The 72,089-nt window shown below is 47.1% G+C and overlaps 2 protein-coding genes and 1 long non-coding RNA gene across 4 annotated transcripts in view; 1 reads left to right on the top strand and 2 right to left on the bottom strand.

The window, feature by feature from the left end:
• Window positions 1–11,444, top strand: part of LOC144103435 (uncharacterized) — a 76,785-nt gene extending 65,341 nt beyond the window's left edge. Inside the window, exon 4 of the mRNA XM_077636153.1 lies at window positions 11,281–11,444. Within this exon, the coding sequence (XP_077492279.1) occupies window positions 11,281–11,444 (164 nt within the window). The remainder of the gene's footprint in view (window positions 1–11,280) is intronic.
• Window positions 11,445–33,688: 22,244 nt separating this feature from the next.
• LOC144105358 (uncharacterized) lies at window positions 33,689–47,447 on the bottom strand. The gene is made up of 5 exons (XM_077638500.1): window positions 44,535–47,447; window positions 44,160–44,450; window positions 37,218–37,275; window positions 36,236–36,401; window positions 33,689–34,376 (listed from the first exon to the last, which is right to left on the bottom strand). The coding sequence occupies exons 2-4, from the start codon at window positions 44,421–44,423 to the stop codon at window positions 36,334–36,336; spliced, it is 390 nt and encodes a 129-aa protein (XP_077494626.1). The 5' UTR covers window positions 44,424–44,450; window positions 44,535–47,447; the 3' UTR covers window positions 33,689–34,376; window positions 36,236–36,333.
• A 734-nt stretch (window positions 47,448–48,181) lies between these two features.
• On the bottom strand, window positions 48,182–66,609 carry LOC144105251 (uncharacterized). 2 transcript variants are annotated; one of them, XR_013308736.1, is made up of 3 exons: window positions 66,397–66,609; window positions 48,404–48,517; window positions 48,182–48,315 (listed from the first exon to the last, which is right to left on the bottom strand). It is a non-coding gene; the product is annotated as an uncharacterized LOC144105251 (long non-coding RNA). The 2 variants fall into 2 exon arrangements; XR_013308735.1 differs by lacking the exon at window positions 66,397–66,609 and adding an exon at window positions 51,444–51,563.
• Window positions 66,610–72,089: the final 5,480 nt, after the last annotated feature.

Genomic DNA, 72,089 nt, shown 5'->3' with positions numbered 1-72,089 from the left:
CCGTTCATAAAATTGATCCGGAGATCTGTCAGTGAAGTTGAAGCTTTCACCTCATGACAGTTTACATGTGAAATAGGTCACTCGTAAAGATGCATCCAGACGACGGCCCACTGACCTGTTCCGGTCCGCGGACTAGCGGTCACGTGGGGTTTCGCTTCCCGTCAGCGAGGTCCGCGCATGGTCCGAGGGCCGGATAGCGCGAGAAATGCGATAGTATTTTTCGGTCTTTTTAACCTACTCGCGCACATCAAGTCCAGCACCTACACCACACTGGTCTTTCCCGGCTCAGTGCTCCCGGCAGCCCAGGTGACACCAGCGAAAGTCGTTTTCCTTCCACTGTTAAGAAGTCAACGTGGTCAGACGACGCTACGTTTTACCTTTTAGCATAGTACAGATTTATGGCTCGATCATAATTGGGCATTCGCCGGCGAGAGAGAGCGAAATTAGTCGGAACGTTGGCGCTGACGACGTACACAGGCATGGTTAGAAAAGAACAACTAACGCTGTCTACGTGAAATAAGCGTATGCACTCTCATGTACGCTAAACGCAGGTATTTTTCAGCACGTTACGGCATTTCTCACATTTCCCACTTTTAGTTCAGCGTATGCAAACACAGACGGAAGAATACGCTCAGCCTTGAAGCGCCAGCTAGTTGTTAGGACGGGTAACTATTTGTGTAAACAAACGTACGCTCCGCTTAAGCCTGCAAGGGGCACAATCGTCACTTTAAATAAAAAATTAAGCAAATATTTCACTCATACGTATTTTTATAGGCGATGCGAGACCAAGCAAAAAATGGGTGCGCCATTTATTTCAGTGAACGTAACGAAAAAGGCAGTAACAACAATGAGCACAGTTCGAAGTGAGCGGTCCTGCTTGGAAGCGCGCTGCCATGCTTGTCGCAGCGGAAATGCTACCTCCTCACCGCGGCAGAAATCTGACCCGTACCGATCGAGCTTTCCGATGAGTGTTTTGGCGGAATCTCTGCCGCGGCCATAGATTCCGCTTGTTCTCACCGAGTAATGTCGAAGCGTGAGACAAGCGTTGCTGCAGGCTGATCACAGAGGCTTGGCCCGCCTTGTCGTCTGCTGTTTTCGTCCGTCGTGTGGATGCTGTCGCCGGCCAGACCCGGCCGGGCCACGCGCGGGCGACCCCACGTGACTGGTCCGCGGGCCAGTTCGTGGCCTGCCGCCTGGATACACCTTAACGGCGCCTGCATTTCAGCCCTGTTTGGTTTATAATAAACATTTGTCATAAAAGCTAGCCCCTTTGTGACAAAACTGCCCTTAGCGACAACAGACTAACCCGAATTTGTTCTTTGTGTCCATCAAAAACCTTCCAGGAAAATACCTAACAAATTTCCAGCAGAGGATTCAAGCTCAGTAAATTTGCCCCACCATTTCCGTGCAACTACCCTTCCTTTTTATTTAGCTATTTTGTAAGCATTTCACAGAACTTTTTCTTCCCTCCTCGGTATTGGGTAAAACAAGTGAAATCTTAAAACATGACTTCAGAACTCGACAGTGCAAAATAATATAAAGACAAATGACCTTAGTTTTTACACGCACAGACCCATTTGAAACAGCAAGAACACCCGGCGTAAACCAAGAACCGAAATCATATGAAGCCCTCATGTTCACAAAATTGAGAAAAAACACTACATGCTTCCGTAAATTAGCCTGTGGACCAGTTATTATTCAGGAAACAAGAAAGGCATCCTTTATATACGATGATCAGCTAAAGAATATGCACTCATTGTAGCCAGACTAAGCCCTATGCTGGAACAAGGACTTTTTTCATATGCCTCCAATTATACATCTTATGACGTAGCTGAGGCCGTCCTACTAGCCTAACTTTCCTGACGTCCACTTTCCAGACTTGCTGCCTCCTCCTACTGCATTTGCATTATTTTATTATCTATTTTGTTACTCTTAACGACCCTCGAATTTCTTACCGTCGCGTTTCATACCTGTGTCCATTTTTTCAGCTTGACCTCGACTATACTATCATAACTCAATATGGTTTGCTGAATATATCAGCTCTCTTCCTATTTCTTGAAGTTACGCTAACCAATTTCCAATTCTTAGCTGAATCCGCTCTCTCCAATTTAAAGTCAAGCATTAGCATCAGCTTCCACGTTCCTGCCTCTTAATTGAGATCTGGCCAGAGACAACTGTTGTGTACTTTACTCTTAGGGGATTGTCGTAAGCTGCCATTCATGACCTTAGAGTACTTGCCAATTGCGCCCCCACCCCTTAGTGATTGTCCTCAGAGGTACTTTCCTCGCAGCTTCATCGGTTCGCTTCAAATAAAGCCGTTGCGGCTAGTCTGTGGGCGCAAGCCTCTTCTTGGCTTCAACTGAACTCTCGGTGACCGTCATTGTAATTAGCCCTGCAACACTAAAACACCGGATAAAACGGAGCACCTGTAGTCACTATTTCTTCATGCTTGGCTTCAAGAGAGAGAGAGAGAAATTGTTGCCAGGAAGAAAGAAAAGGAAATTCACAGGCCTGCCCACTGGCTCAAGCCCAGCCACAATCGCTACCACGTGCAGATAGTAGGAGAGCTGAAAGATGACGTAGAAAGACAGGATTGTAAAGACGCGCTAAAGGCAAGGCCTATGCCGAAGGCAGTGCAATACCGGGCCAACCGGTGGCGGGAGTGACGCATCCTTCAAGCTCTCCGCCACATTTCTATAAATTAGTTCAATTGGACCCGTAACAGATACTTTATGGGGTCCGGACCCCCTTGGCTTCAAGAGTCCGACGATGAACGGTGCTGTATTAAAACACCTTTTTGGGCTAAGTTTATTCATTGCATTCAGGAAAAACCTCGAGCCAAGCGAAGACGCACACTGAAAACTGGGAAGCACCGATTACAAGAGACTAGACTACCAAGTTTTTTTTAACATATCTGGACTCAAATATATAGGGGCCACCGAGTAACATGACCATCACCCAATAACCTAAAAACAAAACAATCCCCCGTGAAAAAAAATGTAATATGAGCACATTCACCTTCCTTCGTTTGTTATGAACTCACAGCTACCCCTGGCTAATCTCTGTGCAGAAAATCTTAGCAATAGCAAGTATTCATTGGAATATCACTAATTAATACAAACAGCAAACAAAAACAAGAAAAACCTTAAGCCATCAACAACCCAAATCACTTTAAAAGAGCTGAATTCCGTTCTTTGAATGAAAACGAGCCAGTTTCCTATCAAGGAGTTGTGATAAAACTTGATGTCACAAAGGCAACAACCTTTCCTTAATGGGCAACGTGGGTCGAAGAAGCCCCAAAACGTGGCAACACCTGACATCGCAGGGCAGCGGCGCATCGCTTAAGCGCTGCAAGTTTGCGCCAGAAGTAGTTGGAGTACTCTCGGCCATCCATAAATGTAAATTCGAGGATTACTAATTCAGCATATATAGATATTAACCCATTAGCGCTATCGCGTGATTTGTTTAAGGTGGAGATAATGGGTCCCCTTCATTTATGTAACTCCTCTCAATTTTTTTGTTGGCGGAGAGGAGGCAGCCTACCCTCAAAACGCTCTCGCGTTTCCTTTAGGTAGGTTCCTACGGAGGCGCGAAGTTTATTAAAATATCCGTTCGCAAAAGTCTAATGCGGTTTCTCATTGCCTTGTTTGCTATCGGACAGCATACCGAATCATTTTGTGGTTTATTCTAATGCTTGCAATCTGATCAACAATTTGTTTTCACATTCTTTCCGCGATTGACCAAATTTATTGCTTTTTATAGGATTTGATAATATTCATCTAGGCTATCGGTTTCAATTTTTTTTTCAGAACTTTCTTTGCTTTAGAAAGTAAAGTGTCGTTTGACTGCAAATGAAGAACTGGTCGGTCGTATAGAACTAACAAAAAGAACCTGTAAGTTGAGTGTTTCGCAAAGTGGAATTCAATTTTCTGCGCAAATTAATATTTATTTCTCAAGGAAAGCAATCTGCACATTTAAAATCGTAGCTTCCTTAGTTGTCGTCGTGTTACGTCGGATACAATCAAGTTGGCGGTCTCTCCAGGTTGTGAACACAAAGGGCTGGCAGTTTGTTCATTTCAAGCTATGTCATTTTATCAACACTGTGCAGTGAAAGAACAAGACATGCCCTCGATGTTTTCGAGAATGAAAGAGTCAGTAAGTCATAAAACTTTAATATCGGTACTGGGAGTGATGAGTACTGTTGACCCCACCAGATGGCCCTCAATCTGCGCTGAAGATGACCTCCTGGGCTCCTGCTGTGTCCTGGACTTCTTCCAGATCACACCTGGCAAGCAGGGTAGACAATTTCTTTTAGACTAAAAGCTTCTGGATTTCTTTGGCCGGTGGCTCTGCGGGGCACTTTCAAAAGAATGGTTCTATTGTGCCTCTCCAGCCCCATTTTCATCTATCGAGCTCGATTGCTCTCAGGCATGCTGACATCGCACCACCACCGCATAGAAAGCCAATAGTTTGAAATGCGCTCCAGCAAGCTCGAACATTAGTGGACACGGTGGCAGGGCTTGGACAGTGTCACAAAATGTACTCCTACCTGTGCAGGTTGGTGATGTAAATTATGGTTTTCTTAGTGGAAAGCCTTGTACAATAGTGCTGCCGTGTCCACATAGCTATTTGCATTATGTGTGTGCTGTTTCTCGATGTCACTCACTCAACTCATCTGGACACATTGATTCCAATCCCAGCCCTGTTAGTGAAAAAAATCTTCGATGTACTGATTACCACCTAGAGATAAACGTCCAAAATCTCAGAAATTTCGCAGAGCGAAACATCGGCTCGGGCATGCATTCTTGAAATTCAAGCCGGGCTTCAGATTATTGAAAAGAAATTGCAGAGCCTTGACAGAAAACACAAAAGTGTTCAGGACTTTGAAATTGCTGTTGAAGATCGATTCATAAACTGTAAAAGTGGTACGCGTGAATGTGGGAGATCACTGATCACAAAAGACAGCGGCTAGCTTCGACGAACGTCTTGAGCTTAGCTCTTCTTCTTCTTCTTCACCCCAGGTATATGGCACATACCCACGCGGGGGGATTGGCCAAGGTGTAGATGAATAAACAAAGAAGTTTCCATGGAAGATGATAAAATTCTATCACCAATCATGAATTTTGTAAAATCAATGAATAAAAACAAGAGAACAATTTTGACAGTTAAATAACAGACAGAATTTTGGTGAAAAAAGAAGAGCTCGAAGAACTTTAAAAGAATTAGCACATCAACCAACCAGTTGCAATTATGTAATCGTGGAGAAACCCACAAATAGAACCCAATGCAAATCCCTTGGCATTCGCACCAAACAATAATAATACTGGCAAAGATAAAGGGAGCCCTAACCTGGAGAGAGGGACCTCCAGGTAAATCTTTCTCCGAAGTGCGAGCTTTGGGCAGTAGAGGAGAAAATGCTCTAAAGATTCAACTTTCCCACATGCGTCACATAGGTTCGTCGGTGTCAACCCGCACCTGCATAGATATAAATTCAAACTTGGAATCCTGCACCGCAACCGCGTCATTGTTACCTCACACAGCCTGGATTTACACGAACGGACGTTCGAATTATATGCTAAGTGCTGATATTCAGTGGTATTTAGTAAGGGATCTCGTAACCTGGCTGATATATGTAGGAACCGCTGAAACCTGGAAATCGCCAGAAGGCTGAAATTCGGGACGGGACGTGTCACTGACCCGTCAAGAGCTGACCTTGCTAAGTAATCAGCCACCTCATTTGAATGAATACCTGCATGACCAGGAACCCAGACAAAACGAAGCACCTTCAAAGTGCATGGGACAAAAAATCGCAGGATACGGCTCAAAAAATCTTGTGAAGTGCCAAGTGAGACTAACACTGACAAACAATCAGCGAGAATAATAACATGAGACACATGGCACAGAAGTTTGTGAAGGGCCATTGCAAGAGCCAAAAATTCTGCAAAGAATATAGAAATATAATTTGGGATGCGGACAGAATAGCTCCATGGCAAATCCTGCGAAAAGATGCCAACCGCAGCTTTTTGGCAGTTGACGGAGGCATCGGTAGCAAGCACCGTATGATGGGGGTATTTTTCGATGTGATCCGAGAGAATACCGTTTAAAATGTTTGCTGGCATGCGTTTCGCAAGAGATGAGAAGATGTGGTCGAAATGGAATTCCACTGCTGCGGGCGTGTCATCAACCCACTGCAAAGAACTGAGATCAACACCAATCGGTGTTAAAAGGTTCTGCCTTAACATAATTTGTGGCATTTGATAACGTGGCCAATGATGAGAAAAGATTAAGAACGGCTGAGACAGAAAAATAGGAGTACTGACATCAGTCACTGGGTCCATCGACCTGAGGAAAGTTTGCACCGGGAGTATTTGAAAACGGAAAGTTAGATCAGGGATACAGGCTTCCAGATAAAGCAGGGCGTTTGAAACTGATTTTGGGAGACCAAGGCAGAGGCGGAGAGCGCGCCTTTTCAGTAAGATTGAGGGTTGAATCTTGTAGCTTGCGCTACCAGAGAACAGAAAGCAACCAAATTCAAGTATAGGTTTTACGTAGGCTATGTATAGTAACCATAACGTGTTGCGGCGCATCCCGAACTTTTTATTGCCGATTCTTGTCAGCCGGCCTAGAGCGCGTTCTCCTTTAAACGCATTGTTCTTTATATGAAGGCTCCAATCTAATGCTGGGTGATAAGTAACACCAAGATATATTACGGATTCCACTTGTGGAATCTGGAGAGAGCGATGGACTAATGAAATGTACAAAGGCCTGTCTGGAGGAAATACCAAAACCCCGCATTTGTCTACATTCAGGGATAAATTAATACCCTCCAACCATACTCCAAGAGCATCCAAATATCCCTGAAGAATGTGGTAAAGGAAGTGCATATCCCTGGTCGAGGCGAAAAAAACTATGTGATCGGCATACACAAAAACTGTTATATCAGGACGAATGGGGATGCCACTGACCAAAATATTAAAAAGCAGAGGAGATAGCACCGATCCTTGCGGCACACCTCTTGATTGATAATATGTATTTGAACATAGGGTTCCCTCCGCGCAGTAAAAGAATCTGTCCTTCAGAAACTCAGATATCCACGCATAAATGTAGGTTGGAGGATGCAACTGAACAAGTCTGTTAAGTAAAATAGTATGCTCTACACTGTCATAGGCCTTTGGTACGTCAAGAGTGACCAAAGCTGAAACTTCTCTTCTGCGTAGCGAGAGCCGGATTCTGCTCTCTAGAACCACATGCGCGGACCATATAGAGCATCGACGACGAAAGCCAATCTGGGCTGAGCTGAGACCGTTGATGTCATGAACAAGTTTTGTGAGGCGACTGTGCACTATTCTTTCTATTAATTTGGCTAAATTTGAAGTCAGTGCAATTGGCCGAATATTAACTAAGACGTATCCTTTTCCTACATCTTTCATTATTAAAATAATTTTCCCCGTCTTCAAATGCTAGGAATGCATGCATTTTCCAGAGAAGCATTGACCATATCTAAGAGGGCGCTTGTAAACTCCTGGGCTAAAATTTTAATCATACCAAAAGTGACACCATCTGGTCCAGGAGCTGCAGGATGTAACATTGCCAGGACTGAGAGGAGCTCTGATGCGTCAACCTCGGTATAATCCGAAGAGGGTGAAATGTTGCACAAAGGGTCGTTTCTCTGCGTCTGGAAGTGTAACACCAATCCCTGAGCAATACACTCCAGGCTCTCCTGAGCCTTTTGTCGTGATAACACTGTTGGACTAGTGAGAAGAGGGACGACAGAACTCTTGGTACGTTCCATGAATCTGTACAGGGCTTTCCGATGACGAGGATTTGAAAGATATGTGTTTAAATTTTGGTTGTACTTCTTGGCTTTTACAAGTGTTCTTTTGAAAGATGCAGAGAAGAATTTGTAATTTAACCACTTAGCCGAACTCTGGTTGCAGGACAGCCTCTTCCAGGCCGCTTTTCTGCGACGATAGGCCTTCTCACATTCTTCTGTCCACCAAGGAGACGGCTGTTTAGTAGAGGCTGCTGCGGGCACAGCGAATATTGAACGGTCTATTGCAATTTGGAAAAATGAGACCGTCTGCCGAGCTCTGTCATCCCGGCTTGAATTAACTATAGAGGCAAGTGAGGTGGACATCAGATTTTTATAAATTTTGTGGTTGACAAAATTATCGGTTACACAACTAGCTTTAAGAGGAGATAACCGGATAGTAAAATTTATAGTAAAGTGATCACTAGAATTACACGAATCCTCTGTCGACCAATCAGTCCCATCTAGCCTACCTGCTGATAATGTTAATTCAATGGCTGAACGAGCAACACCTCGCATAAAGGTTATTTCCCTAGAATTGCAGCAGCGTACAGCATTTGCAGACAGCCACGGCCAGAGAAGCTGGCCGCAGGAATCAGTACGACTTCCCCAGTCACTATGGTGAGAATTAAAATCTCCTGCGATGACTGCACTGTTTGTGCCAGTCACCAAGCTGTTTAAACAGTCTGTCCTGTGTACACCTAAAGGAAAATAGACTATAGCAATTGTAATATCAGCGCAATGCGGAAATGAAGTTTTGATCGCTAAAAGCTCACAGTCAGGGAGAACAATTTTCTTAGAGATAGATGCCTGATGACATAAATTTTTAGATAGCTTGGTTACCAAGCCACCTCCCCTGCCAACATTTCGATCTGACCGGAAAACTCAAAACTTTCTCATTGAAAATGTTTTTTACGGTGATAACCACGTTTCTTGTAAAAGTACAATATCAGGCTTATGCTTGTGAACAAGTATGTCGAGATATGGAAGAGAAGACAATACGGAACGGCAATTTCATTGTAACACTTTGATACCTGCCATGATTATTGACCAATTGAAGAGGCCGACACCGCCTCTTTAAGGATATCAACATGGGGATGAAGTTTTGGTGGTCCCTTTTTAGCTTTCATCGGTGGAGAACTAGAATTGGATGGTGATGAGGAAGCACGGCGCTTCTGCGTCGGGCACGACATTTCGACATCTGTTGTGCAGATGTCACAGCGACATTCACTGCTAGGAACAAAGATGTTAGGTGGGACCTGGGGAGCATCAGAAGGTGATGTAGAGTGGCTAGCACTAGCTGCAGAAGCTGAAACAGATGCAGACGTTGCTGCCAGGACGGGTGTTGATGGTGACGCAGAATGAACTGCAACAAACTGAGCCAACGCCTCAGTGAGTGTTTAGCATTCGCTCAACCACATTAAGAGCTTTTTCGAGTGTGGTGACAATTGAGGCAGTGAAGTTGGACTCAATGTCCCCAACAGAAGCGCGCACACGACTAGCATATGAATCTTTTTTCCTGTTAAGAACAGCGTAAGCATCGGCTCTTGAGCACCGCTTCTCTTTGATAATGTCCAACAAGCTACGCTCATCACTACGTTTTGCGCAGTTGGCATCATCAGCTGAGTGACTGTTGCTGCAGAAGCAACAATGAGGCTGCTCTGAGGTGCAGTTATCAGCAGAACGACCTTTTCCACATAAACGGCAGCGGGTCTCCGACTTGCATGCTTTGCCACTATGCCCGAACCGCCAACAGTTGGTGCATTGAAGAGGGCGGGATTCTAGAGGGTCCACACGGTATGCAATCGGCCAGATTATTAGTTCAGCAGGGCAGGAAGAGCCAGCAAAAGTTATTACAGACTCAGTAGCAACACGCGAGCAGCGGTAGACTGAAAGGACCCCAACGCTTGCATCCTGAAATTCCTGTAGAATTTCTTGCGGGAATGATGCTGGGCCGACACCTCTTACGATACCCTTGACACATGTAAGCTGTTCGGGAATGAATGTTTTCACCGGCAGCGAGCTGAAATTTTTGCACTTAAACAGGTCTGCAACACAAGCGATGTCCGAGGACTTGCACACAATTCCTCGACGGCCAAATGGACGCACCTCAGAGATCTGCAGGTATTGGGCAGTCAATGATCTTAGCTCCTGTTGAATTAGTTTGGGCGTTTTCATTTTGATCACACCCTCACCAATTGGGACGATAGCCATGGGAACCGCATCAATGCCATTTTTGTGGAAGGACTCAAGTGGCAGGCTTTGGGCTGGCAAGCTGGCAAACCAAGCTGCCGACCTTCCACCTGGGGAGGTCAACGACATCTCTCAGCAAAACGCACTCTCATGTTCACATGAACTGCGTCTTAAACTACGCCTTGGCGAAAACCCCCCAACGTAGATCGGGCTCACCAAGGATGAACAAGCCGGAACCACCAGAAGATGCAGAAAACAGCAGCGGCCAGCAAGAACACGTCAGCAAGTCCCAGATCGCTTCTTCTCCTTCTTTTGAGGCGGCGCGTGTCAGCGGAATGCACCGTTTAATTGCCCCCCTGAAAGAAAGAGCATCGTCCCGATGCGTAGCCTATGCGTTTAAAAGAAAAGCTCACTAAGGAAAGCTTGATGTGCGCGCGAAAGTTCAGCTCTACCGCTATCGCTGGTAGTAAGGCATGAGACGGACAACGTGTACCACCTCAGGGTGCAGGGATCGCCTAAACTTCTGAAAGCCGTCAGGAACACCCTCATAATTGAGGTCTCCAATTGACCTGATCACTTTGTAGGTTCTAAAATACCGGAAGGGGAGGTGTTCGCTAAGTCCGCGTCGGCGAAGGGGAAACCAGATCCACACACGGTCTCCTGATGTGTACCGAGCATCACGGCGTCGAAGGTTATAGGGCGTCCCGGCATTGTTGCTCGAGACTCTTCACTCTGGCTAGCTGACGAGCCTCTTCAGCAAGGTGCAGGAAGGTGTGAAGATCTGCATTCGGGTCGATGTAGTCCACATGCGGTAACACGGCGTCCAGCATCGTGGTCACGTCGCGACCGTAAAGGAGACGGAACGGTGGCTTGTTGTTTCCTGTACGGCTGTATTGTATGCGAAGGTGACGTATGGGAGCAATTTGTCTCACGTTCTGTGCTGAACGTGCTGCAGGAGGTCAGCCATGAATGCTGTACCCCTGTCGGTGATTAGGATCTCCGGTGCACCGTGACGCAAAACGATCTGTTGGATGAAACATTTTGCCACGTCAAGAGCTGTGGCGCGAGGCAGAGCTGATGTTTCCGCGCATCGTGTCAGGTAGTCAGTTGCAACGACTATTCATTTCTTTTCCGAAAGAAAAATAGGGGATGGGTCCAGCATGTCTACCCCGACCTGCTGGGAAGGCCGCGATGTTGGTGCTATAGGCTTCAAGAATACAGCTGGGTTTGTTGAGGGCACTTTGCGACACTGACAGCCTCGTTACGTTCTGACGTAGTGCTCAACGTCCGACTGAAGGCGGGGCCAGCTGAGTGGAAGCATGCCGTAGTAGTCATGATCCCCAAACCAGGCAAGAAGCTGCAGATCGAGAACCTCCGACTAATCTCGCTCACTTCTTGCCTGGGAAAACTGTACGAGAGCATCGTCACGAAACGCATCTAGCGACGCCTAGAAAACAAGAGGCTCTACCCGGACACCATGTTCGGCTTCAGGGCGAACCTCTCGACGCAGGACGTACTTCTGCAGCTTAAAGAAGAAGTCCTGGAAACAATGCCCAAAAAAGGGGAGAACGTAGTCATGGCACTCGACATAAAAGGTGCCTTTGACAACGTCAGCCACGCCGCTATAATGGAGGGGCTTAAAAACACCAACTGCGGGAGAAGAATTCATGACTATGTCAGACTTCTTGACCAACAGAACAGCCACGGTGGGACTCAGGAGTGACGTCTTCACCACCTCAAGCAATGGAACACCCCAAGGCTCAGTCATCTCGCCCATACTCTTTAATGTGGCGATGATCGGCCTAGCGAGAAGACTCAGCAGAATCCATGAAATCCAGCACGCGATGTACGCAGACGACATCACGGTCTGGGTGAACCATGGATACCTGGGGGAAAAACAAGATCTGCTACAACGAGCAGCAACATGCATTGAAAGATACGTGAACAAAAGAGGACTAGCCTGCTCTACAGCAAAGTCCGAACTATTGAGGATAGGAAGACATCCCACCGACGCGCCGCTCGAAGTGAAATTAGAGGGGCAAAACATCCCGGAGAAAAACATGATCAGAGTCCTGGAGATGTGGCTGCAAGCAAGCAGAAAATGCAGCCAAGCATTCTGCCTGCTCGGCAAGTCAGCCGAACAGGTAGGCAGAATGATAATCAGAGTCTCCAACCGAAGACATGGAATAAAAGAAGAAACGCTAAAACTAGTACGAAGCCTCATAGTCAGTAGAGTCATCTACTCGCTGCCATACCAACCCATGATCAAAAGCGAAACTGAACAGGCAGAGACAATCCTTAGGAAGGCATACAGGACGGCACTCCACCTACCAAGAAACACATCGAATGAGAGGCTGCTACAGCTAGGAATCAGCAACACCTTTGTGGAGCTGGCAGAAGCACAACACAAAGCACAGCTGCAACAACTGAGAAACACGGCTACAGGAAGAGCGCTCCTTACAAAGTTGGGTCGCGACCGAAAGGGGCATCTCGATCGATCCGCCGATATACCCGACGAGATCCGTAAAACCGTACAGGTCAATCCCATTCCGAAAAACATGGACCCAAATCTCCACGCGGCGAGGAGACAGGCGCGGGCAGAATATGTGGAGAGGTACTTAGCCAAATTAGAAAAAAGTCTTCACGGATGCAACCATGTATCCATGGAATAGACGCGAAAGCTACTGCAAGACAGCTTCGGTGGTAGTTGATAACGTAGGCAATCTAAACTCCTGCCCAACTACACGTAGCGTTAGGATAGCGGAAGCGGAGGAGGTCGCTGTTGCGCTGGCAGCGGCTGAGGGCTATCGAAAACACGAATCATTGGTCATCCTAACGGACTCAAAAGAGACATGCAGAAACTATACTAAAGGTAGAATCTGCAGGTCTGCCTTAGCTATCTCCGCGAAGCAGTACACCTCAGAAAAACAGCAACCCATCAATTAATCTGGATTCCGGCACACGGAATAGAAGGAAACGAAAGGGCAGACAGCTTGGCTCGAGATATCACGTACCGAGCTGAGCGGCCATACGCCCTGGGGCACACTTCACCATGGAGATCAGGTTTTCAGAATACCTAAACTATCAAAGAGGCAGGAGAATTAGATACTCCCGCCACATAAGGGCCTAACACAACAAGAAGCAGCTAGTTGGCGGAGGCTGCAAACGGGAACATTCTTTAACCTACATATACTTAGCAAGATGTATCCTACACAGTATACGAACACATGCCCGTGGTGCGGGGCGAACCCCGCGCTTTACCATGTAACCTGGGAGTGTAAGCGAAACTACACGTTCCACCAACACTAAGCCCCGAGTGCGGAGCAGTGGGAGAGCCGGCTCACAAGCTGCGAGCTCGCCACTCAAAGGGCAATGGTGCAGCACGCAAGCGAAGCAGCGCGACTCAGTGGAGCCCTGGACTAGTGGCCCAACCCTGCTTTGAAGGTCAAGAGTCTGCAGTGACGCAGGCGAAGACCGAACGCTAAACACTTAATGGACCGAATAAAGTTTTTTTCTCTTTCTCTCGTCATGTAGGCTGGTCGGTATGACAATAAGGTGTTGCTGATTGTTTGCGGCGAAATTGTTCTTCACGAAGACACCATGGAAAACGCAGAGCGACGCTACCGAGCGCCTGAAAGCCTTCGGGACAGTCGGGCGGGTACCGTTAAGAAACTCCATGAGGTGCCGAAGTTCCGGGTCGACGTATTGTTTTTCAGCGAGGCTAGTTGCATTGATGGAATTTAAGGTGACAACGTCGTCGTAGCTACCGTCCTACGTTGGGGCTTCGACCGGGATGCGCGAGAGGCAATCAGCGTCCGAGTGCTTCCGGCTGGACTTGTACATCACTCTCATGTCGTATTCTTGGAGGTGCAGACTCCATCTGACAAGGCGAGCTAACGGATCTTTGACGGTCCCAGCCCAACACAAGGCATGATGGTCCGTAACTACAGTAAAATGTTTTCCACAAAGGTGGGGCCGAAATTTCGACGTCGCCCTCACTATCGTTAGACACACTTTCTCTGTCGCTTAGTACTTAGCTTCACCGCGAGACAAAGAGAGGCTGGCGTAAGCGATGATTCGCTCTCAACTGCTGTGGATTTGAACCAGAACGGCACCCAAGCCGACGTTGCTTGCGTCAGTATGAAACTCCGCATCTGCGTTTTCGTCGAATTGAGCCAGAACTGGAGGTACTTGCAGGTGTCGTTGAAGAGTTTCAAATGCTTGTGCATGAGGGGCATCCCACGCGAATGGTGTGTATGTCCTCGTCAAACGAGTCAGGGGCTCACAGATTTGAGCGAAATCTTTCACAAAGCGGCGGTAGTAAGAACATAAACCTAGAAAGCGGTGGACTGCCTTTTGGTCCTGCAGTGGAGAGAAATTGGCAATAGCTTTGGTTTTGTCTGGGTCCAGCCGAACTCCCTCGCAACTGACGACGTGACCATAGAACTTCAGTGTAAGCAAAGTGGCATTTCTCATTTTTTTAACGTTACCCTAGAAGACTTTATGGCTTGCAGCACAACTTCGAGGCGCAGAAGTTGCTCCTCAAACGTTGCTGCGTACTCAACAAGAGTCCGTCCGGAGTAATAAAGGCGGTTTTTTCTCCGTCCCGTTCATCTACCTCTATTTGCCAATATCCAGATTTGAGGTTTCCTGGATCAGAAATATTTTGCATAGCAGAGGCGATCAAGAGCATCGTTGATTCCAGGAAGGGAATAAATATCTTTTTTAGTTACTTTGTTTAGGCGACGGTAGTCAACACAAAACCGTAGTGTACCATATTTTTCCTTCACGTGGACGACAGGTGCCGCCTAGGGACTACGGGAAAGCTGAATGACGTCGTCTCGAAGCATCTCCTTAATTTGACGACTGATTGCGACGCGTTCAGACACGCGGTAAGGTGACTGTCGGAGAAGGTGCAAGGCGTCATCAGTAATTATCAGATGCTTGGCCAAGTGTGTTCTTCCGACGCGGGAAGATGTCGAGAAGGTATCGCCGCAGCGCTGGAGGAGTTTTCTACTTGGGCTGGCTGCTGCGGCGAAAGCGCGGGGTTGATATCGTACTGGGAGTCGGGAACACCGGTGTGAACTTCTCTTGACGACACCATGGCAAGGCTGAGAGCTCGTCGAATGTCGGCGATACCATGAATGTAGGCCACAGTGGTCCCAAGGCTGAGATGTTGGTGCTCACCTACAAAATTCGTAAGCAGTACTTTGGTTCCTCAGTTTTCGAGGCAATCGACCCCTTTGGGGACAGCTAGACAGCGGCCGAAAACATAATTTGTTTGCTTTCGACGACGCCTTCAAACTTCCGCAGCGTATTCGCGCCGACAGACACCACAACACTCGAACGAGGTCGAATGGTGACGTAATAAAGGTTGTAAATAGTTGCGGGACATTCGGAAGCTCTGTGGACTGGGTTCTCGGTCGAGAACGTCCCTGACTTTGATTTAAGGTCAATGACCGCGGTTTTTTCTGTCAAAAAATCTATTCCGCGGATTAAGTCCCGAGAACACTGGTCGAGTACGACGAAGGCGGCCAGGTACGTATCCTCTTCGATGGTCACTCATTACGTGCACTTGCCATCTTGGGTGATCAAATGGCCCGGGCAGTACGAAGCTCTGGGCCCACCTAAGGTGAGGTCACCTTTTTAAGAGTCACGGCGAAATGTCCACTGATTAGCGAGTAGTCAGGGCCGGTGTCCACGAGTGCGGTGAAGTCGGTACCGTCAATTGAAAAGATAAGATCAGCACTTTTTTTTGTTTCGTTGCAGTGGAGAACTCATGCGGCGAGGCGTGTTATCGGGCTGGTGATCGTCGGTGCTTTGTAGAAGCGGTCGGTGATGTTTGTGCAGTGGCGGAGGATCTTGGACGTGTCACCAATGAGCAACCTTCCCCCAAAGGTTGCTGCTTCTAGTTTTCCCGATGGGGAATAGGAGACCTTCCGCGCTAAATATCGGCGGAAGAACGCCGCGCAGACGAGAAACGACGTGGAGACTGCGACCGAGCATAATAGTGTGGTGTTTCGGGTGCCGCGGCCAGGTACTCACTTTTTTGTCGAGGCCATTCACAACGCTGCCGTCGGGGCGCATCGGCACTATATCCCTGCATACCCATACGTCGGTAACGACAGTTGCGGTAGACGTGACCGGGCGCGCCGCAGTGATAGTAGAGAGGGCGTTGATCGGCAGTATGCCAGACGTCGCACTTCCGAGGGGGACCTTAGAAGGATGAAAAAGCATTGGTTGGTGGCGATTGTGCACAGGTGTATCGGGGCGGCTTTGGGGCGGCGGTGGACGGCGAACAGCTGCGGCGTATGTCATCATCTGGGGCGTTGTGTTCGGTTGAAGAGGGTCTGGCGGCGTGAGCGGCTGTTGTACCTCTTCGCGAATAATCTCCGAAATGAAAGAAACCTACGGCGACTGTGGGGCTAGAAAGAGCTTTTGAAGTTCTTCGCGTACGATGGTCCGGATAGTCTCTCGAAGGATGTCGTGGCTAGAAGCATCGACACCGCTGGTAGCCCTCAGCGACGGCGGACGCTCGTACTGTCTGGATCGCATGTGGAGCAACTCCTCCATCGTAGTGGCTTCGGAAACAATTTCGGCGACTGTTCTGGGTGGGCTTCGAACAATCCCAGCGAAGATTTGCCCCTTGATGCCCCTCATAAGAAAACCCAGCTTCTTCTGTTCGGACATGTTGGGATGAGCCCGGCGGAAGAGCTTCGCCATGTCCCCGGAGTAAACGAGGACGCTCTCGTTTGGTAGTTGGACGCGTGTCTGGAGGAGCAGCTCGGAACGTTCCTTCCGGAGGACGGTGGGAAAAGCCTACAAAAACTGAGCCTTGAAGGAAACCCACGTTGTTATTGTGGCCTCTCGGTTCTTAAACAAGTACGAGTGTACCCTTCAGCAAAAAAAAAAAAAAACACGTGGGCAGCTACGAGTCGTCAGCCCACCTGTTGTATTGGGCAACGCGCTCGAACTTCTCGAGCCAGTCCTCCGGGTGATCGCCTGGAAAACCATGAAAGGTGGTTGGCTCGCGTGGCTGTTGCAGCGCGACGGACGGTGAAGGGATGGCATCCGGCATACTGACGGGGTGTGGAAACTGATGGTTGCGCTGATTCAGAGGTCAGTTTTCTCAAGGTCGCACGAGACTGCAGATGCCCGAACTCTGGTTGCAGTCCTTGAAGCCGCCGGCTACCTTGCTGCTAGGGTGTAACTTCGATTTTCAAGGATTCAGGCGGGCTGGAGTCCCGGCTTTCTGGAGGAGTCGTGGGCATGAGCTCACCCAGCACCTCCACCAAGATGTCACGCGTGAATGCGAGAGATCACTGATCACAAGAGACAGCGGCAGGCTTCGACGAACGTCTTGACCACAGCTCCCGATCGCTTCTTCTTCTTCTTTTGAGGCGACGCGTGCTAGCGCAATGCACCGTGTCAATAATATTTCCATCTATCTTGACTATTAAATTGGTCCCGCTGCAACAACCTCATTATTTGAGGTGTAAAAGACGAACGGCGTAAATCTTAAGAGACTTTTCTGAGGAAGGTAGATGATAGATTCGGTGAGAAACTTGGTCATAAATTAAATTCCATAGAAAGAAATAATTGACTAGAGAAGAAAACGTTTGGCAAGGATCGTCCTGTTATCCTGAAGTTAAATGATTTGAGAGATAAGCTTAAAGTTACGCAGAACTGCCACAAGCTCAAAGGTATTCAAATGAGGATATCAGAAGACTATTTGAAAAGAGTTGTTGACATCCGCAAAAAGGTGTGAAATCCGTCAGATGTGAAAAGGAGCAATGGGCGAAAGATAAATTACTTTTTGACAACTTTAAAAGTAGCGACGCCTTTTAGGTTTGGGATGAAGTAGACGTTGAGGCATTGAAATGTCATACCTAAGCAGAAAGAGAACATAAGTGATTCAATAATTCTTCTTATGCATGATTAAAGGCGATGAATATAATCGGCAGAAGAAATGTCAACAAAGCAGCTGCCATTCAAAGCGTCACCTTAGAAAACGAAACAGTAATAATAATAGGAACTGAAAGTAAAAAATTTAAAAATAAGGAAAAGTAAAATAAAAAATAATATAGTAAGCTTGTTCAGGACGTGTTGGACGAGGAGGTCACGCCGCCAGATTATAAAAAAGTATGAAGAGTTTGGTTATAAAGAGCAGGTGGAGTGGCAATATTGGTTTTAAGCGGTATATTATCTGCATTAGATCTTCCATGTAATATAGAATCACTATGAATAAAAGTTAGGCCAACTAACCGCTCGGTGCTTTGCGGTGGTTTATACGTAGCTACAAGCTGCACTATAAAGATGCTTGTTCATCTAAAGAATTACATAGACACGTGTTTAACGCAGGATGACCAAACCATTTATTTAGGGGATTTTAATTTGCCCGGAATTGACTGGATTTCAGACTTTGTGCGTCCTAGTCAAAGGATAGTTGAACTTTATTTGTTGCACTTCAGTACAACGAATATTCTTAGCTCTGAAGAAATAATTAAGCTTGAGTAGGGGAAATTGCTGGGCTACTTGCAGCTGGCATTGTCAGTTTAAGGAATTTCATGGACATGCATTTAAAGCAGGTTATCATTTCGACAATTAAAACACAAGATTCCAAGCTACATGAGCGCTTCTTGACCTAGTGTTTGTGTCCTCTGAACTGCTACCATACCTTTTAATCTGTAAACTCTACGAAGGTATATCTGGTCAAAAGATGGTAATAGTTGACTTAGATACGGTACCAGATCCTTAGAAAAGCAAACGTAAGGCTTATCAAAACTTCTAAGCCGCTTACGTTTTTGGTGTGTCGGAATGCCTTGAGGGTTTGTTTGCTGGTTTTAAGTATCTCGCTGAAAGCGCTGGTACGGTTAGAAAACTATGGCATAAAATTTAAACATCGTGAAACACTCTATTAATAACTTCGCTCTCAAGCGTTTATCATGCACAAGGAAGAAGAGTCGTTAGATCACAAGACAAATCTTGGACATGAAACGAAAATTATGGAGAAAACGGAGGCAAATGAGTAAAAAATCTGTTCCTGGTGAGAGTAATGCCATTATTGAAATGAGTAAGGAGCTCAAGCATCTTGTCTAGGTTGCTAAGGGCATGTTCTACAATACAACAATGAAAAATTTGTAGTTTAGGCACCTTGCAAACTTTGGCGCTTTGTTAATCCTGCGAAACCTTGAAGTAATGGAGAATATAACACAGAGCACAGAATAACACAGAAGGACCTGAAAACCTTAGCTTGTTTTTCTTTTATTTCTCTTCATTTCTGACGACAACTTGTCACCTAATGTGGAAGGCTCCAGTTCAAGACAACGACAACAGAGAGTGAGGCGTACTTGCTGGTTCAATTGTCTGCAATGAAAAGTCCAAACCCTGACGGAATCTCCAACTAATTCCTGTACAGATAGGAAGAGTGGAATGCCAAACACGTCACAAAAGTGTTTCAAATAACTATTACCACAGGTTATTTCCCGTCTCCTTCGAAATATGCCAAAAGGTATTTCGATTGATAAGGGTGGTTGTAGAATCGTTGTCAATATTTTCCGACAAATTTATTTCTTTTGTACATGTTCTATGTCGCTTGATTATATTGTATTTAGACTCCTTGTGGAGTACCTTGAAAATAATAAAAAACATCATCCTTCTCAGCACGGGTTCCGAAAAAGACTTTCCAGAACTCCCAAGCTCATACACCTTTTTCACGACCTCTAGGAAGGAATAAATTGTCGTGGTCGAACTGACATATTATTCCTGGACTTTTCGAAAGCATTCGAAAGGGTGTCCCGTCCAAAGTTGTTCCTACCAGTAGTGCTGTATTCAGAAACTCAATAACAAACTGGTTGTCTTCTTACCTCTCCTCCAGTGAACTGTTTGTATTCATCGTCTTCTTCCTGGTGGTATATCGTGTTGCACAGAGAAGCTTTATGGGCCCTCTTTTAATCTTAGATTTTATAATCTAGCACAGTTCCAATCAGATTATTCGACGACAACTGCGTGGTATACCAAATAATGAAGACCCCATCTAATCAAGAAGAACTGAAGGGTAATCTGTAGTGCAAGTCCCGATGCAAAAATACTCTCTTATAACACCCTGGTGAAACTTGTAATTGAATATAGAAAATATTTTGGGATACCTACGCTGCGTCCAACAAAATAAAAATTGAAAAAGTTCAGAAACTTCCTCTGCGATTCATCTACTATATATATCGCCGAACACACGGCGTATTGCCATTACCTCAGGCGCAGCATCGCACCCCTAGAAGATGAAATCCTGCAAGATAGCTAAACCCGTGGCTAGCAACTGCACACAAACAAGTAATATGGGTATCAGGTCACCGGGGCATTCCAGGCAATGAGAGCGTAAATGCCTCAGCCCAAGCATTTCTATCCGGGCACTCAGTACGGATGTCATGGAACCTCCTACCCCCCCTTACTAACTTACACCGACAAACTTCCGCACTTAAGATTATTCCGTCGGGTCTACCCTCCGACGGCTAAGATACTAGACAAAGGAGATTAACTAAACCTTCGGAAGCTAAAGACCAACACTTAAAACAACCCACAAAGACTACACGCAATAGATCCAGAGTCGTTTGACACACTACACAAAATTCTGCGGGAAGAAGGCGGACCTGTACCATAGGGTATGTTACTGCCAACTAATTCAGGTGGTCACTTAATAACCAGCCAACGCAGGGAGGGTGGGAGGCAGCTCTCACCAGCTCGGACGAAACTAGCAAAAAGAGCTCATTGAGAGAGCCCGGATAGCAGCCTACGCCAATAGGGTTCCGGACTGAGGGTTCCAACCACCGTTGCAACCTACTAAACATTTTCTTTAAAATATTGTCACCGCAAGCATGCGGAAAGATTTTTTTTCCTCAAGCTAATAAAGAACGTAATATGCTGCCTGATTCTATTGTATAAAACAATTCAGTACCCGCACGATGACTCAGTGGTTAGCGCGCTCGCATACTTAATCCGTAGTATCCGGTTCAGAACCCGACCGCGGCAGCCGCATTTCGACGTGCGTTTCGATGGAGGCGAAACGCAAAGGAGCCCGTGTTCTGTACGATATCAGTGAACGTTGAAGATCAGCAGCTGGTAGAATTTACTTGGGAGCCATCCACTAGGGAACATCTTTGTTCCGTTCTTCTCTCAGTCTCTCCTTTATCCCTTCCATTAAGGCTGTGTTCAGGAGTCCACCGAGATTTGTGAGAAAGTTACTGCGCCATTTCCTTTCCTCAAAAACAAATTTGCATTTTTTGATGAACTAATCACGCGCGCAACTGATATGTATTATTCAATATGTAAAAAGTTTATTTTATCTTACCTTTCCCTCCTAATGTCTCTTCCTGTCCTCTCACCTCTTTCATTTCATTTTTCAATTCTGTCTGCTATTTTTTGTTTCCACTGTCCCAGCCAGGTGCTTTAGTATCGATAGCAGATGCCGGTGATGGCTAAAAAAACATTACCCTCTGTTTATTATTATTCTAATAAACCGCTTACTACCACTGCTGTGGATTTGCGCTGTCGGTGCAAAGATCCCCAGGTGGTCGAAATTATTCAGGACATCTCCTCTATGAGACCTTTTTCTTCTTTGACTCCCTCCTTTATCCCTTTCAATGCGGTCCGATTAGCGTGTACAACGAGAAGCGAGAATGAGTGTAATGATAAATAATAATAATTGGTTTTTAGGGAAAGGAAAGGGCGCAGCATCTGTCTCGTATATAGTTGGACACCTGAAAAGCGCCGGAAGGGAATTGATAACGGAGGGAGCGAGAGAAGAAAGGAAGAAAGAGGTGCCGTAATGGAGGGATTCGGAATAGTTTTGACAACCGGATTCGAACCCGACCATGGCGGGTGCATTTTTATGGAGGCAAAACGTTAGGGCGCTCGTGTGCAGTGCACGTTAAAGATCCCCAGGTGGACGAAATTATTCCGGAGTCCTCCAGTGCTGCAGGATTTCTCTGTAAGAAAACAACCTGCAGCACTACAGGCTTGCAAGACTCAGATTCCCCCCAGCAGATAAAACGCTCTCCAAGCAACAGGCCAAAGCCTGGCGTAAACTTCAAACTAACACCTATCCAAATCCCCAATTGTGTAGCTTCTATTCGGAAAGATTCTACTCAAACAAATGCAAAAATTGTGATGCGAAAGCCGATCTAAATCATATGATCTCGAACTGCCCGCAGTCCCTACCCGCGAGTCACTTCATTACCGACTCTGCTCATTGGGAGGCTCTGTTGCTCAGCCCCGACCCGGGGATACAGATCAAGCTCCTCCAGCTGGCTGAAGGCGCCGCCGCTGCCCAAGGGATAGCGGCCGCCGTTTAAGCGGGGGGCGACTTCGTGTCGCTCCTCTATATCCGCTGGAAATAAAGTTTCACAACCAACCAACCGGAGTCCTCCACTACGGCACCTCTTCCGTTTTTCTTTCACTCCCTCTTTCATCCCTTCTCAACAATAGTTTTTTCGGAAAGGAAAAGGAGCAGTGTCTGTGCCATATATCGGCGAAAACCTGAACCGCGCCTTAAGGGGAGGGTATTAAGGAGGGAGTGAAAGAAAAAGTGAAGAAAGAGGTGCCGTAGTGGAGGGCTCCGGAATAATTTAGACCACCTGGGCATCTTTAAAGAATTCACTGATATCGCACAGCGCGCGGGCGCCTTAGCGTTTTGCCTCCATAAAACGCAGCTGCCGCGGTCGGGTTCAAACCGGGGAACTCCGGATCAGTAGCCGAGCCCTAATCACTGAGCCACCGTATCAGGTCGTGAGTGTGCCAATTCGTTCTTTAGTTTCCGGTTGAAACGGCGTTTTTATGGAGGAAAAATGGCTTATGCGCCCGTGTGCTGTGGGATGTCAGTGAACGTGAAGGTCCCCAGGTGGTCGAAATTATTCCGGCGCCCTTCACTACGGGCACCTATTTCTTCGTTAGTCCTTTCACTCCCTCCTTAATTCCTTCCCTTACGCGAGGTTCAGGTGTCCAACGATATATGAGACAGATACTAGGCCATTTCGTTTCCCCAAAATCAACTATTATCTACTTTTATACTATGTTGTGCACTGTTCGTATTTGTTTTTATCAGGCGTGCGTATTCATCAGTTGCAGTTCGTGTTGTCCTTATTGGCTATTTAATAATAAATTAACAACAGAAGGAAAAGATGCTGCTAGCCGCGGCATCTGAAATCGAAACCTGACGCAGCTCAGCTGCCACTCTTTCATGGGTGCCCAAAATGCAAGTCTGTCTGTCTGTTGCTGTCAGGAAGAAAGAACAGGAAAGTGCACAGCCCTGCCCACTGGCTCAAGCCGAGCCACAATCGTTACCACGTGCAGATAGTAGGAGAGTTCAAAGATGGGATAGAAAGACAGGATAAAAAAGACACGCGGTTTAATAACCCAGGCCGATCCCGGAGGCAGTGCAGTACCGGGCCAACTGGTGGCGGAATTGAAGCAGCCTTCAAGCACTCCGCGACATTTCCAAAAATAAGTCAAATTGGGACCCGTATCAGATATTCAACAGGGTCTCCAATATCCAAAGATCCCAAAATACAAACTTGAACCCCTTCCTGTTATGCAGGCACGCGCTCTGCGCCGTTGCTTAGTTTTGCCTAAATCAGTGGCTAATGCTGTGTTCTACTTGGGGGCGCGGAAACTTGATGTAAAGTTACGGGTCAAGCTTCTCACTGTGTGGACGTTTTTAGTCTTTGGAGCCTGTTCCAGGATTGCCTATTCTATGATTTACAGCGAAACGTTCCCTATTTTTGGTACTCTTTGGACCAGGTAAAAGCTTTCGCAGGATGTGTTCGTTAATACCCTGCGGTCAAAAATCTCTATATCAATGTATTCTGCTGTACCAGTTAACCACGGCCTGGCTGATTCTGTACTCTTCTTTGACGACACCCTCCAAGCGAATGCTATGAATCTGGCTGCAAATGTATGAAATGCGCTTATTTAGGAATACCTGTATACATTTTAACCATATAATTAGGAAAGTATCCACGGTTGTTTTTACAGGTGCTGCCAGCAAAATGATTGGATTCGATTGGATTGCAACAGATTTATTGCGTCGAAAGCAGGTTGCAGGAGACACATACTAGACGGCTGCTAGCCCATGGCTAGCGGTGACCTCATTGTCCAGCTTGATTGCCAGTACTTGCAACTTGGAGTCAGAGCTGGCCAGAATAGCCTCCCACCACTCAGGAGAAAAGAGTTCTATCTGCTCCGCCGGAAGCGGATCATTCGCGCAGTTCCAAAACATGTGGTCGTATGTGTGCCACCACATTTATGGCAGTTTGGGTGGCTCTGGACAGGTGCATGAAGGCAAGCATTGGCGGACTCAAACGGCAGCGTTTAACAGTCGGCGCCAGGTAACTTCCTGCGCTTTTGTTAACGATTTGTGGGGAGCGGGATGTGCGCGCCTCGCCAGCCAAAGTGATGTGTGAAGTCATAAAATGGGATCAACCAGTGTTTCGTGAAATTCGGGTCGGAGGGGGCGCTCACTCCCGGCCACCTCGCTCCCGGGATTAGACGAATGGGCCGAGACCCATACCAATTCAACTTCTCTAATCGGTTGGGGGGCCTTTAGAAGAGTGCGGAGTGAGCTATATGTTATACGCCCCTCCGCCAAAATGGAAATGTCTCTTTAATTTGGAGTCGCTGAATATAACACCAGCACGTACGTTTGTTGGCTATAGCTCAGGCTATTGCCTCTTCCTGAAGCGCTCTGTCTTGTTTCTATCTTCCTCATCCATTGTCTTTTTTTGGGCGGTTTCAAGATGCACCCTATTCCTCCACTGTCTCGGAGGTGATGGTTTCTATGGAAGCCGCTGCCACCGGGGCGCCATTCCAGTTCACCGCGACCAGTGCAAATGCATTTTTCAGAATTTCTCGGTATTCTGCGGCGTCCAAGTACGCCAAATAGTCGTGTCGGCCGTATTAGGTGTGTACATCGCGAGTTATACCTGTGCGTCACTTTCGTGGTGCGCAGGGTGCATGATCTTGCGTCGTGGATTAATCAAAGGAGCTTTCTGTGTGTGTGGGTACCTACGTTTTCATATCCCTCTCTTGGAGCTGTTTGCAAATCCTTAGAGTATATAGGACGGCCCTTCCCGCGCTCGTACGAGTGAGTCGTCTTGGCTGCGAAACTAGTTTCCCCTCTCACATCTCTGAGAGTGGGTTGTGCATCTTAAGGAGCAGCAATCATTCCGTTGACGTACTGAGCTGGAGCCCAAGTGCCACCTTTTGGGCCTGCATGATTGCAGCTTCGACCTTGTTGCTTTCTGTGAAATACCGTGGCAGGTAAGGAAGAGAATAGATTATCCTGCTCATCACGAAAGCCTGCACGAGTCGACATAAATCTTTCTTTTTCATGCCTCGTCTTTTGCTGGAGATCCTCCTGATTATCCGCACAGTCTGGTTGACCGTGGCCGTGAGTCGCTTGATTCTTTCGGGGTTTCTTCGATTGTTCTGTATGTACATGTCCAGTATGCATATGGTTTCGACTGCCTCGACCGGAAATCTTAGCGCATATACATTAAGAGGTGTCGGGCTCTCAGGATTGCGTTCCTACCACGTGGCTTGAGCAATGAACCAGTGGTTCCAATTTCGAGTGCCAGCATTCAAGTTCCGCTCCCAGCGCGTTAGTTTCAATTATTGCACCTGCCTGCTGCAGGGTATTATCTATTTGGCAGTCATTTGCAGTGGTTACCCACAGGGTGTTGTCGTCCGCGTGAAAGGTCTGCTGCAGTCCGGCAAGGCGGCGAGATTAAGGGGTAGTGAAATGAGTGGAAGGTTAAAGAGGAAAGGCTTGAGCAGTGAGCCTTCTGGGGTGCCTCAGCTTCCCAGATGATTGGGCTAGATTTGAGGACACGTACGGCAAGTTCTGCAGTCCGCTCAAATAGGAATGATCGAACGTAATTGAATGCTCATTCTCCCGGGTCTATTTTAGAGAGATTCGTGAGGATGGGCTTATGAGAGACGTTGTCTAAGGCCTTGTTCAGGTCTAGCCCGAGCACTGCCTTCGTCGCGGTTCCGCGTGTGGGGTCCAGCACGTCCTTCTTAAGCTGGAGCATCGCGTCCTGTGTGGACAAGCTAGCCCTAAAGAAAATCTTTTTGGGAGGAAGTTGGTCGTGGTCTTGCGCGTAATTTTTCATTCGGTTAAGGATAATATGCACCGTCAGTTTTCCGATGCAAGACTCGAGGGAGATGTGTCGCACATTATCGATCGAGATAGATAGATAGATAAAGAGGAGGAGGGAACGGCAGGGATGTTAACCAGAAAGGAGTTCCAGTTGGCTGCCCTACACGAGGGAAGAGGGATTAGGGGACTAAAAGGAGGAATAGAGAAGGGAAAAAAGGCATAGCGCACACACGCACAACGCTGTCACAATTTGTCACTCAATCCAGTCGCTCTCAGTAGCCTTGTATGCCTTGAGGGCAGTCGACTGCTGTGGCCACGAACCGAGGATCTTTTGCTCTGTTAATGGGCGAGGATCCAGGACACAACACAGTGTATGTCTTGCACTCGCAAATGCAGGGCACTCACAGAGATGAGCGATGGTCTCCTCACAACCACAGCTGTCACAGGCAGGGCTGTCGGCCATCCCGATTCGGAAAGCATAGTAATTGGTAAATGCAACACCGATTCATAAACGGCATAAGTGTTGCGTCGCGACGTTCTAAATTACGTGGAATACGAAGGCGCAGTTCGGCTTGTCTAAGCAGTCTGCGCTTGGCCTTCTTGCCAACAACCGCTATGAAACCGTCGTCGGCCGAGGACGAGGAGTCTTCACTTGGCACCGAGTACACAACAGTGCCCTGGCTGCTCGAATCACTCTGGCAGTGCAGGCGCTTCCTCTGGGTTCCAATAGAGGCACAGCAACCTCCACTTCCATCGCCGTGGCAAAAAGGGAGCGGCGCCTCCCTAATTATAGCACAAATTACCAAAAAAATTCACCGACGTGAAGGCAGCGTTCTGATAAAGAAGAACTTCCTTCTCGATCGAGTGTTTCTTTCCCGGCTTGGGGATCAAGGTCACCCATGAATGCCTCCATTCCTGGGCGATCTCGCCTTTCCTCCAGTAGGTGTTCATTAGGTCTGTTAGAGGCGCGACAGACTTGGGACCTAGGTGAGCGTCTTGTTCGACACTCCGTCGGTGCCGCCGCGGAAGTGGTACGGAGGTTACCCAGAGCAAACCAGACCTCGACATCTACAATGTGTGCATCCAGTGTCTTATTGGGGAGACCCTTTGTATGCGGGTAGGGGTCTGTACGCGACGTGTTCAAGTAGCGTTTTTGCAGTTCGGCGAGTAGCTCTGCGTGGCAAAATAAAATGGCAGCCGCTTTCTCCCTTTCTACTTTCGCTCCCTCATATCGAAGAATAAAAGAGAGGGTAAGAAGAAAGGAAAAAAGAGGCGCCGTAGTGGACGGCTCCGAAGTAATATTCACCACCTGCGGATCTTTAACCTGCACTGACACGGTGCCCTTGTGCTGCGCAATATCAGTGAACGATAAAGATTCCCAGGTAGCCGAAATTATTCCGGAGCCCCCCACTACGGCACCCCTTTCTTCCTTTCTTCTTTCACTATCTCCTTTATTCCTTTCCTTTCGGCGCAGTTCAAGTGTCAGCCGTTATATGACACAGATAATGCGGTATTTCCTTTCCCCAAAAACAAGCCTCGAGAATGAGCTCCGGTGCGAAAGCTATGTCCGAGGGTCCAGCAAGCGAAACATTTTCGCATTCGTACAAATCTCTATCTCCTATAACTTTGTTTTCTATAGGGGTCAGTGAACGCCAAATGGAACGCTGGTTCACACTTGTGAGTGCACATAGAAAGAACAATTTTATACGTTGAACGACCCGCCGCGGTGGCTCAGTGATTAGGGCGCTCGACTACTGATCCGGAGTTCCCGGGTTCGAACCCGACCGCGGCGGCTGCGTTTTTATGGAGGAAAAACGCTAAGGCGCCAGTGTGCTGTGCGATGTCAGTGCACGTTAAAGATCCCCAGGTGGTCGAAATTATGCCGGAGCCCTCCACTACGGCACCTATTCTTCCTTTCTTCTTTCACTCCCTCCTTTATCCGCTCGGCGCCCGGACCGGACGGGGTGACATACCACATGCTGCGAAACCTGGATGCACAGCAACGACAGATCCTCCTGCAGCAGATCAACCTGGTGTGGGAACGCGGGGAGCTACCGGAGGATTGGCGAACCGCGGTCGTTTGTCCCATCCGAAAGGCAGGGCGCCCACCTACGGAGCTGAGCGGATACTGGCCAGTGGCATTAACATCGGCGGCAGGTAAGCTCATGGAGCATATGGCTTTGCAGCGTCTGAACGAGCGGGCTGCGGAGGCTGATTTGTTTGACGAGCGGCAGACGGGTTTCCGTGGGATGCGGTGCACGGCTGATTCTATATCGGACGTTGTTACAGCGCTGGAGCATGCCAGGGCAGCAGGCCAGGTCGCGCTGCTGCTGCTACTGGACGTCTCGGGCGCTTTTGACAACGTTAACCGCGCACCAATTCTCGCGGTGCTTGAGGGGGCCGGTGTGAGCGGGCGCCTTTTGCGATACGTTCATGGCTTCCTGAGCGGGCGCACCATGCGCGTACGAGTAGGGGGTAAGCTCTCCAAGCCTCGCCCGGTCGACATAGGCGTGCCGCAGGGCTCTGTCCTATCACCATTTCTGTTTATTGTGGCCATGTCGCTGGTGCCGGCCTTCCTCCCCACGAGCGGGCGACACCATGTGTACATGTCCATATATGCAGACGACATAGCTATGTGGTGCCGGGGACCACCGGGCGAGGCGTTCCGCGTGCGGGGGTGCCTTCAGAGAGCTCTGACCGCAGTCGATGCCGGATTGCGCGGCTTTGGTCTGTCGCTGAGCGCGGACAAATCGGTGGCCATGGCCTGCGTTTCGCGCTCGCGCGCGCACCTTGCGCCACTGTCACTGGACGGGACTCCGATTCCTTGGCGTAAATCGGTGCGGTACCTTGGCCTGGACATCGACTGGCGCCTTTCCTTCCGCCCCGCGGCGACCAAGGCCTGTCTGCAGATAAAGAGGATCACCGCTGCCGTGCACAAGCTCACCGCTCGAGGCCAGGGCATCTCCCAGCAAGCGGCGCTGCGTCTATACAATGCCGCAGCTTTGGGGGCGGTGCTCTATGCGCTGCCGCTCGTCACGGTGCGCAAGCCGTGCTGGAAGAAGCTCGAGCTTCAGCACCGCAAGTCCCTGCACGTGTGCCTAGGCCTGCCCAAAAACTCGCAGTGCGCCGCAACGTTGGCCGAGGCAGGAGCGTGGCCCCTTGAGCTCCAAGCAGCGCGCAGGGCACTGAATCACATCGACCGGCTTCACCGCGCACCGGACGGCGGCTCGCTGCTGCAGCGTATGCGCTCACACCCGCGCTCACGAATGGGCGCGGCGCTGCTCGAGTATGAGCAATTGACCCAAGGCCCACCCCCCTACGGCTCCTGCGCGCCCTGGCCTGCTGCCTCGGAGGTACAGCGAGAGATCGTCGGCATCGCGGGAAAGCGGAGCACACCCCTCTGCGCTGTGCAGCAGCTGGCCAGAGCCGTCATACACGAGGAGCTCCAGGACCATCTCCTCGTGTACACCGACGGCTCAGTGGCCCGCGACAGCTGCTGCCTTGCTGCGGCGGCCACCATCCCCGCCCTGCGACTGCACAGCCAGCAACACGCAACCTTCCAGGGCTCCTCCACCACGGCGGAGTTGATGGGGATCCGGCTCGGGCTGGACCTGCTGCTCACCCTCGGCCCTCCGCCGCCCAGGAGTGCTCTGCTGTGCGACTCCGGCGCCGCCCTCAGCCGCCTGCAATCTGACGGCCGCGGTACCCCACTAGTGCGGGAAATTCGCTCGCGCATCGAGCGCCTCGCGCAGAGAGGTTGTGCCGTGCGTGCACAGTGGGTGCCCGGTCACTGCGGCATCGCCGGCAACGAAGAAGCTGACGACCTCGCGACCGCTGCACACCAACTACCTGCCAGCGATCTGACACTTGCGCTGGAGGACGTGCGTGCGGCCATTCACGACCATCTCCGAAAGCAGCACCCCGACCCACGCATCGCGAGAGGTGAGCGCATCGACAGTGTCACCGGCTGTCGCGCACTTACACGGTCACGACGTGCAATGATCCTCCGCGCGCGCATTGCCTGCGTGTGGCCCGGGGAACGACGGGTGCGTCACGAATTCGCGACGAGTGATGTGTGTGACGGATGCGGTGCAGTGGAAACACTAGAACATCTGCTCCTTCGCTGCTCCGCGTTCGCCGATGCTCGTCGCGATATGCTCGCGGCCTATAGGGCGCAGGGCATACTACCAGACTCCATCAAGACGCTATTGTGGCCACAGGGCAGTGCGCGCACTCGTGAGCGAACTTTGGTGAGCCTCTGTCCATTCTTTGAACACACGGGCTTGACGTCCCGTCTGTTCTCCGTCAGGTAGTTACACGCAGTGACCGAACAATCCGCGAGTTCTACCTTGAACGATTAATAACTGGACGCCCCACTCCAGTTGTAACCTACACAGTGCTGTGCGCGTGTGTGATTTAATTCCTCTAAAATGAACTAATCACGCGCACAACCTGGACACATTTCTTATTGGGTAAATAGTTTGTACATATTACTTCTCCCCCTGTCCTCTATTCCTGTCCCCTCACCTCTTTCATTTCATTTCTCCATTCTGCCTGCTGTCCTTTATTTCCGCTGCCCCAGCTCAGGTGCATCAGTATCGATGGCAGATGCCGGGGCTAGCAAAAATTTTTTCTTTCCTTTTTACTATTATTTTTAATAAAACCACTACCACTACCACCACCCTCCTTTATCCCTACCATTACGGCGCGGTTCAGGTGTCCAAATATATATGGACAGATACTGCGCCATTTCCTTCCCCCCCCCAAAAAAAAACCAATTATTTTCTAGAAAATATAATTTGTTTCGGGGGAAAGATTTCGCAGTATCTGTCTCATATCTAGTCAGACACCTGAACCACGCCATGGGAAGGGGCAACTATGTAGTTTTCGCCACAAATGTTGACGTTATCAAGCGGCCATATGATGCACAAAGCAAGCCGAGCAGCGCAATATAAGGGAATGCTTCTCCTTACCTATCAGCCAATCGCTAACTTCATGCCGCACCATTATTCCGACTATATTGAGCAACCGTTCGTCGTACAGCTTTCCGGTTTGTTTCATACCATTTTTCTTTGCATTTTGCCTACATGTTATAGTCAAGTTTTGCGCTAGCTAGCGGCGGAGATTCGAACCGACGACATATGAACATTCCGTTGCATGCCTTCACACACATTACCCATGCCCTCAATGCGGTTTCAAAGAGCAGAAAAAACAGCTGTTTGCTTGGACGGCTACCTGACAAATGACACCAGTTCCTTTATCATACAAATAGAAGTCTCCCGTCGGGTACTGCCAATGGAGCCACTCTCTCCTGGACTATGCGATTCAGGCCATTCTATAGAACGCTTGATATTGCATGGTTATTTTAAGCAAACATGTAATTTTTTTGAAAATTTATTAACACTTCGGCACATGGTGCATAAATTATTTAAGTATTCTGTGGCCTGTGATTAGTTTGAATTCAATGTTCATGTTTCAGGAAGCAATTTTTCAAATTGAGCGAACGTCCAAACCCACCGCAGATAATTTCAAGCCTACCTTGCTGAGAAAAGAGCAAAACTTCATGAAATTGGCTACTGATACGGAGTTCCTGGGTTCTAACCCGACCGTGGCGGCTACGTTTTTATGGAGGCAAAACGCTAAGGCGCCCGTGTACTGTGCGATGTCAGAGCACGTTGAAGATTCCCAGGTGGTCGAAATTTCTCCTGAGCCCTCCACTACGGCACCTCTATCTTCCTTTCTTCTTCATTCCTCCTTTTATTCGTTTTCTTATTGCGTGGTTAGCGTGTCCGCCGTTATATGAGATAGATATTGTGTCACTTCCTTTCCCCAAAAACTAAGTATTATTATTACTTTTTCATGAAAACATACAAGCCTCAAGAATGCCACCCGCCTCGCTTGAGATCCCTATCGCGGCGGCCGCATTCCGATGGATGGATGGATGGATGGATGGATGGATGGATGGATGGATGGATGGATGGATGGACGGACGGACGGACGGACGGACGGACGGACGGACGGACGGACGGACGGACGGACGGACGGATGGATGGATGGATGGATGGATGGATGGATGGATGGATGGATGGATGGATGGATGGATGGATGGATGGATGGATGGATGGATGGATGGATGGACGGACGGACGGATGGATGGATGGACGGACGGACGGACGGACGGACGGACGGACGGGTGGATGGATGGATGGGTGGGTGGGTGGGTGGGTGGGTGGATGGATGGATGGATGGATGGATCTTGTACAGATCCTTGGGTCCACGGGTTGTATTTCACATAAAGCCCGATCCACTAGCCATTCTTGGTCGGCTGGCTGGGCGGTCCGTAAAGCATCTCCTCAGGAAGAATGAGTAGGAGTGGGGATGCGGGTACTGCGGGTGGGGAACGACATTCCCAAAGGTAGAGGAAAATGCAGATTTGGGCAGGTCCTAGGTGTTACAATGAGGGGCGAAGCTGGGGTGATAGCATGAGAGACTGTAAGGAGAAATAAAGCAGCCGGTTTGTATTGTCGCCTTGTGGCTCTTAATAACGGCGACGAGGTACTTTGGGGTGGTGGAAGTGTCTTGCGGCTGAGTTTGTAAATGTGATTTGATGACGTATAGGAAGGAACGATGTGGCCTCTTGCGCGGGTTTGGTGCCTGATCATCCGGGATCCGGGAAGGGTGTTCTCTGGGGAGAGGAGGCTGTGGCAAGAATATGGTGTGGTCGGCGTCGCCATGCCATTTAGTTAATGGCGGTACGTGGGCAGAAATGCTGCAAATTTCGGTTACGTTTTTGTCAATGGTGGAGTGGGTAGCGCAAGTGCGATATCCGCTCCTTCCGCCTCTGAAGGAGAAATAGTTCGGATAGAGGCGGCGGCCCCTACTCGGGCCGTCGTCATAGGCTGCGACTGCCGCGAAACACCTGCCTTTAAATTTTCTGCCGCGTCGACATAAAGGATATCAGAGCGGTTCCTGTATATATTGGTGAAATATCTCGCTCGAGCCTGCCGCCTACCCTGATTGTGGAAGCCCTCTTAGTGCGCCGTAAAGGCGTTTGGTATATATGCAATCTTGCGTGCGCAGAAAAATCATAAAGTGTGTATTACTTGTTAGGTGGGAATGGGGGGATTGAGACGGAGCTGTCGCGGTAGTCGTTGTCCTGTTACCGTGCGAATCAGACGGACTAATTGGTTGGTGCGTTGCGCCTCTATTAAATTGATGACGGTGTTGAAGGTACCAGTGGCCAGGAGACGTTTCGTGCTAACCGACTGCAGAAGACGTACACTGTAAAAAAAATCCGTCAAAATGACGGGAAATACCTTGGCAGCTCTATTTCCAAACATTTGACCGTTAAAATGATGGCACCAAGTCATTTTAATATGACGGTGTTTTTTCACCATTTTGATTTTCTTGTCAATCTGAAATACAAACGAACCGTCAATTTGATGACATATGACCATCAAAGTGACGGCAGAACATGATATCTAAATGACAGTTTTTCCATCATTTTGACGTCTCTCTTGTCAATTTGAAATACAACCGAACCGTCAATTTGATGACATTTGACCATCAAAGTGGCAGCAGAACATCATTTCTAAATGACAGTTCTTCCATCATTTTGATGTTTTTCTTGTCAATGTGAAATACAGCCAAACTCTCAATTTGATAGCATTTGACCGTAGCAGTTACAGCAAGCTGTCATTTCTAAATGACAATGTTTTTTCCTGACTTCGATGTCTTTTTATCAATTTGAAAATATAGCCAAACTGTAATTATGCCGCTGATTGTCTGCGAAGGCAAGCTGTCAATTTTAAAACTGTTTTTATGACTTCAAGACTTTTTGCAATTTTGAAATAATCTATAACTGTCAGTACAGCATTTGGCCATCAAGGTAATAGCAGGCTGTATTTTTGAAATGGCTATGCTTTTAATCATTCCAAAATTTGGCTTGTCAACATGAAATGCAACTGTGTTGTCAGTATGATGGCCAATATGACAAGTCTCAACATAATTCTGTGTCAATATATAGTGGGGTGAACCTGACCACATGACAGTAACTTGCAGTGGGCAGTACCTCATAAACCATGCAACAAAAACAAATTTACATTTCTACTTGCACATTTGTACATAAATTAAAGTGCCTTCAGCAGGCTCAGCAACTTAGGTGCGATTCCGCAGGCCCTGCCTTTGCCGCGCCCTTTCGTTGGGTTGATATGCCCAAGGTACCTGGAAACAAAACGAGGATAGAATAAATCCATGCTCCATAAACTGTGCCAATCACATACTCTGCCCACACACGTGAAATGCCATGAATGTGTGAACTGCACTACCTTCTGCAACACACAGTATTACGAAATGAAAAGACGAGATTAAAATCAGGTAGCAACAAATGTGAGCACACTAGTAGTGCGCTTAAATAGCTACATATACATGCACTAACAATAGATGATGTACCTAAATGTAACCATTATTACAACTCGTAAAACAAGCCCACAATTGCACATACACACCGTATAGTATATCTAGTAACAATAGGTGCTCATCATGTACAGGGATCATGCACAGAGTATAGAAACCATAACTATGCAAGAGCATTTTTCTGCATTTCGGTTTTTTCTGCTGTCAGCCGCATACATAGGTCAGTATTGATGTAACACCCTGATGTCCAGATATAGGCTGCAACTGCACATGTGGCAGCCATGCATACATTTAAAAACCTCATTATCATGCCTCATCATCTTACCATTTGCACAATGCTCATTCTAATATTGTGCTCTTGGCCACAAATAAGCGGAATTTCACACCTGAAATCTTCTGAGCAATCAAAAAACCTGTCACGATGATGAATGTCTTAATTTTTTTCTTTTACACTGCAACTGTTGACACAAATGGTGGCAAACTTCTCAGGTGCCGACATAGCCGACTTTACGATGGCTCTTTCAACTGTCCATTTCAAGTACTGAGGAATTCTGGACAAATATGGGATCACAGCATAATTTTTTTGAAACGGGCTAATAGTCCTGCCAGCCCCTAAACGTTCAACAGGTGAAAGGGTAAAGTGCCTTGTAATGGTTGCGACAGTACCTGTGAAGCTGTCCTGCCTATGTGTCACGTCTCCCGTTTCAATGCAAAATGAAAAAACTGACATTCATCATTGCAAAAGGTTTGTTAAGTGCCCAGACGGTGAGGTAGGGAGCTCTACTTTCTCGGGGCTGATTGTACACAGGCTAAAGCGAGCACTGCATCAATGGTAACAAGGGAACCTGAGGCCTTTAAAAGTGCAGAGAGGCATCCGGCAACTAAGTGCCACATGTGTGGACGCAACCCATCGTCAGACACACTGTAATGTTGCACTAGGACATTAGCCAGTGGACACGATACATAGTAGAGCGACTTAAAAGAACTGCATTTTCACTTAATCCTCGCTCCTATTTTTCCTGACGTCGGTGCTTATAAAAGTGCTGCACACATTACGTTTAGGAATAATTGACAGTAGCGCCTGTCCTATCTGGTTCTTCGTCCTAGCACCTTTCTTGCAGTACCAACCAAAAAAATAATCATAACACCGAAAAGTGTTATCTAGATGCACTCAAAGGACACGTGACCAAGTTTAGGCAATGCAAACTGCCAGGCTGGTGCATTCATCACATGACAATGATCAAATCCGCAGTTCTGCAAGTGTCAGAATACCAGAATTGGGTGCAATTTAAAATCAAACGTCCGACCTTCATCTCGCAATTTCCAGAGCTAGCCAATGTGAAAGGCTTGTTAGCATGTACTGCTGGCAAGTAGCACTATGTCAATAATCTTGCCGTTCTACTTTCTAAAGACGCCTGTGACTGGCAAATCACCATACAGCTGTGCCAAAAAAGCAACACGGTGCTTTGCCAGAGAACGAAGAAATGCACGAGAGGAATGCATGTGACGACATCAGAATTTCAGGGGAACAGGGCAGAACTGATCACTTGCAGGCACTGGCTAAGGAGGGCGAGTGCCTTTCCTCAGGAAAAAGAAGCCTGTTGCTCACACTATTGCCTCGGATTCCGATTGCTTATCAAACGCATCATCCACATTCACTCATTTACCTCTGCAAAAACTCCATGGCGAGGGGGCAGTTGGGAGGGTACGCAACGCTGAACACAAAGAAGGCACCAAGGACGAGGCCCATGGCCTTCTCAAGACTTTATGTAGAAATGAATTCTACAGAATCCACTGCAACGATGATCTTCTCTGTGTCCCCCATGCTTGATTCTGCAAGGAAAAAAATTAGTCACAAGGAAACGCTACCCACTAAAGGGGTGATCCAATAATTCGAGCAGCTCTATGGCCTTCGATGTGTACACTGAGAGAACCCGAATTCAAATGTACTCGTAAAAAGCCATACTGTGTCTTGTTGCTAGGCCTTATGGTACCCTGGCAGTAGACAGACACATGCAACATGCCCTTCCTTATCAGTGCTTTACACGCCACTAATTATATCTGTTAAAGACGATTGCTTCATGTAAACATACTACATAGACAAAAAAGAATTACCTTTGTCGACAGAATACTTCGGCCTTTTTAAGTAATGGGGAATAGTGATGAGGTAAAGAAACTTGGGCAAGCACCGAGGCAACTTTTCAAAGCCAGAGTGGCCCTCTATTTTGTACCTAGCCAAGCTCAGCTTCGTTCAAGCTTTCTAGCAAAACGTCATGCTTTTGGCAAGTCAAAATGCCGCACATTAGTCTCGATGAACTCTGGATATCACCTTTTAGTGCGGAGATTGCCACACCCTCCCCACTTATCAACCGTACTGCTACTGAGTTCCAAATTTTTTTACACTCTAATAAGAATAGAAAACTACTGGCCGAACTTGCACATTGTTATCATGTTTAATTATTAAACAAACTGCACATACATAAGATGAAGCAGCAATTAAGCCTTTCATCCAGGGCAAGCCTCATTCCTAAGTTTTGAATATGTCCTACTAAGTACGGTGAAATTACACAAAATCAGGTTACATCGTAGAATAATAAAATACACTGTACAAGCCATGTTTTGAGCCAAAGTTCTATAACAAATACACACCAATCACTTCAAGGTGCGGTGTTGTTGGCAGTCCTTCCAGCCCCCTTTCAGCTGCATGCTGGAAATTCACAAGCCATATGTTATTAGACTCCAGAGAAAACATCAGTGATCAGATACACGCATCTCAATAATAAATCAGAACCTTACTTCCAACGATCCTGCTGTCATCAAGGCACTTTCTACACCTCGTGTATAGTATCATTTTAGCGGAAATGGATGAAAATGCGGTATAAATTTACAAGACTACAAATTTATTTGATTCAATAATTCCTGGCTAATGGATACGCCAGTCGAAAGATATTTTTGGCCCTTGTTTGAGTTATAGCCAATAAGCTATAAAAATGAACATAATTTATTTGGAAATAAATATTGCTGAAATAATTAGGCCCATATCTTAATGCTATACAAGAATGAAACTGCACACAATTAGTACACAAATTAAACACTGAAAGCATTCAGCCACTTGTTAGATCTGCAAGACTACCACCAAACATTTCGGTAAGTCAAGCTGAGGAGTACTTCCTGCCATTGCGGCAGCTGCGAGAGCATTTTAAGAAATTTGAAGAAACAGGAAAAACAAAGTAGTTGAATCATCTCTCTCTAGGAACACAAATGGCAGTAGAACCTTAGAACCATCTGCATGTCCTACTAGGATATGCACTGCAAAAATATGAAAAAAAGAAAGAGCATGCCGGATGAAAGGAGACTACTTGGCTGTAGTTCTCGCCAAAGAAAGCACAAAGCAATTCCAGGATGTAAAACTATCTTGGAACCGCCTGTCGATCCTTGTCTACTGCTGATGTCACTGTGTGCAGCAAAGCTCGCATTCCATTCTTGGACAACTTCAGCATGTAGTCAACAACTTTTGGTCCTTTCAATGTCAATTCGTGAATGAATATTTCACAGAAAGAAAAACCAACAAGCGTGTCAAGATGCCCAAAGCAGTAGGTTTCTTCAAGCAGATGAGGCCATAGCCCCCGGATGTTTTGCGCAGTGACCTTTCCTTCCTTAATCTCTCTGCGCTGCCGAGCATATGTATCTGCCATCAGCCTCGAAACACTCTCACAAGGTGGACTGGTTTGCAATAGCAGACACCTTTTCTCACTGAGAGCTTCCCAAGTTTCTTGGTCGCAATCAGGCTGTCAGGCCACACAGCCATAAGAGTCAGTTGGCCCTTTTGGCATCTTTGCTGCAGGTTGATCAACCTGCTCTGACAAATTGTCAGTTCTCTTTGCATTCCGATTTGGCCGTCTTTTGTTCTCAAGGAATGTGCTCAGCTGCCAGTAAAATGAAGCGGCGTTATCGCCAATGATATCCCCTGCAGACGTCATGTCTGCAAAGGACTTGGGATACTCCATACTCACGAGTCTCGCAATATGTTTCACTGCTGCCATCCCAGGCATTGGATCATGTTTCGCTACTGCCTCCCCAAGCAGCTTCACAAGTCGGCGCATCATCTGTGGATTTGGCCTCTGTCCCTCTTTACTATCGGCAATCAGCTGATTTGGAAGCTCTGCCCAATTGATTTTAAACACCTGCAGCCACCTACGAGATGTGCTTGTGGCTGCAATAGTTGATGTCTGGGAATTGCTGGCTGATTTTTCACGCATTGTTAATAGTTGTTCAGCATTTCCGCCACTGCTAATGGGTGGTCCATCATTGCCATTGGTCTTGAGCCCTCTAAGGAGCTTACGTGCATAGAACAACTTCAAGTGAGGTTTGAAATCATCAATTTCTATGTAAATGAGGTCCTTTTCATGCTGGTAGCCTTCTGACTTCATATATTGACAAGAGTTACAAGTTCTTCTTCAGGGAGTTCTGGAACTATTCTTCGTATTGCTGATGCCGCAGATTCCATGCTCTGGTAAAGAAAGGAACATTCAAGTTGTAACTTCATTTATTTAAGGTATGTGCACAAAACAAGATAACAATCATCACCACATTAATCACAGTACTAATACACGGTCGAAGAGGAGGTTGAGTTGAGTTGAGTGGTTGTAAACTACCCGTGGGATTAGCCTTGCGGTTGCTGCCGGCAACTGCTCCACCGTAGCGACACCTAAATAGAAATCACAGAAAAACTGTCCGCAAAAACCCAAATAGACACTCCTGAGGTCACCATGTAGAGGCCAAATCCGTGTCCTGCAAGTAAAGTAGAAGAATGCGAGAAGCATCCCTTCTACTCGACTGGCTAACGCGCGGGAAAACAATGTCCTGAAGAGAACTGTGCGGAACTCCTGCCTTCTTGAGGGATCCGAATAACACAGCCCGTTCCGCGTTGTACAAAGTACAGCACAAGAGGTAATGTTCTATGTCACCACACACACCACACGTTGAACACAATGGTGACAACGCTAGGCCAGTCTTATACATCCACGCCGGCGTACGAGCAGAATCCGTGCGAACGTTGTGCAGCAAAGTGGCTTGGTACCTTTTGAGACCCTTGGTCACATATGGCTGATGAGGAGAGCTCCACAAAGAACTGAAGTTGCACAACACCACATCTCTGAACATTTGCTTGACTTCATGAGGGACTCCATGTACTGGAATCCCAGAGAGAGCTGTATGGGCGAGGTTGTCTGCTATCTCGTTGCCTAAGACACCTAGGTGCGAGGGCAACCATTGAAAAAGTAAAGAGAAGCCTTTGTTATTAGATTCTGCACCAAACGTAGGGATCTAAGACTCAAGGCATCAGTGGGGAACCCGTACTCTAACCTTTGAAGGGCAGATTTTGAATTCGTAATTATGACAGTAGGTTGAGGCGTACAACACCCTAGCTTCTTTAGAGCTGCCTCAATGGAAACGCTTTTGTCCATTGCGGAGGACACGACTTTAGTAAAACGAACAGACCAATCATACTTCAAAGACGGAATATGAAAAACAGCTGCACTAGATCCTCTGACCTTGTCCACAGAGCCGTCTGTAAAAATTTGAAGATGACTGGAATATTCGGTCTCAAGATGTTCCAGTACCAGCGAACGCATTTCCGCTAAAGGAGAATTCCGTTTAGCGCGAACGTGGGGAATTTTCAAAGAACAATCGAGGCTCGGAAAGGACCAAGGTGGCTTCAACGTCTTATGTCGATCTCGAAGGTCGTGACCCAGAGAACGAAGAGTATTTAAAGCCATGTACGCCCGGGACTCCGATCTCTTTCGAAGGCGCTGTAGAAGCGCTCTCCCGGCAACAGTCTCTCTGAGGCGGCCAATTTGCAGCAAAAGTCTTTGTGAAGCGGCTAGCCAAAGAGGTTTCGATTGAGACTCATACAGTACTGCATTGTTCGGAGCAGCCTGCGGAACGCCGAGAACCCTCCTTAATCCCATTCTGTGCAAAACCTCAAGGCGTTCCAGCTGCGATACCGAGGGGGAAATTAAAGGGAGCTGGTACATTATGCGACTTGTCACCAGGGCATCGTGAAGCCTGATCATTGAAGCAGGATGGTTTCCCCATTGCTCACTAGCAACTCTACGAAGCACATTGAGACGCGAAGATAGTGAAGCCACAATCAAGTCCACAGCTCGTCGCCACTGTAGACATGAGTCAATAGCGACGCCCAAAAAACGTATGTGGTTAACCTGACGAAGGCAAGACTGATCAAGGTCTATGCTCAGCCGCGCATACTGTCGTCCCCTACCAAAAACAGGACGAAGCTAGATTTCTCCACCGAGAGAGTCAACCCAACATCTTGAAGGTAACTTTTAACTGAAACCACGGCCTGTCGCGCTAATAGAGCTAAGCGTTTGTGTTGATATCCGGTTAACCAAAGACAAATGTCGTCTGCATATATCGACATATGGACATGCCTACAATGTTTTTGCACTTTTGCCGGAAGGCCAGCCATGACAACATTAAAGAGCGTTGGGGACAGGACACTACCCCGAGGTACCCCTCGCGATACCGCCCTTTCGGAGCTCATAGTACTGCCTAACCGCACTCGAAATTTACGATCACTGAGAAATGAGTGAATGAATCGCAGAAGATAGCCCTGTACGCCTATGACCTGCAGACTATTCAGTATTGAGCTCTGAAGGACGCTATCATAAGCCTTTGATACGTCTAGGAAAATAGCTTGTGTTGAAAGTCCAAAGGCACTCTGATGTTAAATGTGGCTTATCAAGTTCAGGACGCTATCTTGCGCGCTTAAACCTGTGCGGAATCCAGTCATGCATGTTGGTAGTACCCTTCTATCCTCAAGCCACCAAGACAAACGCTTACTTGCCATATTCTCCATGATCTTAGTCACACACGACGTCAGCGATACAGGACGATACGAGGCCGCGTCTGTCATCTCTTTGCTGGCCTTCAGCAGTGGGACTACACAAGCCACCTTCCATGAAGGGGGAACGTCACCAGACTCCCACACTCGATTGAGATAGGTTAGGAGCATCTTCCGGTGTTCCAGAGGCAGGTTCTGTAACATTTGATTGGTAATGCCGTCAGGACCTGGTGTACAGCGACGCCGCAGGCTGCGGAGTGCTGTCTGTAGTTCTCGAAGTGTGAACGGGGCGTCCATTACAGACGGAGACGTAGCAGGCAGAGCGCAGGGATGAATGCCTGGTCTGGAATTTACAAATGCATCCGCAAATTCCTCTGCCAAGCACACGAGATGTTTCTGCGTGCGCAATGCAAGCGCCTCGAAAGGTTTACTCGAACGAGAGCCACCAGCAAGACTGCCAACGACACGCCAAATTCTCGTTATCGGTGACAAAACAGTCAAACTAGCGCAAAAGGATGCCCACTGGGACCTACAGAGCTTGTTCGCATGACGTCTAATCGCTGAGTTGACCCTGTTGAAAGTTGTCTTCAAGGCTCTGTCTTCCTTCTTCCGCAACAGTTGTCGCTCCGCCCTTCTGCGCGCTGCGCAGAGGTTCCTGAGTTTTAAATCCGGAGTCGAAAAATGATCAGGTAGCTTGAGCGCCGTGGTAGCAGCCATCTTGGCATAAATCATTTTGTCTGTCACATCACCGGAAACACAGGTTAATTGCTCCCTGTATTTGTCCCAATTAACAACATGGAAAATTTTAGGACCACACAGATGGAAGTCGGCAGTAAACACAAATATCGGGTAGTGATCACTTCCCATTTGGTCAGCTCTAGTTGACCAATGCACACGGACGTCAGGTGAATGTAAGGTTAAGTCTTTAGATGTGGGTGAGGTTGGAGGCTGAAAGAAAGTGGGACTTCCGTCATTGGCCACACACAGGTCCAAACTGTCGATGACTTCTACAAGTTGGCGTCCGCGAGGATCTGTGTTCCTGTCACCCCAGGCAGGGTGGTGGGCGTTGAAGTCACCGCAGGTGATTCTGGGTGCTGGGCAGCGGTCACAAAGTTGCTGGAGGAACATAGCCAAATCGACCTTCTTCCGCGAGGACACGTATACTGATGCAATGGACAGAGTTCGGAAGGCGAGCCGAATCCTCACAGCCACTACATCAATACTGTCGGTGCAAAGATCGGTGGCGTTCAAAGCCACATGAGGAATCTCCCTTTGTATGTAAAGGGCGGCACTTCCTGCGGGAAAAGACTTTATGCTGCAATTCTTGTTCGCGACGTATCCCGGCAAAGACCTCCTGCTTGGCAAGCCAGCCTCCGAGAGGGCCAGTACTGGAACACAGGTCTCTTTCAAGAACAATTTTAGTTCTGCTAATCTACTTAGAATCCCAGTGCAGTTCCATTGCATGATAAACGGCACTTTTCTAGGGTTTTTAGTTGCAACAGGTTGAATAAAACTAGCCATCTAGTAGTTGAAGTTCTCTGCAAAGGCGGTGATCAAGGTCTCAAAGGAAAGCACCAGCTGTATAAAGTTCTTCAAAGTGCCAGGCTGCATCGCTTGGCTAAATGAACGCAGGACATCAAACAAAATGCGTAGAAGGTCGGAGAGATTCCAGCTTTTGAGCTCCTTATTTTGCTGCACGCACTGGCGCACCACTTCGACAAAAGACGGGGACTGGGACCCACTCTTGGCCACGGTAGCTGGTGTCTGCATCCCTTTTAAGGCAAGGGGATGTCCTCCATGTTGTCGAGTCTTGCTGTGATTTGGTCGCTGAGGAACATGGACACTTTTTGCAGAAGCAGATCGACCAGCCAGCTCACCCTCGGAGGCCGTTGCCGACTTGCTCGGATCAGGTCGTGCAGCGACGTCGCTTGCTACCACGTCCCGAGCTTCCGACTCGAGCGCAGGGAACTCTTCACTTCCATGTATCGGCTTCTCAGTAGGTTGTAGTTTGGGGCCACTAATGAAGGACTTGCGACGGTGTAAGGCGCTTTCACGGAATGTGCAGCCACTGAAACTCGCTGGATGGTCACCTCCACAATTAGCGCAAGCAAAATCTGCCTTGCACTTTTTGTAATCATGGCCACCACCACCCCGCTTGCAACGTTGATGTTTGTTGCAAACTCTCGCTACATGTCCAAAGCGTTGGCACCTGAAGCACCGGGGAGGAGTTTCAACGAACTCGTGGACTGCATGTTTGGTGAAACCAAGGTCAATTATTCCAGGGAGCTCGGTGTTCGGAGCAAACGTTAGCACAAAAGAGTATGTAGGCTTCGCTGCCCATTGTTGTTCTCCAGGCTCCACCCGGCGCATTAACCGTCGCACGTGCAGAACTCCTTGCGGTTTCAAGTAGTCAAGAAGGGCTTTTTCCGAATACCACACTGGTACTCCTTTATAACACGTGTTAGTCATGTAGGAATGTCGCAACCGGGCTTGTACTCGTATGCCACCGAACTAAGAGCACCGCAGAAGAATGTCTACTTGCTCTTCGTTGAGATATCTAGATGAAGAGCCCCTTGCGTTGTGAAGCGACTGCGAATGGGAGCAGATCCCAGTAGTACTTTAATATCATCGAACAGCCTGATAGGGTTCCACTCTCTGAAGTCAACACCTTTCTCTTTTGGCTGAACTATCACTGGGATGCCGACTGTCCGGTGCTTTCGATGACTCACCACTTTGAAGCCATCGTTGTCCATTTCCGCCATGTCAGCCACTTCCTCGTTAGAGGCGACGATAGTTGAGTCGTCCCCACTGAGCGATGATGACGCGCAGCACTGCTGGACGTTCCTGATGACTGGCAGATCCCCGCCATGTGATGCCATGGCCGCCTCCGCCCCACTGGGCTCCTTCGGATGGCGCTGTCCCTTTAAGGATACCGGCGCCGGAGCTTCCGTACTCTTCCCGTAGGGACAGTACCGCCTTAAAGACGTGGCCATCTTCCAAGGATGGATCCTAGTTAATAACTAGAAAACAAAGCAAAATTACTGAGCTGAGGTGACAACATTGTTGTTGTTGTTGTTGTTAGCCTATCAAAAGATGGCACATACCCACACTGGGGGATCGGCCAAGAATCGGGTGGCTATAGATCGAGCAGCGTCGTCTTCCTCTTCCTCCTCCTCTCGAAGAGGAGGTGTCCAGTACTACTGCAGGGTTTTGCAGAAGCTGGGAGCTGCACGAAAAGCTATTTGCAGATTAAACTGTTTGCTTACATTCCTTGTAAAAAAATTGTATTGAAAAAGCATGCACAAAAATCTGTTTTCTTTTTTGTATTGAAACTACAGAACAACTAACGTGTTATGAAATGGGCCAGAAAACACCGTAGGCGCAAGAAATCTCACTGCTCTATGACACTTCTTAAAAAAAGAAAGGTGTCTTCGACTAACATCGACCAAATCTCCCCCAAGTATATGTAATCCAAAAAACATTCCTTTCACACATAATGAACAAAGTCATCATCATGATTAAGAGTCAGGACATTCCTAGAGGCACAAGCATACACATTCAATAAACTCCTGTGAACAAGCTGCTCATATTTCATACACACCGGATCTTCATTCGTGAAGGTAACTACCTTAAGGCCTCTGTCACCCCATTCTTCGTTTGTGCAAGGTGCACCAATGAAATAAATACTCCGTTCAATGAATACAAAACAGCTAATCTTCGCTGCCTTCAAACACGCACCTACACTATACAAGATAACAGAGCCAGCTTCATAAGTAGTACCCTTGCAGGTTAATTGAAGGCTTAGTTCTGCTGACTCTGGTGCTGGGAATTGCGAGCGAAGTTCACGCACTATCATGGCATCTGGGATCTCTGATTGCAATGCAAAGTACTTTTCTTGCACCAAATAGTCAGGGATAACATTTCCTGCCCTACAATATGCTTGAAGCATTTCATGCTTGCTCGTCATTGTAAGTGTAATATTCTTGAAGTTCTGTGAGGCTCGGATAATGCGCTTGAAGTTTGAATGCTTACTATCAAAACGCAATGTTGATAAATGAACCAATGGACCGAAACGATAAATAAGATCGAGGTAATGGCTCAAAAAACGATGTTTGGGTCTCAGAGGCACTGCTGCAAAAGTCTTTTTCAGTGATGTATTCACCAATAAGAACCCTGAGGTACTCAACCTGAGTAATAATAAGCTTGGGAGACATAACTATAATATTAATAGATTTTAACATCAAGTACAAGCTCCGTACCTCATCTTCACAGTCAGTAATTTCATCATGGATGAGAATAGGCAGCAGTCTTATCAAGTAATAGATTTCAACTGGATGCTCACGCACTTTACAGCTGTTGTTATTCAGAAGAGTTGCTGGCCTGCTTTTAGCGTCCCGATGGCTTAGAGATATATTCTTGATTCACTCATTTAGCTGTCCAACTGTAAACCATTTTTTTTACAAACAATGTGCTTAAAAGTAGTGACAAATCAAATGGAGCGATCTCTTCTAAAATGTCATGAGCAACACATGGTGGCAGCCCAGACGTCACATGAAAACACTCCAAGGCATTAAAAGAAGAGTCAAATTTCACGCCTTTTGCCAAGTCACAGTAACCCTGTTCGGCCATGCTTACACAGTTATGCTCATCATGTGAGCGTTGCAGCCCCAGTAAATGGGGGTTGTTCAGAATGTCCTCCTTCGTGACCTCACAGTATCGACAAAACCACCTTGACATAGAAAAGTTTTCTGTGAAGCCACCAATTCCATGGCTTCCCAAATTGTCACCCAGGATAGCAACAAAGGCACATTTGAAGTGATTACTTCCCACAATAATTCTATTTTCTTCAAGGTCCTTAAATTCGGCAACAACTGTCTTCATCACCGCATGGTGGCCTAGATTCACAATTGTCGACTCAAAGCAAATCATCACTAACTGAATATTATGCACATTTGTGGTAAAGTGTGAAGTAAGTTAGCAACACTGTAATGCATCCCCATAACTTTGTGCTTTTTTCTTGCCGATCCAAGAGGATTTGCCACTTCAAATGCATTCTGGTACAAGACCAGCTGAATAGTGCCACTGCTCTGCAGTAAGTAGGCAGACTCTTTACAAAGGTTTCCATCACTGAAGCCAGAAAGATACTGGCTGTCACAAACAGCACCCTTGTTTAATGCTTGTTTCACTGCGACGTCTGCAAGCATCGCAGCAAGAGACTGCTTATTTGGCACATAATCAATACTTCATTCATTCTTAAAGGTCATCTCGACTGGCTCTATCATTTTAAATTCTTTTTTATAAAAGTCGTGCCGTGCATATTTACTTCGCAACACGCCAACAACTGTATTAAAAGGGGTTTCTTCATTGCTTAATGCAGAGAAAATTTTGCCGGATGCTTCGTCATCTATGTTTTGTTCGTGAAGTATCTGACCAATAACACTGAGCCTGCGGTCTGCGGACCATAAATTCATAGCATGAATTTCAGCACTGATACTGTGCACCACGGATGACGGTACAAGGTGAAATGATTCTAATTTCATTAAAAACAGGGCTGCATTTCTTGTTTGCCAAGACTGCGCAATAGAGTCTGCAGCATCTGAAGATGCTAGTTCAACAGCGGAGCAGTCATCGACACTGCTAGGTGCAGCAAAATCTTCACATTCTGCCACACTGCGCCTTAGACACAAACTGCTGCCATGACAGCGACTTACATGAGAAGTGAAAGATTCCGGATTTGAAAACTCTTTTTTTCAGTTAACAAAACAACATGCTGTGGCAACACCAGAAAAAAATGTGTTTTTTAACATGCGTAACAACATCTTTCTTGAAGAGAAACTGGGCATCACAGAATGTATGAGGACAGCTAAATGTTTCTCCTGATGAAGTTGGAGAAGCAACATTGTTACATGACTACGCGAAACATGTACAGGCAGCGCATTAAATGTTCTGAAATGTGTGGAGCAGCCCCTGTTTATGCAAGGTATGTTACTGTTATGAATATTGGAATGAATTTTGTATTGTGTAGACAGGGACGAGCGCTTACCGAACAGGCCAGTGTCCTCACTTGGAATGAGGCCTTTTCGCTGGTAGAACCCAAGAAGCCTGGCTCGGCAGGTCGTGGTCACAATGCTTGCGATGAGCAGGGGAGCATGGGTAGGTGAAGGCTGAACACAAAGTAAAGAGCCCGATGCAGAAGAAATATAACTCAGAAGTACTTGTATTTGGGCGTGTTGGTTCATATCTTTTCAGGAGGACACAGGGGCGCAACAAAAACACACGGACAAAGAAGTAGACAGGGACGAGCGCTTACCGAACAGGCCAGTGACCTCACTTGGAATGAGGCCTTTTCGCTGGTAGAACCCAAGAAGCCTGGCTCGGCAGGTCGTGGTCACAATGCTTGCGATGAGCAGGGGAGCATGGGTAGGTGAAGGCTGAACACAAAGTAAAGAGCCCGATGCAGAAGAAATATAACTCAGAAGTACTTGTATTTGGGCGTGTTGGTTCATATCTTTTCAGGAGGACACAGGGGCGCAACAAAAACACACGGACAAAGAAGTAGACAGGGACGAGCGCTTACCGAACAGGCCAGTGACCTCACTTGGAATGAGGCCTTTTCGCTGGTAGAACCCAAGAAGCCTGGCTCGGCAGGTCGTGGTCACAATGCTTGCGATGAGCAGGGGAGCATGGGTAGGTGAAGGCTGAACACAAAGTAAAGAGCCCGATGCAGAAGAAATATAACTCAGAAGTACTTGTCTGGCAAAAATGACGTAAAATCATGATAGCAAACAAAGTTTGCACGCAATCTAGCTTGGATGTATGCGCCTAGGAGCCAGCTGCGCTGATGACGTGCCGCAGATGTGCCTTGGGCGCATGTGGAGAGCTCGCCTGCGCATTAAAGATTTCAGTTATTAATCTTAAGCGTCCTCAGAAGAAAGAAGTAGATGAAAAAGATTCTGCGATATCAAGTGCATACATTGCTTGATGGAGCTTCAAAACTGAGTTGACATCCGTGGCCAAATATTCGTCAGAGCTGCCACAAAGTCCACGCTGACCCTTGCTTGAAAATATTCCAGACCTCCTCTGCAAACTAGAGATGATTGGTGCTATTAGTAATCAATGGTAGCCCCTTGACAGTTCCGTAAGGTAACTTGCATGCTACAGGCACAAGCAGATGTTTGCACGTGTCTTTGTTATAAACATTTTATTATTGCATTTATGAACAATGCAATGAAAAGTATGTTTTCCTGACTGTATTCCACACGACATACACATTAAAACTTTGTATTATTGCTGTGTATACCATATAAAGGATTGGGCCACAAAATAGACTATTTGAAGTTGGTTAGTCACCACTGGGCTAGTTGTTAGATTGTCATGCTTCTGAAAATACCATCAGTGTCGCTCAGCCCTCTGATAACTTCAAAATGGTAGCCATGGGGTGCTTAGTGGACACAAGTGGCCAAGCTATAGGAGGCAAAATCTTGCACAGCTTAGGGGACGACTTATAGGCGGGCACAAAAAATCGATCATGCGGTTGGCCAGAGTAGTTTTTGACTAGTAATGGGATGCATGCTTTAAATTAAAGCAAGCTGGTCGTCGCATGCAACCACAGGAAATGTAAAGAACGCACCTGCTAGAGCAGGGTCCCAGTATTGTAAAATTACTGCATTTTAGCCTGCGACACTCCTTGATTGGTCAAAATTCAAACATGCCCCTCCTTAAATGGAATAGTTTTGTGGCCAGTTTGACATTTGACCAATCCCGGAGTGCAGGAAGCTTAAATAGAGTTGTTTTACATCGGGAACCAGGACAGAACATGTTACTGGGGTCGTGCTTATGTTGCCATTAAAGACCCTCCAGATAACAAATTTGCAAACGCATGCCCTTTGAAGCTTCGCTAAATGAACTTGCATAATTGTACAACTGCCTGAAAATATCACCTTGTTTGAAAAAATTTTTTATTCCGAAATATTTGTTGACTTTCCTTTTGATAACCACGCTACAGTGGGAGAATGGCGGTACCTTGTTGAGGCGATTTTTAAAAAGTCTGTTGAATATAAAAGAAGCTTATTGCTATATTAGCAACTACACTCGTTTGATTAAAATAAGCATTACTTTTCGAATAGGCCTCGAATCATCATTGCAGAGCTTTGTTGCGATCACCCCATTTGTAATGAAGCCAAGTTGTAGTTAGCGTACTTAAAATGTGTTTTCTCATAAAACCTACTTTGCAAGCGAGCTCGCATCATGTAAAACCGGCCAGATTAAAGAGGCACCTAATCTTCACTGGTGCACAGCACAGTGGGGCTCTATACACACGCGGTAATTTTGTTTTTGATGAAGTAACTTATAAATGAATGGAGCTAGTAAGGCACATATTTCGTATCGGTAGCTATGTAAGATGCGCGAAATATACAGCATTGTTACGCTCGCGATAAAGGCACTGTTTTTCCCCCTGAAAAATCAAATCCATACTTTCAGCGCGTCAAATCTTCCACGACATTCTGTTTGTGCAGTATGCTCGCTTTCTGTGCCAGCGCAATCCGGGGCACTAAGTTCAACTTTCTGTAGACGGTAACGGCTTGGCTGGCACCTACCCAACGTGGGGCACTTTCGATCGCGATCGAGCCGATCCTGAACAGGATCGAGCTGCCCCATCGCCACCGGACACCGACGTATGGGGCTCGGTGTGCCAGGAAGCGAGGAACAACAAAAAAGAGAGAGCGTAAGAAATAAAACAGAAAAAAGCTGATCAGTGCACGAAAAGTAGTCTGCTTTTTATTGACGAATACTTTTCCGAACCTACGACAGTTGTGCCGACACCATGTATTCAAGGGAGCTGCAGATGGCCAGCATGGTAGTCATAGCACGTCTTCGCCTGAATTACAACTGAAAATGTAAAAAATGGTTTTTACGACAATTTTTACTGCCCATTAAGCCCATTCCTAAGGTGTTCTGTATTTAAACAGAGACGCATGGCACGCTAGAGCTCGACCAACTCGATTTCGATCCTTGGCCCGCGAGAAGTAATCGTACCCGAAAGTCAGGCTCGATCGCGATTGTATGCGCACGCATGATAAAGATACTATAAACGACTTTCTTCGTCTCTCTTCAATTAACGTGCGCTGTTGCAAATGGGTTGCAAGCCCCAAGGGTAGCGTTGGCCTGGCGGCCTGGGGCACAGCTGGAAACATCCGAAGGTCCTGGCAAAGGATGAGTCGACTGGCAACAGAGCAACTTGTTTATTCTGGCATCGCAAAAGAGCAGCCGGTCAGGGCGACCACGTTACTCGAAGGAAGAAATCGAAGTCCCTCGTTGGCGTCCGGGGCAGCTCCCTTTATACCCACGGAGTCGAGGGCAAGAAGGAACGGCTTGGGAAGAGGCGTCCGATACGGCGACGCTTGAACATGTTCAGACGTGACGTGCGCGTCCGCCGGGCCGGCACCGGTCAGACCTCCTCGCCTCCCAGTTGGGGAGCTCCTCTCCCCGGCTGCCGCGCTTTGACAAGCGTGGGCACCAACATGCACACACACACACACGCACGCACGACGACACGTGGCACTGAAACCTGCCTGGGCGCGCTTGGCGGGAGGCGTTGCGGCAGCGATGAACGGGCCCAAAATGACCGCCAGTTTGAACGAAGCCGCGGCGTCCGTTGCATCCGCGCCGGCTATACCGCGCGTCGCAGGCGAAACGTAACAGCGCCAATGCTCTTCGTACGCTTTAGTGTTCCTCACAGGAAGTATTTTTTTACACGTGTGCGCACGCAGCCCCTTAAAATCGCTGCACGTGGCTGAACCATGAGGCCGTGATTCACGCACGAAGGGCCACGCGCGAAAAATCGCGGTTGTGTGGTTTCCGCTTTACGTAGAAGCACGTCTCTAAACGGCAATCTCAGGCCCACGGTCATCGGTGCGTGTATACATTACGCGTGAGAACTAGCGTGCTCCTCGTAGCTATGCGCATCACAGAACGGTTACTGCACGAACGAAGCATATAAGCAGAACAGTTACCTTTACCCGCTGCAGTTGATTTTCGGCTGCAGACCATACGTTCCTTGATTGCGTCTTCGCGGTCTTCCAACGCGCCACACAAAAAAGGCAAAATGGCGAAAAAAGCAGAACGCACACCCGGCCAGAAGCAGCGGGCACAAAGAAAAGCGAGAGGGAACCAGCGCACACAACAACCGGACCAGCAGGAGGACTCCTTCCTTGACAGCGCCCGCGGGGGCCGGAAGCGCGCGTTGAACGACGTCTCACATGACATACCCCTACGCGCCAGCCAATAGAGTTTCTCGTTTTTGTGTTGCGCTCTCTGTCTCTTTCTCCTCGCTCGCTCGTTCACGGCGAAGTCTCCGTCTTTCCCGTTTGACGCCGGCGGCTCGTCAAAATAGATAAAAAGGTGGCCGTCAAAATGATGGTTTGTTTTTACAGTGTAGGGCAGAGGTCACTGCCGTGCGTATTAGGATGTATGCCTGTTGTGCTTGGCGCTGAGTGAGTATGTGGTATGGGAGGAAGTACGTAAATATGGTAATGAATATTGCATTGCTGATATTGAGGGTTTCGGGTCCAGGCACCCAATAATTATGTGGTGCGCCGCGCCTGAATAAAGGAAATAACGCAGTATCTGACTCACATGTCGGCCGACACATGAAGCGTGCCGCAAGGGAAGAAATACAGGAGGGACTAAGAGAAGAAATGAAGAAATAGGGGCCGTAGTGGCTTAAATATTTTCTGGCTTAGAAGCACTTCGTTTACAGCAGCCGGTCATAGTTTGTAGTAATAAAAGGAACAGTGTTGTGTAGAGATTAGTCCAGAAGTCAGCTGCGATCGATGCTTCTTTCTTCTCTCTTTAAATGACTTACGGTTGCGGCTGCTCAATTTTTATTTTGAGCAGCCTAATCCTAAAATGATTACTTTTATATTACTGAGTTGATAAATAGTCTGTATGAATGAATGATTTCGTTCAAACGTTTGTTCAGACATCTTCGCAATGTTCCAGCCAGATTTTATGCAGCTTCAAATATTATAATGTCAGTTGTAAATCCACATCACCTTAAAAACGAATCTGTTTCACCAGCCACTGCAGACCGGGCTTCTCGCCTGTGCCTCCGAAGTGTAACTACCCCATCACTCTTACTGGCCGCGTCGGCAAAAGGGGAGTGCTCAGGAAGGCAACTCTTAATCTCTCTCCGTCTTCCTTCCCTCGTTAATGAAGGGGTACGCAACCTACCTCATTACTTTTTTTTATATCGTACACTCACATATCGAGCTGTTTCCGAATCGCTGAGAGTGTGTCCCGGATGGCATGTCACCATCGACGTCGCAATACTCTCTCTCTCCACGCGATATATATCAATGGCGCTTCGATCGATTTAATACGGCAGCGCAGAGCACTTGGCACTGAGGACGGCTGCAGCGATGTGCGCAAAGGATTTGCCGGTTGTTGGAGCAATGTCGCGTTGATCTAGGAGACAGCTATTGGTAGAGGCTTGCAGTTGGTCTAAAACTTGTCGGCAGTCAGCGCGGCTATACTAAGAATAGGGCGGCATTCTAACTACTTAATGTTCTCAGTTGGCCTCCCTCAATCACTCACCTCAAAGCGTGTGAGTGACTCGATATGTTTGTAATGGCAGGCTAGAATATGTGTAGTGGTGAACTGTGACTGGATGAGTAGGTGACAACATGAGCAAGAATTTTTGTGATTAACTTTAAAAGCATGAAGTCTGCAAAATGAAGCGATCAAATCTTGAAACTCGAATGGTCAACCAGAGAAGTGAAAAATGCCTCAAAATCAATTCTGATAATATTTTATACTTTTACATAACGAAGTGGCATGAAACAGTAGCATCTACAGCAACAAAATTAGGCGACTTCTGCCAGCCATCCCAAACGTCCCACACAACACTGTGCAAGGCAAGTCCTACGAGCCTCACTTTGATGGAATTTAGCCCGTAAAGTGAAGGGCTCACGGCAGCCATTGAACATTTGTGGCGCGCATACGACCACTCCGTGTGCGGCTTGGCTTGCGCAAAATTCTCGTTACGCCATTACAACGCGATTTCGCCCGAATTGCAGTACACGTACGGCAGCAAAACACACGCTGGATACACCCATGCCAACACCTGCTCCTTCACGAGGTGGTGAGCCCATGCAGGTAACAGCACACTCTCACGCGCCTTTAATGTCGCCCATGCTACGAATACACCGGAGCAAAACATATGATGTTGTTCATTCATTTATCTATCGATTTATTTGTTTAATACGTACATATTGATATATTTATTGTTACTCAAATGGCCGTATGTAGGGTTTTACATGAGGTGTGGTCATCTTCAGTTAATGATGTGTTCAATGGCAAACCAGAAATTTGATTACCGAGTGCACACGAAACGCCTGTGCCAGAGAACGTAACTGCGTAGTTCGACGGCACAGCAGCTCGGTGGCCGCATTTTGATTGTGGTGAAATGCTGAAGCCGTCATGCTCTGTGCGATGTCAGTACGCTTTAAACGATTTAGGTGACCAGATTTGTCCGGAAGCTTCCACGAAGAGAATCTCTCTCTCAAAAAACCTTTCCTTTCTCTCCATGTCTCATGACTTTCGTCGGGGAATTTTAAGGTGTCTGCATTGAGTGACAAATATAAGGTGTCCTGGCTTGCCTGTTGCTTCTGCTGTCATGGCTCAGAAGCTACGCGAAGGCATATCATCTCCGTCGGCGTATATGTTGCAGTTCTTTTTTTGATGAACATTCATGGTAGACTAGTCATTAAGGCTGTCATAAACGAAACGCGTGTTAAATGTGTCTGGATTTGGAAAAGGGTTCATTATATATATAATATTTATTATGAAAATTTATATATCGATTTTTTTCTTTTAAGAACACGTTAAAAAACTTGGAAATGGCAAAGAGTGCAGGGTCAAGCAGCATTTGTTCTACATAAAAATCACCAGAAGTGATTTTCTTTCAGTTTCAAGAGCTATGTAGAGGACATAACATGTGGGTTTTGGCCCTGTATTTTTGCACCTGTCTCTAATAATTACGCGGCCTTATTTTTGATTCTTCAGCCCTAGAGCACCCTTTGAACATCACCTTCTATCCGTGAAGGAAACTAAAACTACAATTAAGCAATGGGTACAATGTTGGACTGTACGCACCACTTCATAAAAAGTTTTCATAATTTATTGGTGTTGATTCCTATACACAATGTTTGCAACTGTGGCAGAAACGCTGCCGTATGTACACTGCAGTCACATTTGTTTCCAGTTACTAACTGCTGTTTCAAATAAAAGCTTCAACATTACCCATAATAAAGTTTTGACTCCTTGTCTGCTATTCAATGTTTGCAACTATCGCTCGTTTAGGAATTAAAAAGCGCAGGAGTTAACGACAACACTGATCAGCATAGAGGAGCGGACATGGCATCACAGAATGAAGTGTGGTCGGGCGTAAGCGCATTCCACTGCATATCTAGACCATTGTGGATTAGGCGATGTAAGCCGGGCAATATTATCTCTATTTCTACTTATATTTCTATTATATGCACCGACAGCAATCTAATTCGAGTCCGTAGAATAACAAATCATGACACTGAAGCTCTGCGTCGAATGTGTGACGTGTTAGTGTTTACGGTTATTTTGTACTTTTTGTTCATAAGTACACCTTTGTAATTGAACACGCTTTTCAGCATGCATACGAGGCATACTGGGCAACTTTACTTACCGCCAGTCAGACCAGGTCTTTATATGACAGAACCGCCGGAAAGAGTCGCAGAGGCCCAGGTGTATCGTGTCTGACTCGCAACACAAAGGTCATGGGTTCGAACGCGAGCAATTACCCCATATTTTTTTGCAGCGTATATAAACTACTTTGCATCCTTATATGTCTTAAAGAACTTTGACAAGCTATAACTTTAAAGTCTCAATTTAACTTACGTTGTAAAAATTTTCATTCTCGAGCTCAGCGTATGACGTCACAAACCTCTTGAATAATTATTAATTTATTTTTGGTGAAAGAAAATGGCGCAGTATCTGTCTCATTTATCGTTGGATACCCAAACCGCGCCGTAAGAGAAGACATTAAGAGGGAGTGAAAGAAGAGAGGAAGAAAGGGGTGGTGGTGGTAATGGTTTTTTTAAATAAAATAACAGTAAAAAGGAAGGGAAAGATTTTTGCTAGCCTCAGCATCTGCCAACGATACTGAAGCACCTGAGCTGGGGCGGTGGAAATAAAGAATAGCAGGAAGAATGGAGAAATGAAAAGAGAGAGGTGAGGGGACAGGAAGAGAGAATAGAGGGAGAAGTAATATGTACAAGCTATTTGCACAATAAGAAATGTGTACAGGTTGTGCACCTGATTAGTTCATTTTAAAACACACACGCACAGCACTGTGTTGGCTACAACTGGAGTGGGGCGTCCAGTGATTAATTGTTCAAGGTAGAACTCACAAAGTGTTCGGTCACCGCGTGTAACTACCTGACGGAGAACAGACAGGACGTCAAGCCCGTGTGTTTGAGGAATGCACAGAGGCTCCCCAAAGTTTGCTCACCAGTGCGCGCACTGCTCTGCGGCCACAATAGCGTCTTGATGGAGTCTGGTAGTATGCCCTGCGCCCTATAGGCCGCGAGCATATCGCGACGAGCATCGGCGAACGCGGCACAGTGAAGGAGCAGGTGTTCCAGTGTTTCCACTGCACCGCATCCGTCACACACATCACTCGTCGCGATTCCGTGACGCACCCGTCGTTCCCCGGGCCACACGCAGCCAATGCGCGCGCGGAGGATCATTGCACGTTGTGACCGTGTAAGTGCGCGACAGCCGGTGATACTATCGATGCGTTCACCTCCTGCGATGCCTATGTCGGGGTGCTGCTCTCTGAGATGGTCGTGGATGGCCGCATGCACGTCCTCCAGCGCAAGGGGCAGATCGCTCGCAGGTAGTTGGGGTGTAGCGGTCGCGAGGTCGTCAGCTTCTTCTTTGCCGGCGATGCCGCAATGACCCACTGTGCACGCAAGGCACATCCTCTCTGCGCGAGGTGCTCGATGCGCGAGCGAATTTCAAGCACTAGTGGGGTACTGCGGTCGTTAGATTGCAGGTGGCTGAGGGCGGCGCGGGAGTCGCACAGTAGAGAATTCCTGGGCGGTGGAGGGCCGAGGGTGAGCAGCATATCCAGCCCGAGTCGGATTTTCATCATGTCCGCTGTGGTAGAGGAGCCCAGGAAGGTTGCGTGTTGCTGGCTGTGCAGTTGCAGGACGGAGATGGTAGCCGCCGCTGCAGAAAGAGATGCCGTAGTGGAGGGCTCGGAATATTTTCAACCACCTAGGGATCTTTAACGTGCACTGACATCGCACAGCACACGGTCGCCTTAGCGTTTTTCTTCCATAAAAACGCACCCGCCGCGGTCGACCAATTCCAAATTATGGGGACAGCGCGCACGCCTTTTTTCCAAAATATTTGACCTAACGTTCTCGCACGGACGTAGAAGGTTTTTGAAGTGCGCACCAATTTTCTTAAGACTACTGTGATAGGTGGCTAATTTTCTGCCGAATGCAGACATGCGCAATCCAAATCAGTTGACAACAGAAAGTCACGAAAATTTATCATCCCCGCAGGTTAAGGCTGGGAGAAAAGACACGTTGCGCTAGGAGGCGCTGCGAGTGTTATATCGAGGTGTAACACACACTCTGTAAACACACCGTGGACAAATGAATTACCGGGAGTGCCTTGGTTTACATCTCCAACAATTACGGGTAACGGCCACTACTCCATTGTGTTTTGTAAGCCTGAATAGTGCGGTGCTGCTTTGCTCAAACGAAAAGACTTATTTTAGTCTGTCTGGACCGAGAGGCCGTTTATTACAAAGCTAGAGAGTATACCTTATTTAAGGGAGAAATTTGCAAGCTTCGGTGACATGTAACGCAGTTCACGAGAGATACTTTACGAGAGTTAGCTGCTGGGCAAGTTGTTTGTAGAATTAATCACACGCTTCTGGCGTCAAGACATACACCATACAAGGTAGAAGACAGCAAGGGCGCTTACTGACAACTGTAAGTTATTGAGGTGAAAGCGATAGAAATATATGCCCTTCCGAAACCTTTGGGCACGTCCACGCGTACAATGCAACAAAAATATACAACCAGAAGATCTTACAGTAGCAGGCGTGAAAAGAATTTCTTAGCCCAATAGAGATAAACAGATGCGCCACTAATTTTTGTGTGAAAGGCTTCCAGATTATCACGTCCTGTTTGTTGTCTGTCTCTGCGCGGAATCCTCTATATCTGGACACTGCTATTCCTATGCCGTAAAAAGCTTCTCTTTATCTTATGTAGCCTATGCTTAAAAATCTGATCTCCCCTTTCCTTTGCAAAAAAGGGAAAAGTAGATTTCCAGGTACTGCGCACACTTGTCCAAATAAGCCTTCCTTAAAGTTAAAGAAAGGTCGCGAAAACCGCACACTCCGCGCAGCAGGACAAGAAAAAATTCGACTGAGGTTCAACATAGCTGAACCTGGTTATTTGGCTGCACCGTCACCGTACATTTCGACTTGGGATTTCAGTGTGTGCCGCATGACGGAGCTTCCAGCGCACGCCATGTAAGAAGGAAATTCACCGGAAACGTACTTCACTACTCGCTTAATTGGGATGTCTGTACTTGCATGCTCATAATTAAATTATTCTTGCTTGCTTCAGTGCATGTATCGAAGGTACGTTTCCTAGACACGTGTGCATTCTACAGACCTCCTTCATTCACTTCCAAGAGAATAACAGTCTTGGCGGACCCATGCAATCATCCGCCAAGCGTCCGTACAGGCGTCTCACAGTTTCTTTGCGTTTTTTTTATTAATTCAGGCCTCATCAATATCATATCTGCGAAGAGACACTACCTGCAAAGTTTGTACGCGACAATTAGAGTTTTCGCCAAAAGACTGGATATAGGCGTAGGCGACGGCGCACTGCCGCGCTAGCATACGAATAAACAAAGAAAAGAAAGCAAAAACACAAGAGCTTTCTGCTACCAACTTCCTCTCTTTGCAAATTGAAACTTGCGTCCATGCTACAGTGTAACAGCGAAACGGGACCCACGGAAGAAAAGCAGTGATTGCGAGAAACTAATTAGCGGAACGTACACGGCGAGAAAAACAGCATGGATTCAGGAAAGTATACTTAATTGCCCGCAAGACCGAACATTAATCTTGGATTGGCGTGTAGGCAGCTGCAGAGTCGAGTAATACACCATACTAAAAATCTCAAGAGGAAGAAGCATCAGATATTCGCCGCAAAAATTTCTCAGAAGAGAGGAAGCCTTCACAGACAATTAGAGACAGGTTCGTACCCTTACGTACGCATACAAAACAAAATGAACCCTACGATGTACGCGGACAAATGTCTCTAGTGTGATGAAAAACCCACACTACGTCATATAACATGGGGCCGCCAACACATAGACGTGGTCTGGAAATTCAAATCCCGAGGGCGGCGAAATGGCGGACTCGGCTGTCCAGCGACAACTGTGAAGGCCACTATTTGATACAGCCACCCCGACGGGCTGAAGCGGCCAACACAGTCGTGGACTGAGGGCAACAGTCCATTGATTACAAAAATCAGGGGGCACAGTGTTTATCCAAAGTGCATTCAGGCGAAAGCCTTTAGCGAGGTGTTGCTGCTTGTGACGCTGATATGTGGTTAAGATGTTGATTAAATAATACAGAGCGTTCAGCGGCAACCTTCAGAATCGGCGTTCAGGAGGCGTCTGGCAACGTATGTCTGGTGAGCGCTCCTCTGGAACGATAGTGGCGCCACTCAATCACGTCACATGCTCATCACCCACACGACCCACACATGCTCATCACCCATCATTTCCTTTGCGATGCCACCAGACTTATGTTCATTGATCGCAGCTGCCCGCAACTGCTTCCACAATTGTAGCTGCTTAGGTCCCTTATCTCGATGACGTGATTGGTTTGACTGACAGGTATAGTGTGACAGTTTTCAGCGAACATCCCCACTAGCGAGTCATGAGCATACAATGTCCTTCGCTTTAGAAGTGGACGAGGTCGACAGAGAAGACTTCTGGGGATACAACCTATAGAGAACATTTCTCAAGATGCTGCAAAGCCGCAGAAAGGAGCACAAGAGTTCAACAAATATTTCCTCCTCCTCCTCCTCGTCGCCCTTGTACCTTAGTGGTAAGTAAAAGAGAGCCCAACTGTCTGTGATCGAATCACGGCTAACTCGTATATTTTAGACTGAAACCTCTACCTAACGATCGAACAATCCGGCTTATTGCTAAATCCCCTTACCTAGAACAAAAAATTAAGAAATAAATATATATAAATGCGGCTTCGTTTCGAACTCACGGCAACTCGAAAAACACCCGCCGTGGTGGCCCAGTGTTTAGGGCGCTTGGCTACTGATTCGGAGTACCTGGGTGAGAACAAGACCGCGGTGGCCCCGTTTTGATGGAGGCGAAACGCTAACCTAACGCTAACCCCAAGTGGTCGAAATTACTCAGGAGGCCTCTCTACTGTGGCAAATTCTTCTTCCTTTATTCTCTTCGCCCCTCCTTTAACCCTTCACATGAGGCGCGAGTCAGGCGAAAGCGGATACGTTAGACAGACAGTGCGCCATTTTCTATTCCAAAAAATTTCTCAGCGCGCACAGATTCCATTTGCTGGCCACAGCATGAAAGCACCATGCTGAAGCTGTATTTTTCAGCATATTTCATAGAATGATACAATTGTTTTATGCACATGACCTATCATCAGACAAAGACAAAAGTTGCAAATCAATAGACCTAAGCAACGAAGCGAAAAAAAATTGTTACAGGGCACGTAGCTAACACATAATAATACGACACATGTCAGCAGCAAAGACGCAAAGAAATAAAAATGGACAGCACCGCCCTAAGAGCGCTGCAGCAATATGCAATAGATGCAGCCGATCAAGCCACATATTAAGTTTACTGCAACATATTTTTAGCGCTGTGCATTGTGCATGTTCAGCTATGAACTTGCATCTGCAACGCGAACTTATCCTAGATCAGACGTTAGCCTGAGTTTAGTATATTTTCCAGACGTGTCGACGACCCAGCAAAGCAAGACCTTTATGCAGTCAGGCTAAACACATTCATTGGCTCGTCTACTGATTTTAACTACATTAAAGGACTACAATTTTTGGTTCATCCCTGGTAAAGTACCGATCAACAGAAAGGCCAGCTTTTTCCACTCCCACTTTATCCTTTCGCTGACGCGCGGTTCAGGTGTCCGCAGATATGTGAGACATATACTTCTCCATTTCCTTTCCAGAAAACCCAAATTATTACAGAAAGGCCAGCAGACAGGTGAGTCGTCGCCGTGTTGCATTTTAAGGCGAAATCCTAACGCGCCCCATAACGAGCGTGCGTTATAGTGTGTGCACGCTGATGGTAAATCCCAGCGATGGTAAGAAAAAATTATATGTGTATTAGTTCAGCTAATCTCGCCACAAAAAGCGAAAGCTCTCGGTGTTCATTGTGTTCATTGGAGTTGGCGTCGACAACGTTCTGGCTGCCGATGATTTTGAGTAAAAGAAGGGCGCATGACTGGCTTTCTGGTTCAGTGGAATGTAATTATAATTGCTTTTTGTGGAAAGGAAATGGCGCAGTATCTGTCTCATATATCGGCGGACACCTGAACGCGCCGTAAGGAAAGAGATAAGGAAGAGCGGCAAAAGAAAAGAAGAAAGAGGTGACATAGTGGAGGGCTTCGGAATAAATTCGACCTCCTGGGGATCTTTAACATCACCCGCCACGGTGGCTCAGTGGGTAGGGCGCTCGGCTACTCATCCCTAGTTCCCGTGTTCGAACCCTCCTTGGGCTGCTGCGTTTTTATGGAGGCAATAGGCGAAGGCGCCCGTATGCTTTGCAATGTCAATTAACGTTAAAGATCCCCAGATGGTCGAAAATATTCCGGAGCCCTCCACTACGCCACCGGTTCCCTTTTCTTCCATTCCCTCGTTCATCCCTTCCCTAACGGCGCGGTTAAGGTGTCCAACGATTATGAATCAATCTTTTATTTCAACTTGTGGTTGGAGAGAAAAAAGCAGCAAATGAGACGCCGCTTGACAGGCCTTACCACCCGTACAAGTCAGCTGTAGGCACAAGGCGGACACAACCACCAAATAAAACAAAGAATACAAAAGAATATTGAACAGGAATGACAGTAACCATTAAACAAACAACCATCAAATAAAACAAGGAATACTTAAGAATATAGAACAGGAATGACTGTAACAGGCGTATATCTCAATTATCAACATTATTAATACAAGAATTTTCACAGTTTTAACAGAGTGATACCTAAGATGGTATGAAAACATCTGAATTCACTGAAGAATAGACTCACGAGTAAAGTTCTTTCGGAGTGTGAATTTAGAAGTAGTGTTTAGTTGGTCACAGGATGTGCTCTTCAAGAATTTTGGTACGGTAAAGTTTAACATGAAATGCCTGTAATTGGTCCTGCACTTCGGTAGTACAGATGTATACTGTGCTCTGGTGTCGCATGATGAGTGGCGACATATAAGTTCAACAATATTAGAAATAAAAGAATCACGGCTTCTTATTAGCGCTTTATAAAAGCATGCAAATCTGTAACCAAACATCTTGTTGACCGATACAATATTATATTGCCAGTAAATATGCCTAGTCGGTGAATCATACGATCAGTTCACAATCGCACGAAGCATTTTCTTTTGTAAGGTTTGCATTTTAAGATGTTAGAGAGCGTTGTATTGCCCAATATAAAGTGACAGTAGCTAAGGTGGGAGTAAAGAAAAAGCATAATATAAGATTAACTTAGTTTTGACAGGTAGAATATGCCTATTTCGAGAAATGATTCCGACGATTCTCGAAGGTGTTACAGTAAGATTATTAGCATGGACATCCCACGTCATCGTGCTGCTGAATGTTACGCAGATTGATATGAAGGTATCTACATATTTATGACAGTGCCACTGAGGTATAAGGAAGTGCGATGGAGTACTTGTTTTCTTTTAGGCAAGAATAGTATCGCTTCGTGTTTGCTTTGTTTATTTTTAATGAGTTCACAAATGACGATGTGGCAAGTGATAAGAGGGCGCGGTTCGCTGTATCTGCTAGGCATTGTATATCTTTAGAGGAGAATTACAGGCTGGCGCCGTCTGCATAGGTAATCTATTTTTCATGTGTGCTGATTTTTAGGATAGAACTTATATATTTATTAAACAAGAGTGACCCCAAGATGCTACCCTGAGGTAGGCTATTTGAAGTCCTTAATGCTTCTGAAGAGGAATGATTAATACTCATATGATTTAATTATTCTAACAAAGATATGACTTAGTCTAAGCGCATACCCTCGTATGCCGTAGTGGTCCAGATTTGCGAAAAGAATATCGTGATTTAGGCAGTCGAAGGCTTTGCTAAAATCAACAAAAATGCAAAGAGTTAGGAGCTGCTCCTCAAAATTTTTTAATATGTATTGTTGGAATTCAGGTAGCAGCATCCCACCGCCGCCACCAGTCGTTGTGATTCAGGTAGCGTGACTGGGCCGGAGAAAAGACGAGGACGATCGGAGTAAGAAAACTTGGAAAACTTTATACAAGGACTATTTATATTATGTACAAGTACAGGCAACTGAGAGTGCTTCGCAGTAAAGAGAGCTTCTTAGGCGCCAGGAGTCTCTGATACCTCTCAGGAAGGGGGCTCTTTCCTGGTATCAAACCAGCAGCTCCTTAAATACTCTTCGTATTCCCCAGATCCCTAGCTGGGGAATACAGTTCGAAGAATGACGTAAATCACACGACGGCACTGATGGTACCACCCACGGCAGGGCAGTCCTGATGTTTCTTCACAGCTCGGTCGAGAGAAAGAGAACACGACCCGATCACGTTATCGTCGCCGCGGCCTCCAGGTGGCCGCGCACTTGCGTCCGGACCGCGCCTATGTTCACCCGGAGGGCACCCGCATGACACAGGAATGCAGGCTGTCTCCCAGCAGGTGTCGAAAGAGCTTGTACTGGTGACCGGAACGCGGAAGCTCTGTCGAAGGTGCGGCACTCGGGCAATTGTTCAAATCCAGCGTGACTGAAGGGGACCACACTGATACCGCACTTCGCCGTGGCGAGGGCCGAAACGAATACGCTTATGGTCGTCGCTGGCATACGTGTTGAACACCTGGGCACGCTATTGTCGTCGCTGCTTCCGGAAATCCTGTCCGAACACGTGGGGACGCTATTGTCGTCGTTGTCTCCGGCAGTCCTACAGTCACCTCTCCCCCAGACGGCTCACCCACCCTCGCGGTGGTCTTCAGGGAATCCTCCCCATGCCCAATTTCGCCGAATTCCACAGCAGGAAGGAAGCGCGGGCACAACAGTGTTCTTTTTGGACAAGTAGCGCATGCTCTGTAGACTTGTATTCTGTAAAGCCATATTGACACTCAGTTATTACGCACGGTTTAAGAAAAAAGTCGTGAAGAAGGATACGTATTATTTGTTCTGAGCCTTTAGAAAAATACGGAAGTATAGAAACTGGCCTAAAATTTCCCAGGGTGTTTGTATCTCCTTTCTTGTATACCACAGCTACTCTAGCTAGCTGCATGTCGTTTGGGAGCTGGGCTGTCGTAAATGCGATATTGTATATATAGGTTAGGCATGGCGTAATTATGTCAAGGATGTATTTAACTGGCTGACTTTGAATATTAGGCGGGTCAAGACTACAAGTGTCCTTTAGTTCTCTGCATATTTTAATACCTTCCCTTTCGTCTGTTGGTCTTATAAAGAGGAACGCTATTAATTTATCATCCAGAATATTAGAGATGCCTGCATTCAACTGGCTACGACCAACTTCGGAGAACCATTTATTAAACGAGTTTGCAATATGCGCGCCTGATGTTTCTTTGCCATCAATTATTAAGCTTGTAATGTTACTATTTTGTGGGTTCTAATTTAAAAGCAAATTTAGGAGTCTACACTTTTTTTAGGGTTGCTGGAAAGTTGCTTATTGAATAAGTTCTTATAGTAAGCTGTCCTAGCTACCTTATTTTTTTATTCAAACGGTTGTGTAGTAATTTAAACCTGCATATTATGTCAGCGTCTTTAGTTTTAATGAATTTTGCAAACATCTTGTGTTTCTGGTTCACGAGACGTGTAAGACGACGGCTCATCCGGGGCTTCCGAGCGTTTTTACATGGCCCTATGTCAACCATAGGAAACATTCATTGTATAACAAAAGAAAAATTTCCAGGAATTTTCGATAAGCCCCTCCATCTGTGTTTTCTTTTTATATGGAATCCCAACTTACTGAGGAAATGTGGCTCTGAAATGGTTGAAGCCTTTCTTTAGAAATAACTTCCCGCCGGGCCTTCACAATCACCTTTGAAGGTGTTTTTGTTTTTCTCAACTCAAGAAAACAGGCAAATGGTCGCTTATGTCTAATGCAATATGGCCTGAGAAAATTGTATTTTTGCTGTTCTTGACTATGAGGTCCAGCGTCAAAGAGCAGGTGGCAGTGATGTGTGTAGGACAAATGATAGCGTTACGGAAACCAGGGGACTGGAGGAGCAGTGAAAGCTGTTTTTGTGCTGGAATAATTGTGCTCATATCGAAGTTGAAATCTCCCACTATGCAAGAAGAAACGTTTTCTGAATATAAAAAGTATGATTAACGCTCAACTTTATTGAAAAACTTGTTTAAGTTTCTCTGAGGGGGGCGGTAAAGAAAAGAAAATGTTTCACGAGCTGATTTCACATTATTTCAATATCAGCATTGCAAATGCAGTGATCAGATAGCAGTTCACAGACATACATGTTTTTCTCGAGAAGGGCAACGCCTTCCCCGCGTTTTGTCGTGTGATTGACATAAAAAAATATACCCCAGTATTCACAGAACATCAGTATTATGATGATACCATGTTTCAGGTAAACAGAATACTTCGAGCGGGCTCGTTAGGTTAGCTAAGAAATTACTCAATTGGTCAGATTTGTTTTCGGCAGGCTGCATTTTAAAATTTATTATCATTAGCTTTTTGTTTCCATCTAGACCAGCGTATGTATTAAGTTGTGAGGGTATGAAAAGAGGTGTGGTACCTCATCTATCTTCCTGAGGCGAGAAAGAAAGGAATAAGCCCTGTGTGATCAGTAATGACGTCAAATTACGTCATTCTTAGCAAATCGGCATAAGAGCTGATTCGAATGATATCGGAAGTCTCTGCTTTGCGTGCAAGTATGCTGCCGTTTTTAGTGCACACATATTTCCATGACACTTCCTTTTTCCAGCCGATTGCGGCTCTAAGAAGGCGCTTGTTGTCTGGTGTGAGGTGTTCATTTATGTAAATTCGTTGTTTAGGCCCTGTAAAACCAATGTCTGTAGCGGACAGGTTCGCCTTCCTTGTCGCCTAAAGAAAAACTTTTCGCTTCGTTCGGGTCGCGAATCTGACAACTAGATTAACATCACTGCTCTTTTGAGTTTTCACGCTATAGGCGATGTCAATATCTGCTAGGCCGAGAGTAACATGGGCTGTGTGAGCGATTTTCAATGCCATCTGAGCTTCTTTGTCCTGAACTGTGAGCGGTAAGCCCTTGATTTCGACGTTTTTTAGCCGGCTGTATTGTTCTAGTTCAATAATTCTAACTTCAGCTTTACGTAGCCGTTCAGTTAGGTCCTTGTTTTCCTGCCTTATAGCAGCACAGTCCTCCCTGACCTACTTGACTTCCGCAGTTAGAGTTTGAAGTTCTGCGAGAGCGGTCATAAAGTCATCAGCAGCGTCAGAGCAGTGTTATGCTCTGGTTCATTGACATGATTTCGACCCGCATTTCGCGTTTAAGGTCTTCGGTGGCCTTCATAAGTTCATTGGCATTGTGCATGGTGAAAAGAAAACGTCTTAAAAAGACACCCAGTCGAGAGTGGCAAACAATTGAAAACTTAGACGTGTAAGGCAAACACCTTGTTACAGGCAAACTCACCTACGAAGCACAAAACAATTTCATGGACTTAGTTGTCTGCGCAGCGTGCCACCGGCGACTGGATTGCGGGTCTGCTGAGGGGATGCTTTTGTAGCCTGGGCAGCAGGTGACGTCAGAACGGCGCTTGCAGCTGAGCGCTCTTGTGGGCGTTGGTGATGCCGTCGCGCTTGCGCCCGTATCTTCGGCCACTGAGATTCCTGGTGTGCTTTTAGCAGACCTACAGAGCACAAAACAATTTCATGGGCTTAGTTGTCCGCGCAGCGTGCTACCAAGACAGTTACTGCGCCGTTTTCATTCCCCAAAAGCCAATTATTATCATTATTTTTGTTATTTAACTTGCACTGACATCGCACAGCACACGTGCGCCTTAGCGTTTTGCCCCAAAAAACACGCAGCCCCTGTGGTCGGGTTGGAACCCAGGAACAGCTGATCAGTAGCCGAGCGCTCTAACCACTGAGCCACCGCGGTGAGTGGAAGCCTCAATCGCGCTTCAGGTACGTGGCGGTGGTGAGACAGAGAGAGCTGTAAGCTGAATGCACTAGCGCTGACAACTCTGTCGCAGGCACGCGTCTCGGCACCATTTGGCCACAGCCTTCATTTGGTCAGGAACTTCGCGCTGAACCATAACTGCCACTTGCCAGGGTGGCAGTGTGGCCGATATGACCCTCCAGTGCGCGGAACGCAATCAATTCAGGTTTTGTAGCGCAATCTACATTGGCCACGAAGATGCGACTTTGCTGTGGCACTCCTTAGGAGGAGGCACTGAGCCGCTGCCTAGCAACGGCTCTAGCTTGCAGAGGTCGCGCGCTCTCCGGGCCATCTGGCCGCTCTTACGCTCCCCTTTTTTCTTACCCGCCCTTACATGCGTAACCGCGATGCAAGGTATCCGGTGGCACTATCTATGCGAGCCACTGAATCCCCCGAACACTCAATGATTAAAAAAAAACCTCTGTCAAAGCTGTGCATCGAACCAGGGCCTTTGGCGTTTGAGGAGGAGACGCTACTACTCCGCCATGAATCCTCAGGTTTCCTCATGAATAAAGGCGCATATAGAGAATGCACGGGCTTCATATATTACCTCATCAGATCCAGTTGTCGCCGCGCTTTTGCTAAGTATATCCTGGCCAAACAGATCTACGGCAACAGCAATTTCTTTTTCATTTAGACACCAACGCATTGAACATGAAAGCGCGACTGCGGAAAATTGAAAAATTGCCTATTTAGGGAAAGAAATTGGCGCAATATCTGTCTCACATATCGGCAGATACGTGAACAGCGCCATAAGGGAAGGGATAAAGGAGGGAGTGAAAGAACAAAGGAAGTAAGAGATCTTTGACGTGCACTGACATTGCACAGAACACGGGCGCCGTAGCGAGACTGTGGTGTCCATTAATCCAGGGAGGCAGCTGTGGGTCTTTCGTTTCGTGAAAATGAACGGCCTCTACAAAGTCGTCAACGGCAATGAACCCAATGAAGGCCGGCGGTTAATAATAATTCGGTTTTTGAGGAAAAAAGATGGTGCAGTATCTGCCTCGCATATCTCTGTAGCACCCGAGCAGCGCCGTAAGGGAAGGGATAAAGGGGAGAGCAAAAGAAGAAAGGGAAAAATAGTGAATTGAATTTTAAAAATTGGATTTTGAGAATAGGCGCTGCACTGCGGCGCAACACCTGTGGTACGATGCAACCAGTGGCAAATGCGCAGTAGTGACACGTGAAGGTTACCCGAAGAGCGCCACTGACTAGCCTATGCAGCCGCCGCGGCGGGTAAGTGGTTAAGGCGCTCGGCTACAGATCTGGAGTACCCTGGTTCGAACCTGACCTATGCAGCAGCTTTTCGATGAAGGCAAAACGCACAGCCGCCGGCCCGTGCACAGTGCGATGTTATATTGCACGTTAAAGACACTAAGTTGACGGAAATTTTACCAGAGCCCTCGACTTTTTTGTTCCTTTTCTTTATTCATTCCTCCTTTATCTCTTTCCGTACGGCGCGGTTCAGGTGTCGGAAGAGATGTGAGACAGATGCTGCGCCGTGTCCTTTCCCCAAAACCAATTTTCATTTTCTAGAAAATTGGAAATTGGGTTTTGGAGAAAGGAAATGGCACAGCATCTGTCTGACATATCGGCGGACACCTGAGCCACGGCGTAAGGGAAGGGATAAATGACGGAGTGAAAGAAGAAAGGAAGAAAAAGGTGCCGGAATGGAGTCCTCCGCAATAATAATTCAACCACCTGGGGATCTTTAACGTGCACGGACACTGCACAGAACACGGGTGCCTAAGCGTTTCGCCTCTATCGAAACGCATCGGAATGAAGATCAATTTCTGTGGAAAGGAGATGGTGCAGTATATCTCTCACATCTCGTCTGACACCGGAACCACGTCATAGAAGAAAAAATAATGTAGCTTTCCCTACAAATGGTAACGTTATCAAGCGGCCTTAGGATGCACAGAGCAAGTCGAGCAGCGCAATTTCAGGGAATGTCTAACGTGCGCTGTCAGTGCATATTGAAGATTTCAAGTGGCCTAAACTATTTCGGAGCCCTCCACTACGCACCTCTTTCTTCCTTTCTTCTTCCATCCACTTTATCACTTCCGTCACTCACGGCGCGGCTAAGGTGTCCGCCGATATGTGAGAGCGATACTGCGACAATTCGTTCCCCGAAAACAACCAATTTTTATTTTCATTTGCCTAAAAAATCGCCTATTCGCTAACTTCAATGCTGCGCCAATATTCGCGACTACATTCGTACCATGGGTTTGAGCAACCGTTCGTCGTACAACTTTGCGGTTTGTTTCATTCCATTCTTAAAGCGAAAGCTTTACTGGCCACAGGTTGAGCAGTTTCGCGTGACCCCTGGAAAACCGTGCTGAGCATTTGCAAGGAGCAGTGAGGACACACGGCGTGTTTCTCTCTCTCGTTCTCTAGTCGTAACTGCGCATGCGCCACTAGAAGCACCGAGCCACAGGTCTTCCGCCGCTGCTCCGCGCCGTGCCTTTCCTCAAAATGCAACTTTCAATTTCAGTTTTCTCTTTCTTCTTTCCTTCCCTACTTTATCCCTTCCTTTACGGCGCGGTTCTTGTGTCTACCGAGATATGTGAGACGGTTAGCGTGCCATTTCATTTCCCCAAAAACTAAACAAGACAAATGAGCCGACGGCATTCATAGAGATCATTGTCGTTGACAACTTTGAAATGACCGTTCATTTTCACGAAAAAAAGGCGCACAACCGCCTCCGTGGTTCAGAGGAGATCTCAATCTCACTTTCGCTTTATATATGCTGTATTAGCTGGGCTAATTCATATTAATTTTTCTATGTATATAGCCGACATGTTCTAGTCAAGTTTGGTGCTAGCTTGCGGCAGTGTTTGGAACCGACGACATTTCAATATTCCATTGCATGCCTTCCCACAGATTACCCCTTCCCTTATGGCCACATGTATCTATTGAGATATTCGGCAGTTACTGCTCTTTTTTCCGTTCCTAGAACCGATTTTGAAGTTTTGACGCAACCGCTCGCAGCACACCGTTGCGCTTGGCGTCATACAGTTTCTCAGTTCTAAGAGCATGTTATTCTCGCCCTGGTGTCAAGCTAGCAAGCTTTCACCCCCTTTAATTCATCCTGCACTTTCTGTCTTGAGCCTGTCCTTTCTGCTCTTCATCTCCATTCTTATTGCACAACGGATTCTTCCCCGTGAGGCAAACACCATTTTAAGACCTGGATGGACTTGGAGACCCTGCTGCTTTCCGAAGACACAGTCGTGCAGACCATCGCTATCTACCGGGAAGTCAGCGTTATGGACAGCAGGAAGAAAAGCTTGAGCGCGGCGGGGCCGTTTTTGAAGTTTTTCGAGATGTTGATAATGATGGAAAGTAGCTTGCGAGTGGTATTCGAAACGTGTGTCAGAGTGCTTTACTAGGACCCTAGTGGATGCAGCACAATGAAACGTAAACAGCCTTAAGTGAGATCTAAATATTCGATGTCACACTCCGGTAGTTTTCTTACACTGTTCAGTGTTGCCCGATGAAGATCTTACCGCAATTTTTGTGACTTTATAAAAATGGCAACGTACTGCCCACAACTGTGCAAAAGCAGATGAAACAGATGTTTATTTGGACGCCCATCATAAAAGGGGCGCAAAGCCCTCTATAAAACGGGAAACAGCAGTTCCCTCCCACTGCCAATGAAACCGCTGTCACCTGGACTATGCAAATCCGGCCATTCCTCGGAGCGCTTGAAAGTGCTTGGTTATTTCAAGCAAACATGTATTTTTTTTTCGAAAATTTAATAACGCTGCTGCACATGGTGCATAACATATTTAGGCATTCCGTGGCCTGCGATAAGTTTGAAATTAATGATCGTGTTTCTGTAAGCATTTTTGCAAAACGAGCGACATTTAATGATCGTGTTTCTGTAAGCATTTTTGCAAAACGAGCGACATTTGGAAACTCAACGCAAATGATTCCAAGCCTACCTCGCTGTGAAAAGGGCAAAGCTTCTACATCTGCTGTGCGACTCCCGCGCCGCCCTCAGCCACCTGCAATCCAACGGACGCGGTGCACCACTAGTGCTGGAAATTCGCTCGCGTATCGAGCGACTCGCGCAGAGAGGCTCTGCCGTGCGTGCACATTGGGTGCCCTGTCACTTTGGCATCGCCGGAAACGAAGACGCTGACGACCTCGCGACCGCTGCACATCAACCGTTTCATTTCGTTGTTCCTTTTTGTTTACTCCTTCCTTCCTTACCATTCATTTTATTTCGTCCAGGAATTATTTGCCTCAAAAACTATCTCTACTCCTCAATTCTTGGCCAATCCCCCTGTCCGGGCTTGTGCCATAGTATGTGTACAACAACAACTACCTGCCAGCGATCTGCCCCTTGAGCGGGAGGACGTGCGTGCGGCCATCCACTGGTATCTCCGAAAGCAGCACCCCGACCCACGCAACGCAGGAGGTGAGGGCAAATAGAGTAAAACCGGCTTTCACGCATTTTCACTATCCCAACGTGTAATGATCCCCCGCGCGCGCATTGGCTATGTGTGGAACGGGGAACGACGGTAGCGTCAAGGGATCGCGACGATTGATGTGTGTGACGGATGAGATGCAGTGGAAACACTAGAACACCTGCTTTTTCACTGTGCCGCGTTAGTCGATGCTCGTTGCGATATGCTTGCGGCTTATAGGGGGATGGGCATACTACCAGACTCCCTCGGGACGCTGTTGTGGCCGCAGGGCAGTGCGCGCACTAGTGAGCGAACATTGGTGAGCCTCTGTGCATTCCCCTAACAGATGGACTTGACGTCCCGTCTGGTCTCCGTCAGGTGGTTACACGCAGTCACCGAACGCTCAGCGAGTTCTACCTTGAACGATTAATAACTGGACGCTCCACTCCAGATGTAGCCTACTCAGTGCTGTGCGCGTGTGTTTTAATTCCCCAACATGAACTAAACCCGCGCATAACCTGGACACATTTCTCACTGTGTAAATGGTTTGTATATATACTTCTCTCCCTAGCCTCTCTTCCTTTCCCTTAACCTCTTTCATTTAATTTCTCCATTCTGCCTGCTACCCATATTTCCGTTGCCCCAGCTCAAGTGCTTCAGTATCGATGGCAGATGCCGGGGCTAGCAAAAATCTTTTCCTTAATTTTTGCAATTATTTTAATAAAAAAACCACTACGAACACCAAATCTTCAC

This window comes from Amblyomma americanum, chromosome 9, assembly GCF_052857255.1.
Source record: "Amblyomma americanum isolate KBUSLIRL-KWMA chromosome 9, ASM5285725v1, whole genome shotgun sequence".
In the NCBI taxonomy this organism is placed as follows: domain Eukaryota; kingdom Metazoa; phylum Arthropoda; class Arachnida; order Ixodida; family Ixodidae; genus Amblyomma; species Amblyomma americanum.
This window is presented reverse-complemented; position numbering and strand designations above follow the sequence as displayed.

Coding starts and splice junctions, on each gene's coding strand:
- LOC144105358 (XM_077638500.1), bottom strand. CDS start 44,423: ATGGCCACGTCTTTAAGGCGGTACTGTCCCTACGGGAAGAGTACGGAA. Junction 37,276..44,159: donor ACAACGATGGCTTCAAAGTG/GTGAGTCATCGA, acceptor GTGAATTTCCAG/CATGCAGCTGAAAGGGGGCT. Junction 36,402..37,217: donor ACCGCACCTTGAAGTGATTG/GTGTGTATTTGT, acceptor TTTTCCTTGCAG/AATCAAGCATGGGGGACACA.